Source organism: Phaseolus vulgaris, chromosome 1 (assembly GCF_051622355.1).
Source record: "Phaseolus vulgaris cultivar YP4 chromosome 1, ASM5162235v1, whole genome shotgun sequence".
In the NCBI taxonomy this organism is placed as follows: Eukaryota; Viridiplantae; Streptophyta; class Magnoliopsida; order Fabales; family Fabaceae; genus Phaseolus; species Phaseolus vulgaris.
In genome coordinates, this window is record NC_143498.1 from 27376492 (window position 1) to 27448580 (window position 72089).

At 43.8% G+C, this 72089-nt stretch overlaps 1 protein-coding gene across 1 annotated transcript; it reads right to left on the reverse strand.

Annotated features, from left to right (window-relative positions):
• Window positions 1-14241: 14241 nt before the first annotated feature.
• Window positions 14242-59715, reverse strand: LOC137813946 (putative 2-isopropylmalate synthase). Its single transcript, XM_068616441.2, has 12 exons — window positions 59163-59715; window positions 47931-48144; window positions 47769-47849; window positions 16625-16717; window positions 16444-16530; window positions 16192-16292; window positions 15959-15992; window positions 15808-15882; window positions 15493-15576; window positions 15257-15391; window positions 14717-14856; window positions 14242-14623 (listed from the first exon to the last, which is right to left on the reverse strand). The coding sequence occupies exons 1-12, from the start codon at window positions 59675-59677 to the stop codon at window positions 14536-14538; spliced, it is 1647 nt and encodes a 548-aa protein (XP_068472542.2). The 5' UTR covers window positions 59678-59715; the 3' UTR covers window positions 14242-14535.
• Between the last annotated feature and the right edge of the window lie 12374 nt (window positions 59716-72089).

Consider the following 72089-nt stretch of genomic DNA (forward strand, 5'->3'; position numbering starts at 1 on the left):
AGAGAAACAGTCGCTTTGCATGGACTGAGGAATGCGAAGCGGCTTTCATTAAGCTGAAGGAGTATCTGGCGACGCCACCGGTCCTCTGCAAACCAATAGCGGGCGTGCCCCTCCGGTTATATTTTACTGTAACGGAGCGGGCCATCAGTTTCGTGTTGGTCCAAGAGCAGGACCAGAGTCAGAAGCCCATCTATTTCGTAAGCAAGGCCTTACAGGGGGCTGAGACGAGGTACCAAGCGCTAGAGAAGGCAGCGCTGGCGGTAGTGTTTTCTGCTAGGAGGCTCCGTCATTACTTCCACAGCTTTACGGTGGTGGTGATGACCAACCTCCCTATACAGAAAGTGCTGCAGAAGCCGGATGTGGCGGGAAGAATGGTGCGCTGGGCAGTAGAACTGTCAGAATTCGACATCCAATATGAGCCTAGAGGATCCATCAAAGGGCAGGTGTACGCAGATTTTATAGCGGAACTTTCGCCCGGAGGTGAGCAAGAGGTGGAAGTGGGTTCGCAGTGGCTGCTCTCGGTTAATGGTTCTTCCAACCAACAAGGGAGCGGTGCGGGAATAGTCTTGGAGGGACCCGACGACATACTGATCGAGCAGGCCCTGCGCTTCGCCTTCAAGGCAAGTAACAATCAGGCAGAATATGAAGCCCTGATAGCAGGAATGCTCCTGGCCAAGGAGATGGGCGCACAGAACCTCCTGGTGAAGAGCGACTCTCAGCTGATTACGGGGTAGGTGTCGGGTGAGTTCCAGGCGAAAGACCCACAGATGGCGGCGTATCTGAAATACGTCCAGTTGTTGAAGGGAGCATTCAACGCTCTTGAGCTGATACATGTCTCGAGGGAGCAGAATGCCAGAGCTGACCTGCTTGCAAAGCTAGCCAGCTCAGGCAAGGGGGGTAGACAGAGGACAGTGATCCAGGAGACTCTCAAAGCTCCGCGTAGATTCGTGGAAGACAATAGGGTGGATGTCCTCCAGATTTATACATCAAGGGGAAGGCCGAGGAGTCATTCCTCTTTGACCCAAGATACGCAGAGGGCGCCCCGCATCAGCATGTACGCGGGTGTGTCTGAGGAAGAGCAGATGCAGGTATGCGTTCTGGCCAGGGGAGACACCTGGATGACGCCCTACAAGCGATACCTGGCGGATGGGGCTCTCCCAGTGGAGCCTGAAGAAGGTAAAAAAGTCAAAAGAAATGCCGCAAGATATACTTTGGTGGATGGGGTGCTGTTCAGGCACGGTTTCACTCACCCTATCCTAACATGCGTCAGTGGTGATGAGTGCACCAGGATAATGGCGGAACTACACGAAGGCATCTACGGGAGCCACGTAGGGGGAAGATCCTTAGCCTCCAAGGTAATACGCGCAGGTTTCTTCTGGCCAACAGTGAAAGAGGACTGCGCACGGCACACCCAGCGGTGTAGGCAATGCCAAAAGCACGCCGACTGGCACAAGGCGCCGCCAGAAGAGTTGCGATCCATATACAGTCCGTGGCCTTTCCATACATGGGGAATCGACATCCTGGGCCCCTTCCCACTGGCGATCAGGCAGATGAAGTATTTGATCGTTGCCATCGAATACTTCACCAAATGGATAGAGGCAGAGCCCGTGGCACAAATCACAGCGCATAAAGTACAACATTTTGTGTGGAAGAACATTGTGTGCCGTTTTGGCGTACCTAGGCGGCTGATATCCGACAACGGAACCCAGTTCGCCAGTCAACAGTTGAGAAACCTATGCGCTGAGGTAGGCATTAAACAGGTGTTTGCATCAGTTGAGCAGCCCCAGACTAATGGGCAGGTAGAATCGGCAAAGGGGCGTGGGCGGAAGAGGTACCAAGGATCGTATGGGCATATCACACCACGCCCCAATCCTCTACTATGGAGACGCCTTTCAGTTTGGTTTACGGGTCGGACGCGATGATCCCGGTAGAAATACATGAGAGCTCGCCACGTTTTCAAAACTTTGTGGCGGAGGAATCCAATGAAGAGAGGCGGGTAAACCTGGATCTGCTAGACGAGGCCAGGGAAGAAGCTAGAATAAAAGCTAAAGCGATGAAGAGAAGAGTAGAGCGGCAATATAGCTCTAAAGTAAAGCCGCGACAGTTTCGGGTCGGCGACCTAGTGATGAGGAAAGCTCACCCGTACGAGTTGGAGAATAAGTTGTCTTCCAAGTGGACCGGACCCTTCAGAGTTACTGAGGCTAAGGGCAACGGTTCGTACAACCTGGAGACTTTAGATGGAGGTCCTATCCCGCGCAGTTGGAATGCAGCCAACTTAAAATTTTATTTCAGTTGACTTATGTAAGCAGTATGTAACAGTTTAGTTGAAGGGGACGCTCTTTTTCCCTCTCGGGGGTTTTTTAATGAGGTCACCCTAATAAAAGGAAAAACCAGTTTGAGAAAAAGAAGTGCCTTGGTTTTCAGCCTTTATCTTCCTCCGTTTGAAGTAAGGTAAGGCGTCGCCAAGAGAAGGCGTCGCCAAGAAAGAAGGCGTCGCCAAGAAAGAAGGCGTCGCCAAGAAAGAAGGCATCGCCAAGAAAGAAAGCGTCACCTGGATGGAGGCAGCCGCCGTTGATGAACAGGGCGTAGGAAAGCGCACAATATGCGAAATATATGCAGAGTAAAGTGACGTTACAAAAATCAATTGATATAGAAAAAGTTGGTGTTACAAGCAATGCTCAATACAATTGAAGTAGCCCAAATGGGGCGAATATTACAACTCATGCAAGTCACAAAAGAGCCACTTTTCAGTGGTCATCAGAATCAGCACTAGAGGAAGGCGAAGCCCCTTTCCCAGCCCGCAGAGCTCGAGTAAGTCGTGTCCTCCTTTCTTGGTTTATTTTCGAACCTGCACCAAGGGAAATAAATGTGTCAGAGATACCATGAGGCAAGACATGCACGTACAGAAAACAACAAAGGCCGGAGTTTCTAGGGCAGCGACTTTTACCTATGTACTTTTCGAGAGTCCCAGCGTTGAACTCCAGGCTGATCACAGTGGCAGAGTGAAAACCTCCCGCCTCAGCAAGAATCCGGCAAGCTATTTGATCACTTGGAGCCAGCTTCTTGAGGGGTTTGGTTTTGAGAGCCCTCTCCTCTCTCACCCAGTACAGTGGAAACCCATCCAGAGCGTCGGGAACAAGGTCAGTACAGCGGATCTTGAAGAACCGGCCTTTCCACCCGGTGAATGAGTTTTGGAAGGGTGTGAAGAGAGCTCTCCCGGGTACGTTACTGAGAGTTACCCAGAGGTTGTGTCTCTGCCTCTTCACCTCAAAGAAGTGAAGAAAGAGGTCAACCGAGGGTGCACAACCCAGAAACCCGAAGAGAATGTCGAAGGCTTTGACGAAGGCCCAGCTATTGGGGTATAACTGGGCCGGAGCAATGTTGATCTCCGTCAGCAGTTCCTTCTCGAACCAGGAGAAGGGTAGGCGCACTCCGATGGTCTTGAACACCACCTGGTAAAAGTAAAAGAAAGGGACCCCTTCGTTGGCCCGTTCATCTCCACATACTGGCTCCCCTAGAGTGCAAGGGAGCACAGCGATGTCGTCGTCATGCCTCCTCGCGAAGGCCCGGTGGTCATAGGAACACGAATCCCCTTTGTGCTCCCTTATGGCCCTAGTAGAGAGTAAGCACGAACACTCGTCAAGAAGTTCACTCGAAGCCCAAGGGTACAATTCCTTGGGAGTGACCCTTGAGGAAGCAGCGTGAGAAGACATTCTTTAACAAGATCAGGGATTGTCAAGAGTGTAGGGACTGCCAGAAATGCAAGAGTTGAGCGAGGGAAGCGAATGCTGGAACAACCCTTCGTGAGAGAAGGAAGGGTGCAAGAAGGAAAGGTGCAAGAAGAAAGAACGTAAGTGGGTTATGGAGAGTGAGAAAATGATGAGGATAGTTTCAGAGTTTGAAGAGTTAAATAAAGCGGTTAGAGCGCCAAACGACGCGAATGGATGCACCGCACGATTGGTCCACGTGGCAGAAGATGGAAGGATGACCCTGGCACCACTGGTTAAAATCAGAGAACGTCGTATCAACAGAATATCCAGTGGTACGATGCGCCGTCGAAAGTGAATCAGGGGCACAGCAGGAGTCAGAACTTGATGGAATGACTGAATGTCCCATCAACCATACAAGCAGCGCCACGTGGATCAAGTCGAATGACGGAACATCCCATCAGCCATACAAGAAGTGCCACGCGGAGGGCACGGACAAAACCTTGAGCTCTTCGCTGTCATCAAGCGTCGATCAAGGCAAGGAATTAAGCTGGAAGCTGAAGGCGGCGGGTGAGAGACAGCGGTTCAGTCATCCAAGTCCATGGGCACGACCTTCCCGTCAACGACATGGTGTGTGGGGTCGCAGTTCGAAATATTGATGCCCGTGTTCTCGCAGGACGCCTGGGTCAAAGCCTCTTGGAAGCCCTCCTCAAACGCCCCCGTCATCTCCCCAGTCAGTTCTTGGACCTCCCCCTCCAGTTCGGTAATCCTGGAATCCTTGGATGTCAATTGCTTCTCCAGGAATTCCTTCTCCACCCGGAGCTTGTTAGCCTCGGCTTGAAGAAGGCTCAAAGCTTCAACCTTCGCAGTCAAGGCGTCCTCTCTCTCACCTAGCTTCTGCCTCCAAGCAGCATCCAACTCATCAAGTTTTCTCCGCAGCACCTCGGATGTAAGAGCCGCCTCCTGGAGGCCAATGTTTTGGATTTGATAGGAGGTGAGCTGGGCTAGTTGAGCGGCATGCGCCTGTTCCAGTTCTCGCGCGTACGCCTCAGCTCCCTCCCTGCCCTCATGGGCCAGTTTTAGCAGAGATTGGGAAGCTTCCTCCTTGAGTCCCCAGTTTTGCTTCTCCTCCTTCAACGCCACCACCTCTTGTCTCAGCTTGCGGAGAACCTCCCTCCCTTTGATAGCATTTCGAGCCTGAGTGCGCCACTTGATTGCCACCGCCAGGAAGGCCCCCATATAGTAAGGCATGCCTCCCCTTTTTTGAGAATCAGTCGGCGTCATTCCTTCGGTGAAGCCCTGCGTCAACTCCCCATATAGTAAGGCAGTACCCGAGTCTTCACTGTCAGAATATACTATCAACACCCTTTTCCCTTTGTTAGGGCGCGCTGAGGCAGGGGTTGACGCCATGGCTAATGGAACCGCAGCAATGGGAGGAGGAGAAGCAGATGGTGGAGGAATCGGCAGGGAAGCGACGGTGGGCACGTCGGAGGCGATGACGTCCCCACCTTCTTTGGTAGATTTTGCCTTCTTCAAAAATTTGGCAAGAGCCAGCCACCTCGAGGAAGTCATCACTGAACCTGCAACAGCGAAAAATAGTAGAGTAAAGGTTGGTTCAGATGAAGCAGAAGGGAAATTCTATGGCCAAACACACGCAGATAACCACAACAACTAATGTATCATAAACAATCAAGGGCAGATACCAAAGTAGGTAGAAAGCCCATGGGCGTTGAATTCGTTCGCGATGAGTTTGGCGGTATCGAAGACTACCCCCAGTCCCGCCAAGGCTTTGCACACATCCCGGTCGGAGGGGGTAAGCTCATCCAAAGCCAGGGCCTTCATGGTTATGGGCTTATCCGTCCAGTATAGGGGAAAGCCCTCTAGGATGGTAGGATCGCGCTTGGTCGCACGTACCTTGAAGAATTTCCTCTTCCATCCTTTGAACGAATTTTGGAAGAGCGTAAGAATGATGCGCCCGGCGATGCCAGAAAAGCTCATCCATAGGCTCTTCCCCTGTTTCTTTACCTCGAAAAAGTGAAGAAAAACGTCTACAGAAGAGGGAACACCTAGATAGCCGCAGAGAATTTGGAACCCCCTCACGAAAGCCCAACTGTTGGGGTGGAGCTGGGCGGGAGCAGTGTTTATCTCTGTAAGCAGCTCTTTTTCGAAAGAAGTAAGGGGCAGACGCAGGCCCACCCTCTTGAGCACCATTTGATAGAGAAAGAAGAAGGGGCTTCCCCCAGTATCCCGTGAGTCCGCACAAACAGGCATCCCAGGCCGCACCCAGCATACCAGGACTTGGGAGTCGTGATTTTTGTGAAAGGCGTTGAAGTTATAAAGCGCAGGGTCCCCCCTGTGAGCCTCCACGTCCTCAACAGAGTTTAGGAGGGAGCATTCGTCCAGAAGTTCGTCGCCCTTATAATAAGACTTAGGGAGCGGGGGAGGCGCAGAGGTCTTAGTTTTCGCCATCAATGCCAAAGCTGAAGATCAAAAGAAAAAGAAAGGGTTCAGAGAAAAGGGGTTGGGAGAAGGAAAGGGGAAAAAATGGAAGAATCCTAGGAGCGCCCTACCCACACGAGAGCGAAGGGGAACGAGAGGAACAAAGAAGCATACAAAAACGATATCCAAAGAAATGCGGTAATATGGACAGTCCCAGGCAGTTCATACAGTGAAGAGAATCATCAAGGAGGGAAAAAACCGTACCTTTGGGGGCTGAAGGGCGTGGAGAGCGGAAGCACGAATGAACAGGGGTCGCGAGAGAAGGGATTCAGAGAAGATGAACAGTGAGAAAGGGCAGAGAAAGTGGATGTAACAGTAGTGGCAAGCGCGGGGTTTGGGTAACTTAAACGTTACGAGAAGCGCGAGGGACAACAAATGATAACCGTGTGATGATGCCACGTGTTGCAAGATTAAGCGCTCAAGGGGAGCGCAAGAGGTTCTTAAAGATGACCGCACGATGAGCCACGTGGCACGCGATTAAGCGCAGCCTCAAAGGACATTATTTTTCCCATTTCAGGGGATGTCCAATCAGCCATTAAGAATACCCCTGTGGTTCAGAAAGTGTCACGTCAGTAATTCGAAGAATTGTTGAGTCAGCAGAGAATGACACGTCATCATGAGGGCACGTGGACGGTGTGGGCGAGGCTTTAGTCTTTGCGCTGAAGACAAGTCTCCGGCTTAAGACTGGGGGGCTTGTGTACCGTCCCGTATCCGGGCGTTGACTAAGTCAAGGTCAAAGTCAACGGCTGGAGAGTCAAAGTCAACGCAAGGCGTCGCCTAGGTGGAGAGACGCCAAGAGGAAGCGTCGCCAAGGCAAGGCGTCGCCTAGGTGAAGGCGTCGCCCAACCAGGGCGTCGCCAGATCAAACAGTGCTGAAACAAGGCAATCACAATGTGGTTCCCTGATACCCATGGGTAGGAAAGACCATGGAGGGAGCGACGCCGTGGGAAGGCCTCAGGTCCCGATAGCACGGGGCAGCGATAAAGAGAAGGAAAAGGTGGCTTCAAGGCCATAGTGAAAGCATCAGTGTAGGGCAGCCTGACTCGTGAGGTACCCCTGCCGCCCCAGAGACGCCTTCGGGACAGATACGACCCAAGAGGAAGGTCACGCCCAGGGTAACCGGGTGCAGGGTACGAGAGAAAGGCAAATACGCTCTCAAAGTAAGTGACTAGATAATTGGGGGCATGAGTTGGCACCCAAAAAGTCACCCCTAGCGCAGTAGCACTCCCAAGCAGGAGGACTCACACGTAGAAACGTCCCCAGGTGGGCAGAAACGCCCCCAGATGGGGTCATGGCGTCGTGAGGCCCTCCACGTGTACGACAGCCATGTCAGAATAGAAACACCCTCTAGTCAGGTGCCAGGTAATTAAAGTCATTCAATACAGTTTCCGTTTCGAGCGTTCAGGTACTATGATGGCTCCCAAGCGTTTCAACGTCTTAAATGCGCTACGTTTTCTAATTAAACGCTTTAATGAGTGCGTTACATTTGTGATTAAAAGCGCTTTAAGGCGCTTTAAATGCTTGGGAGGTTTAAATAGCGCGGGGAATGTTGGAAACGGGGTCGGAACTTTTGGCAAATTTACGAGAACTCTCTGGTTGCTTGCTCGTGCTTCAAGGTTACGTACAAGTGACTGGGGAATATTTTTACCTGAAGGAGACAATACACAGTTATTTTTTACCACCTTCAGAGTGCCATACGCGGTGCTCAGAGACGTAGGTGAACAGTTTTGGTGTTTCTTGCTGGCTGACTTGAGCGTCGGAGTGCAAACGGCCGCTAGGGCGCCTCTTTGTCCTCTTTTTTGCAGGAAAACACAGAGAACCAGTGGGAAGGAGTCCCTAGCTGACGGTTGAGGTCGTGCACGAAGACGTCCCGGTCAACCGGACGGAACATCTTCTATATGTAACTGCAAGCAGAACATATATAATGTTTGTTGTCTGCCTTTGTGCGAGATTTCAATCTTGTCCTAAGGAATCACATCTCAAAGCTGCGAAGAGGATCCTGAAGTATCTGAAAGGCACAATATCCATGGGTTTATGGTATCCCTCACATTCTCCTATTCATTTGGTAAGTGATCCGATCGGTCATCGGTGGTCGATGACGTCAGCAACAGAGAACCACGTGGACCACTCGAAGGGTGACACGTGGACCAGGTGGCAGAAAGGTCAGGGGGACGATCGCCAAGAGCGGTGATCGGTGGTCAGTAACCAAGTTACCACCGACAGATCAGGCGGCAGAGAGGTCAGGGGACAGATCACCCAGAATGGTGATCGGTGGTCAGTAGCCAAGTGGCCACCAGCAGACCAGTTCCCAGACTCGCGCCTGGAGGCAGAGCGCGAGAAGCGAATAAACACTGATCAGTCATCGGGTGTATTGTCATCGGGGTCTCGTGTTACACGCAGTTAAACTGGGACTGAGGTTCCCAGCGAGAGCGTTACGCATGGATCTCGCATGAGCACACCTCAGGGAATCATGCACGAGAGTGGCCTGAGGGAACTAGTAAACCAGCCAGTGATTGGTGATTCCCTCAACCCATTACGTGCGTGACATCGTGAAGGGTAAGCTGTATACGCAGAGAGCAACGTCTGGTGAGTGTGCCTAGACCAGCCTCACCCGATGTTCTCTTAAGAGTATGCGACTTACCCAGATGAGAGAAATATCCTGAGTTACTCCGCAAGGGCGTAACTTAGGCACACAAAGAGAAGCGCTAGAGCCCTTCCAGTAAGTGACACGTGTGTGGTTAGATGTGAGTTGCAGGCCTCCACGTGTCACCATCTGAGAGGGGTGCGGTCCAGACAAAAGTGCACTCCGTACCATTAAGGGTACAGACAGGCGCAGCCCAGCGCAGAGACGCGCGGACACGCACAGACACCCACTCTCTCTGATTCTGCAGGTACACTGTCTCTGAAAAGCGTAACAGGTTTCTGACACATGCCAGAAAAGCATAACAGAATTCTGTTATGCCCAGAAGCAGAGACAGAGAGATACAAGGAGGAATCAGGGAGAGAAGTGGGGGGAGGAGACGAAAAACAGAGAGCAAGAGTTTCTCACACACATTACTAGTTTTCTAGTCTTTGGTGGTTCTGTGGACTAACTTGATCGTCGGAGTGCAAACGGCCGCTAGAGGCGCCGTCTGTGTGTTTTGCAGGTCACGTTCGGAGAAGCAAGAGTAGGTTCTGAGGGTGATTTTGCAGAAGACGCAGTCGCGTAGACAGGGCAGAGAGTGCTACGAAGCGATTCCTCCACGTTCGAGTTGCTGGCAGGATCAGTAAGATATTTTGACTCTGATTTTGCAGGTTGCAAATTAGACAGGAAAAGTACGAGTGGAACATGTCATCTACTTAGATCTAGCTTCATCTCATGGCACAGTAAAAAGCAAGCATGTGTAGCTTTATCAACAACTGAAGCTGAATATATTGCTGCCGGAAGCTGTTGTGCACAAATCTTATGGATCAAGCAACAACTTGAAGACTTTGGATTAAAGATTAACAAAGTTCCTATACTATGCGACAACACAAGTGCCATCAACATGACAAAGAATCAAGTTCAACACTCAAGGACAAAGCATATTAAAATAAGGCATCACTTCATCCGTGATCATATCAACAATGGAAATTATGAAATCAAGTTTGTTTCAATAGAAAGTCAGCTTGCTGACATCTTCACCAAACCTTTATCAAAGGACAGGTTCTACTCTCTAAAAAATGAATTGGGAATAATTGATATGCATGTCTTATCTTAAATTTTTTTTCATCCTACAAAGTGTCTATTTGATGAGACAAATAGGGGGAGAAGTTTGGTTTGTAATATTTTATAATGTTTTTGCACTCTTTTCTGATTTGAACATTGCGATATAAACTGTTTTAAATAGTTTATATTTAATTTTTGTTAAAATTGTTTTAAAAAATTTTAACCGGTTATTCTTGTGAAATAACTGATTGTTTATCTGTTTTTACACCTTGTATGATTGTTGGTTTCTCATCTGATTTTGGCTAATGTTCCTTCTGGAAATCACCTAGTGAGAACTGTTGTATGGTGTTTATCTGTTTTGGATTAGATTACCCTGTGCTTGTTCAATGAATGCAGGATTCCACAAATTCTAAACAAAGAACATTCCTAAAAGCATCCCAAGGATTTGTCTCCATCAAATAGGGGGAGATTATTGAAGATGGGAGCTTTGATGTATCAAATCCACATGAAGTCTGAAGTTGTGCTGCTTTCTAGGTTTGGGTTTAGATTAGGGCATTTAGAATCTTTGTAACTGTTTTTTGAATCACTTGTAAAACTGTTTGGCTCATTGAACCGATTAAATCGTGGTTTCAACTAGTTAAATGTGTGTTTTCATAACAGTATTTTCAAAACCTGTTTTAACTGATTTAGTGATTCAAAATTGCCTACAACAGTAGCTTTTCAAAGGCTATAAATATAGCTTAGTTTTCGAATCAAAACAATGAGAAATACAACGAGTATTGATTCAGATTTGAGAAAGAGATTTGGTTTTGAAAGTGTTTTTCAAAAAGAACAAGATTGCTTTTAAGCTTTGTTGTGGTGACTAGTGCTGATCATAGGATCTCTGGTTCTGTAAATCCATGTATTTTCTATCATGTTTAGTATCTTGTAATTGTACATGTTTTACATACTATTTGAGTTTGAAATCTTATAAAGACAGGGTGATGTGATTCCACTAGCACAATTAGAATGATTCTTGACATTCTTAGGAATCATCTTGAGTTGGTTATGAGATAGGCACTTTATCATAGAATTGGATCAAGGTTCTATGAACAAGAACTCACCAAAACTAGTGCCAAAACACAAACTCATATGGAAGTTCCAATTATTGTCAAATTGAACCGATTAAAATGAGAGGAAAAGTAAATGAACCGATTGAAACTCTAAAGAAAGCAATTGAACCGAACAAAACATGAAAAAGAGCTACTGAACTGAATTAAAACAGTAAGAAATTGAAAAGAACCGAACAAAAGTGCAAGAAAAGGAAGATGAACCGAATAAAAGAAACTACACTTGTTTTAGAGTTCATATGGACATGGAAATGGAAGAACTAAATGGAGAAGAGAGGAAACTTATGTGGATGAAGAACTTGATTGATGAACACGCCACTTGAAGTGTGATTGCTCCAAGATAAGTTTGAATTGCCGCCACTTGAGGGAACCAAGGCTCTCAAGATGAGACTAGGAAGAGGAGAAATCAAATCTCACTCACTCAATCACCAAATTGGGAGAGTTTCTTTACTACAAATTCCAAATCTCCATTGTGAATGACCTAAGCCCTCCTTTTATAGGAGCAAGGATTGGTCATGAAGCTTACAACATAAGCTAACCAAAAGACTCTTCATATGCTACTTACTAATAGCGCCTAAATGAAGCATGAAGAGTACTCTTCTAGAAAATTCTAAACTAATGCCTAAAGATGCTTTTACAAAAGAGGTATCTAAGGTTTCCCTCTAAGCACCTTTCCTAAAAACTATGTATTTAAACATTCTATATTATTTACAAATTTATAAAAGAAACTATAAAGAGAGATATTTAAATGAAGCCTATTCTTGAAAACTTGTAGACTTCTTTGGCTTTAGGCTTGATCCTCTCTTTATTTTATGTCTTCTTTTAATTTTGAAAAGACTAGAAGGAAGAAGTTCAAATGTGTAGGTGAATGACATCTCCTTTCACTAATAAAAGCCTCCTTTATTTGATTCTCATCACAGGGGGTGTTTTGTCTTGAGTTGTTGTGTCTGCAAAGGGGGTGAGTAGGCTTTGTGGGATTCAAATTCACCTCTTTGTGGTGTGTACTTGTAATCTGTGATTGATTGCTAGTGGAACTCAGTGGTTTGATTGAGAACTGGATGTAGCTCAAGGGTTGAGTGAACCAGTATAATCTCTGTGTGTAAATCTCTCTTTCCCTCAAACTCTCTAACTGTTTGATATTTCGCTACTATAAACAACCTATTAAATTGTGTCTTTAACCGGTTGAAATTATGATAACTTTTTGTTGGATTGTTTGATTGCCTTCCTTAAGTGCTTATTTGAGTTGTTTGTTAAGGATTCATTCTGAAGCAAGTATTTGCGAAAATCTTTGATAAAACAATTCACCCCCCCCCCCCCTCTCTTGTTTAAGCCATCAATTCTTACATGATATATTCAGGTAAATTGGCACACATGACACATGTATATGTATGAAGAGGACTACCTCTATATACTAAATTATCCAAAGTAGGTACTTTGTTTTTAAACAGTCCCCAAGAAAAGAATAAAGCCCAGGGTAATTCTTTAATCTTCCATAAAGTTGTGTAAATCTCTACATCTTCCCTCACCGGTTGTTTTCCATCGTTGCATATGCTTATTTAAGTGTATATATGCCTTTGTTATATCCAATCCACTTCCATTTTTCCTTTTTATGATTGTATTTTGATATCTTCAATCTTGTGTATGATTTCATCCACTAAAGTCTCCTCCCCTGCAGACCATTGCCTTCTCCATTTAAAATTCTAAGCTTATTGATCAACATTCCAATCTATTCTTGATACGACCCAAGTCCACAAGAAGATGACCAAGGATGCCAACTATGAAGGGTCATCTCAACAATCAAGGGAATACCTCATCAGTAGGAGGAATGGACAAGGGCCAGAGCACCTCAAGTTCTTCTGCTAGTCTTCTTAAATGAGTAGGAGATGTTGTAAATAAGTTGGGCTCAATTGTAGGGATCCAAATAGTATAGTAAGCATAGAATAGGTTTAAATAGCATAATTAGGAGGTGAAGACATAAGAATGGGCCCATAAGAAGTACATTAGGGTAGAAAGGAAACCTAGTTTCTAGAATGTGTGTGATGGTGCGGTTTTGACCAAAGTCAAGACCTAAAACCGTACCACATTTGCTTTTGCCCTTATATCCTTTAAGCTTTCTCTCCAAGGCTCCTAAATCTATAAATAGGGAGGCCTACCTCATGTATTGATATGTTGAATGAAAAGTAAAGTTATTATACACAAATTGTGTTAGAATTGTGAGTGAGTGAATCTCCCCCTAAATTGATCTTATCTTGTGAGTGTTGTGAGCTCTCAAGTGGTGGCATCTACACTTATCTTGGATTAAATTCACCATCCAAGTGGTGTGCTACATTCACAATTCCATGTCTCCTAAATTTCTTTTCACTCATCTTTTTCCATTTCTTTACCATTCTTATTTTCAATTCCAAAATATGTCTTGTTCTTGTTTTTGCTCATTTTAATTCATTTTGGTCCATGTATTGCTCACCTTGTGTTTGTTAAAATTCCGCACCTATTTTTGGCATTCATCTTCACCATTAATTGTGTTTTTCCTTTGGCCTTATGGAAATGAACTTTCACATCTACTTAACACTTGTTAAGTTAATGTCCAGTGGGAATTTTCCTTAGTTTTTTCACCTATAATTGTCCTAAAATCTAAATCTAAGTAAAGTGTCACCAAACAAATGAACAATCCTAAAATCAACTCACATCATGTGTGAACAAAATCATTATCCATGTTTATATAATTAGTTTGCAATATAAAATTTTAATTGAAATTGTTCCATGTGGGTTCAACACCCATACTTCAAATCATTATACTTTAGTTGACTGAGTACACTTGTCAAGAGAAATCAACAACAATGTCGTGATCTGTGTTTTGGGAGACAAATTATTTGTATTTGGGATCAATTTGTATCTTAGAAGTATAGGGTCTTTTGATTTGGCTAGACCTATAATCCTTTTAGTGTCTGTATATTTTACGAGTTTTGCTTAAGTTATCTTAAATCTGTATAAGGGTTAACACCAAAAGTGCTCATATATATTATATTTATTCTACTAATCAAAATAAATAAATCTTAACATATAAATCTTAAATAAATCTTAACATAGAGAAGAAGGATTTTCTGGTTGAAATCATCCTAAAATAAAATTTAAAAGATCTATTTGTGTTTTAGGATATAAGAGCCTTAAACCAAATATAATGCATAAATTGAAAATTAAAAAAAAATACAAGGGATTGATTTTCACCACAACTAGGAAATTACACTTAAAAAAATTGGATTAAATCAATGGTTTTACATTTAACCCAATAGAAAGTTGCCTTAAAAAATATTTTAAAAAAAGTAATTAACATTTGTAATTCAAATATTTCAAAGAGACACTTACTTAGTCTGGTTTTGGCATACTTATCCCTTAATATGGAGACTCAACAAACTACATTATGGAATACTCTATTCCATTTTAAACTAAACTAAGAAATTACAAATAGCTAATTGAATTTTTGACATGAAGTCTGAACTTCTACATTCATATGCTAGAATACTAACAGATACAATCATTCCTTGAAATCAAGCATTTTGTTTAGTGCAGTAAGATAAGCCTCTACACTGGAAACAACAACATCTACTCCTTTTCCAATCCCACTATAAAAAGAAAATTTTTGAAATATTAGATGTGCATGTGGGGAGTTAGCAAGAAAATGATATACTAAACAATCAAATTTTGATTAACAATACCTAAATGTGGGATAAACAATGTTTCCAGTAGAAGTACATGAGTGTGCATTCTCTTTACGAATTACAACATGTATAGTTGCAATTGCATCAGTGCCTCCTGTGATTGTATTTAGTGAGTACTCGTGTACTTTCACAGCTTCCTGCATTAAATATTAAATATTCTAAAGATTCCATAGAAATATATTTACTGATAAAAAAAACTTAATTAGAATATCAATATTCATGTGATTGCAAGAAATGTTCTTTTTATATATAAAAACAAATCTTTGCATAACTTGGTTAGATACTTCAAAAAAAATGAAATTAAAAACATTGACCTTCCAAGAACTTCCATGTAGGATGATATAAACATAATTCACACTATTTTTTACATAACTTTCTAGCCTATATAATCTTTTGGAAAAGAGAAAGTTCATAAAAATATTTGATTGCATACCAATAGATTTCAAAGTAGAAAACAATAAATGCTTATATGTAGTAAGAGACTTAATAAAAAGGAAAATAAAAAGAAAAGGTTGGAACTTGTTAAAGTCGATATACCTTGACAATGAGATCGACAGCCTTGAAAGTTGATTCCACTGGTCCTTTTCCAACGGAACAAGCAACGTGTGTGGTACCGTCAATTCTAACAAGTTCAATAGTTGTTGATGAAAAATTCATAGTTCCACAAGTCACCTACGTTGATGATAGATATTCATTATTTTTTCTTCTTTTTCTGTTTTGTATTATTGTATCAAACATGTATATAGTTTAAAATTAATCTCATTCCAATTTACCTCCAACCCACCAAGCTTCCAAATAGGTTCTACATCACAAACTTTATCTGATACCAATGCTTTAAGGTCAACATCAGTAACTCTCTAAGAAAATAAATATATTTGAGTCACACATTAGTTCAAGATGATCTGGCTTCTTAAGAAAAAAAAATAGAGTAAATATAATTAATATTGACCAAATTAATTATTTGATATAATATTATTAACTATATATTATATTCAGAAATGATAAAGAAAAAAGAAAAGTAAATTATTAACCCTTTTTTTCTCAGCCATTCAGAAATGATAAAGAAAAAAGAAAAGTAAACTATTAACCTTTTTTTTCTCAGCCATTGCTTTGAAGTTTTGAAATACACTCTCAACTTCATCCTTCTTGAGTTCATAACCAAGCTGAAAAGGAAGAAAAAGGTCATGAAAGAGAAAAATGGTCCTTTTCCCTTTGAGTATAGAACAAATAGTTGCATACCTCTTTAAGTCGTTTTTTCAAAGCTTGGCGTCCACTAATGTGGAAGTGTAAACGAAGGAAAAAAAGAAGTTATAATTTGATTATATGAAATTTAAGATAAAAGTTAATTGATCAATTATTACTAAACTACAAATAAAAATAATAAACCATAAAAACTGATACCGCATTGAAACAAGAGTTTTATAGACAAAAGGTCAGAAAATGGGATAAAAGAGTGTGAGAAAATGGCATACCTTAGCTTCCCTAGTACCATAGTAGCTTCATTGGACCTTTCATAACCAATATCTTCAGGAGAAAGTATTTCATACGTGCCTCTATGCTTTAACAATCCATCCTACAAACGAGAAATCAAAATAGAGAAAAACAACAACAATACAATAGAAAAAAAAGTTTAAGAGTAATCAAATGTATGTTTTAAGGTAATAACAAATAGAATAGGCATTAACAAAATCAAACGCAGCAGGGTGGCATTTAAGTCCACTAACCTGATGAATGCCACTTTCATGGAGAAATGCATTATGACCTACAATAGCTTTGTGTGGCTGTAAATGCTTACCAGAGCACTCTTCAACCTGTTGAAAAATATTTATAAATTTTGAACTTAACAAAGGTATCTTAAAGGAGGAAAATATTCCAAAAATGAATGAATAATGTAATAATATAAACCATCTTGCTGGTCTTCAGGATGTGCTTTGTATTAATTCCAGTGTATAAGCCACCTAAAACATGATCTCCCCTGCATCTTAGGGCCATCACAACCTTTAATAAAATTAAATAAAATTAGTTAAAGTATATTAAAAAGATTAAGTTAAGTTACTGAGATCATTTACCAATAATAATAAAAAGACTACAAGAGTAAATAATTCTAAATGTGAAGGAACTAGTACGTCTATCTATATGCATAAACAAAATCATATATTTTTTTATATTTCTAAGGAGATATGTTAAATAATAAAAGGGATAAAAGTAACACATAAATGTCTTAATGATTTTAAATTATGCAATAAAGTATAATGACATGTAAATTATCCCTATTTCAATAGTATAAAATGTTTATTAGAATGCATTGAGGGACTAAAAAAAAAGTAAAGGTTAACATGTTACATTTTGCGAATGACACAATTTTTTTCTGCAAGGATAATACCCACAATGTGATGGTCATAAAATCTATGCTATGCTACTTTGAGTTGGCTTCAGTACTAAAATTCAATTTTTCAAAAAGCCGATTGGGAGGGGTGGACATACGGCAACCCCAATTGCGAATGTACGCTTCTATCCTTAATTGTGAGGTTATGAAGGTTCCTTTCACATACCTGGGTATGGAGGTGGAAGGTAACCACCGAAGAACTAATTTCTGGGACAAAGTAATTGAAAAGATAAGGAAAAAATTGGACATGTGGAAAGGGAAATTTCTATCAATGGCGGGGAGAATATGTATGCTCAAATCGGTTTTGTCGTCAATACCCCTGTTTTATATGTCGTTCTATAAGATACCAAAGTCAGTGGTAGATACAATTAAGAAGATCCTGAGAAAGTTTTTATGGGGCTGGGGGAAGGAAGGTAAGAATATAGCATGGGTGGCATGGGAAAAGGTGTGTGAATCTAGAGATGCGGGTGGACTAGGTATTAAAGATATAAGGACATTTAATGAGGCATTATTGGGGAAATGGATTTGGCGAATGCAGTCAAAGGAGGGAGGTTTGTGGAGGAAGTGATGGATTCAAAATATGGTGGATGGAGAAAACTAAGAAGAGCAGTCAGCAGATATAAAGAGTCAAATTGGTGGAAAGATTTAAAGAAAGTGTGGTTGTCGGAAAAATAGGGGAATTGCTTCGAAAAGACGAAATTTCATGGAAGTTGGGGGATGGCAAAGATATAAGGTTTTGGGAAGACAAGTGGTTAGACAATGAGGTCTTAAGAGTAAAATTTTCGAGGCTATTTTCCATTGCCAATGAAAAATCTGGTAGTCTTTCACAAGTAGGTTTTTAGAATAGACACATGGTGTTGGAAAGTGGCATGGAGACGTAATCTTTTCGAGTGGGAAATCGGTGAGAAAAACCAACTCACATCGTTGTTAGATAACAAAACCTTATTAAAAGGGTCCAGGGATCAATAGATATGCAAGGCGGCAAAAAAATTATCTTATACGGTTAACTCAGCTTATAATTGTCTAAGCACAAGGGATGAAGGAGCCAATAGTACATTGTATGAGGCTCTTTGGAGCATCAAGGTGTTACCTTCAGCATTAACTACTTCCTGGAGAGTTTTGGATGACAAGCTTCCGACGCATGCTAATTTGGAGAGAAGAGGGTTAATCCTGGAAAGCAATAGGTGTGCTATGTGTGGGGAAGATGAGGAAAGTGGAAGTCATGTATTCTTCGAATGTAGAGTAGCCTGAAGAGTATGGTGCCTTTGTAATGAATGGGTGGGGGAACCAACAGTGGTCTATAGGGAAGGCAAATCCCATTTCCTACAGTTTAATTTGAACTAGGCTACACAAGAGATAAACAGATCTTGGAGGTGTGTTTGGATTGTAGTGGTCGGAGAAATTTGGAAACAAATAAATCAAGTCACTTTTAAGGAAGGTCGAGCAGATAACTCTGAAATCTTCACTTTGGCTCAACTAAAGGCGTGGACGTGCCTTACCAGCAAAGAGAATCTAGCTGAATTTACGTACGCCCAAAGGTGCATAAATCCTACGGAATGTCTGAAATCTATCCGGAAGAGAAGATGAAGAAGGAGAGGTTTGTTTTAATAGGAGGAAGTCTCGTAACTTACAATTGTAAACTATTTTTAATTTTGTTTTCGTGATGTTTCTGAGATTAGTGCTACTAATGCTCTTAAAGAGCTAGTTGTTAGTTGTTTGTAGGTCCAACTAAAGTCACGACAAAGGTGATTCAAAGCTTGGTTATGGTTGAAAGATATGATGAATGTTTTTCATGTTGGGTTCCCTAATTGGATTCTTTATCACGTTATATGTTTGAAATTAAAAGGGTAGTATTAGGGTGGGGTTAGGTGCTGGATGGGATCCTTTGTTTTTTCACTATCTTCATATGTATTTGGATTACCTGTTTTGTGCATTAGCTATTGGTTAGAATTGTATATCTATGTCTATTGGTTGGAAAGGTCTTATGGTAGGGATGCAGGGACAATGATTCTCTTAGTGGTGGAGTCATATATATGTTACAAGAAGGGGACTAAGGAAGGGACAAGGAAGATGATGGTGTAGAAGCGATTTATTAAGCAGAAAAAGGTTCTGGGTTAATTTTTGCAGCAACAAGTAGGACAGAGGTTTGTTGAGGGGTCTGCTAGGCAAAAATCTGACCTGTAAGCCCATGTCCAAATGTTGTCAATACTGGTCAATGTTATGCAGTTTTTGTAGATGCACGTTTTGTGTGGTTGGTAGACCAGCTCTTGGCGCTTAAAAGATGAGGATGTGCGGAGATTTTTGTAGCTACTGGAAGTAGACTGGCAGCAGAGGTCATGCCTCACTTTGGCAATAAAATGTAGTACACACGGTAGTAGGTTTGGAATTGCTACAATGGGAAGGGAGCAAACTACATATCAAGTTTTTAGATTGTTAATTCCAATAGCTAGATAGCCATCAAGTTTTTGGTTTACTGGTTTTTGCAAAACCAGTTCTGTTTGGATAGGGCTGTATAAATAGTTTAAGATTCTTGTTGAGTTAAGTGGTGTGTCACTTAATCTTGCTTTTCTTTGTTGATTGCTTAAACTAGGAGTAACTTATGTATAAGGGTTGGGACACCCCTAAAATGTTCCATTTTATTCTATTAATTCATTGCTCATAAAACAAAATCTCATTCGAAGTATCCAATAGTAGATTTGTTATTGAAGTAGTTGTTCAATTGTAAAAGTGAGTAAAATATTTTTGAATCACTATTAATAGGTATAAATAATTTTGATTACGGATTCTAATGGCTATTTTGCTCTCTCTTTTTCTTCTATATTAGACGATAAAAATGATCTCATATAATATTTTAGATTTTCAGTTGTAACTACCTTATCAGTTGTAAATGTTTTATATCAGTTATAACTGCTATCAGTTGTATCTGCTCTATCAGTATCAGTTATTTTTATTTTTATTTTTATCTTTATATTTTTATGTGTTATATTAATATAACACTCAATAATGTAAGTGTGTAACAATTCTTGATTAATAAAATATATCATCTTTTCCTCCATTTTCTCTTCTTTCTCTATAAGAGATATAAAAAAAACTAATATGGTATCAGAGCTTTTAGGAGCTCTGGGCCATCTCTTTTGTTTCTCTATCTTGCTCATTACTTTTTCATTAGGAGAAGCCAAACCCTAGATCACCTTACTAATCCCTCCAATCTAAACTATCTCAGCATCAATGAAAATCTGACCATGGTCCTCGTTCGTTCCCTGTTACCCAAGAACAATTATCATGACAATGATACAGACAATGTGTTGGTGAATATTGTGGTTGATCCACGAATCAATGGAAGATATGGTAGAGGCAAAGGTCGCAATTTTAATGGACGAGGCGAAAGGGGAAATAATTCCCTTTTTTGTACATATTGTGGAAGAAATAATCATACAATGGATACATGCTATTGATCCTGCCTGTTGACCAAAACGTTGGAACTTGCCTCGTCAAACTTGGATCGACGTGTGCACCGCTTCACCCTCCGTCCTTCGTCGCGATCCACCTCAAGAACCTGCAAAAGAACAGAGCGGCGCCGCTGCGGCCGATCGCACTCCAACGCCCAAGTCAGTGACTGAACCACCAAATACTTCAAGAGTAACACTCAAGAACTCTCAAGGAACCGTGAACCAGTTCTCTCTCACAGTATGCTCAAGAACTCGCAAGCATAAAGAAGACAATCTGAACGTGCGTACCTCAGAAGTTCGTTGGGAAACCCTTATATACCTGGTCACTTTCTCTCTCCTGGCAGTTACACATCTGGACACGTGGCTCGCATCCAGTCGTACACGTGCCATCATCTGGAGCCTCCTTGACTTGGGCGCTGCTTCTGACTCTCCTTTGGCTAAGTTACTTATGCATGATACTGCTCAGTGCATAGCTAACTTGGAGCGCGATCTCTACTGGAATTGGCGAGCTAGGGTGCCTTCGTACACCTTCCCTGTGGTCTCGCCGGCCGCCTTCATAATCTGCACCACCTTCATCTTCGGCGATGTGCTTGCTCCGGCGATCTCTAATCACTTAGTCGCCTGAGTTTACACCTGGCGACTTCATCTTTAACCCGGTGACCGCCGGTTCTGGTATACTGGAGATCGGAGCACGCCAACTTAATAACTGGCGATTTCACGAGCCCCCCGACTTCCTTCCCTTCTGCCAACCTGGCATCTCGTCAACACGCCTATACTGTAGCTTGACGCCACGTCATCACTTCCGACTACCAGGGCGGTACACAAGCCCCCCAGTCTTAAGCGAAGACTTGTCCAGCGAAAAGACTAAAGTAGTCACGTCAATACCGGTCTACGTGGCACTGGCGCAGAATTCCAAGCGGTTGTACTTTCTGCTTCTCTGACGCTCCACCAAACACTCCTCCCATCGTTCGACACGTGGCTTCATCAACGGTTACCTTCAGTTAACGTTTGCGCTTCCCAAACCCATTTCGAAAAACCCTTAAACTCATTTCGCTTCACTGTTTCATCACTTTCTTCGTATTCTCAGACGCTCCAACTCTCTTCTGCAAAAGCTCTCAACGTTCTTCAACCTCCTGAATCACCAACATCCTTCATTACTCTTCCGATCATAAAAAGGTACTTCCTTTCCTTCTTCTGCTGGTTTTTCCTGCATTTTAACCGATTCGCATCATCCTTTAACTGTCTGGTGCATACGTTGTGGGTTGTTTTTTCTATTTCTCCTTCTTCGTAACTTAGGGCTTCGTCTTCATTACAACGAACCTTCGTTCGTTCGTTTTCTCACCCTTCGTTCATGATCGAGTCAGCCTCTGCGAGTCCTGATCACCTTTTCTTTTCTTCTTCCTTTGCAGCTTCCGCAATGACTCGCTCAAAGATCACCCCAAATCCTCCTCCTTCGTCAGGAAACCCCTCATCACAAGCACACAACCCACCGCGAGCACGTGGTGCTTCTTCTTCTCAGGCTGAGAGGCCTGCACCCTCCCGCCCCAACTTGGCTCAGGCCACTCCACCCGTCGCCGGAGGAGCCTCCGTGCCTTCTCCAGATTTCAAAAAACTATACCCATGGGCCACCTCGACCTTGCTGGAGGAAACCTCCTCAGTAAACTCTGCTGGGGCGGTTCTTCGACTGACGAAAGGGGATGAGCCTCACCAATCGTTTCACAAGGAGCATTACGACAGAATGACGGTGCTACCTTGCCCCCCCGACCTGCCCGTGTGCGCCGACGACAAGGGGAACAACGACGGGTTGTTCTGCTTCGTCTACACCACCCTGTTCAAGAAGGTGAAACTTAGGTTTCCCTTCACTCGCTTTGAAAGGGAGCTTCTCACCGAGCTCGACATCGCCGCCGCCCAGCTCCATCCCAACAGCTGGGCGTTCGTACGGGCTTTCCAAATAATGTGCGACCACTTGGGGCTGCCAGCGTCAGTGGACGTTTTCCTATTTCTTTTTGAAGCCAAGCACCGAGGAGATCGCATGTGGGTAAGCTTGAACGGGATTGTTGGGAGGTCGATCCTCTCTATCTTCCAGCAATCCTACAAAGACTGGAAGGGCAAGTTTGTCCAGGTGCGCCCCAATGACAAGGACGCTTCTCTGCTCGACGGTTTCCCCTTGTATTGGGTAAACAAGGGGAACAAAGAGTCCAAAACCAGCTTCAGGAGGCCAAGAAGTCCTGATAGCATGAGCGCTTTGGACAAAGACCTCTGCTTCTTCTGGAAGAGTGTGGCAGATGCCAACATTACCATCCTCACCACCACACTCATCTGCTTCGAGTTCTTCGAAGATCAACTTGAAATTCACATAGGTTAGAACTCACCTCAACGTCTAAGTCTTCATTTTAACATTACCTCTGTTAACTGTTTCTGGGCGTCTTGTGCGTTGTGCGCAAGACTTTGGTTTTATTTTCTGCACCATTTATCTGCTTCGCTTCATACTGCCTTATGCATCTACTTTTTCTTTCTGAGCTAACCCATGCATTTTTGCTTTATGCAGATCGTATGTTGGGCCAGGGCAAGCTCGCTGAACTGAGGGCGCTCGCCCGATCCCACGGGTTGGCATCGGGTTCCCAAACCGTGCCAAACTCTGTGGTGGAGATCGTCGCCGCTCAGGGCAGATCGCCACCCAAAGGCCCAACTTCCTCTGAGGCCCAACCCGCCAACCAACGCACAAAGCTTATCCTCAGGAAACCAAAGAGGAAAGCCCCCCAAGTAGTCCACGAGGAGGAAGAAGAAGACGACGAGGCGACTGAGGATGGCCTCGTCACGAAGAGGAAGAGGGTGGCACCTTCTTCACCATCTGCTCCACCCCCTCTTCCAACATCAACACCACCATCTACACCTGCCCCGCCTCCAACATTGCCTCCTCCACCAGCTCCCGCCTCGCCAGTCCAAGTGATCCCTTTGGCATCTGCGCCTCCTGTGGTTGAGGCCGCCGAGCCTAACTTCATGGAGGACCCCCCGAGCGCCTCCACGCCTTATGTATCAGCTGGAGGGGGTCCTCCTTCAAATGCCTCAACCGCAAACGTTGCACCAATCGGGGATGAGGGTGCCCACAACTCTCCATTATATCTAAAGCTGTGGAGAGCTCCACCAGGAAGCTCCAGGATGACCTCTTCACACTCCAAACCGAGAACAACTCCATAAGGATTGAGGCGGAGAGGTTATCTTGCAATCTGACACTCGCCGAGATCGAGCACTCCCGAGTAGAAGATGCAATGAGCACCGAGCTCCGGGTGGCGCGCAAGGAAGCCACCGATCTACGCCATAAGGTGCAGCTTTTGGCTCAAGAGAAGATTGAGCTAGAGAGCAAGCTGGTGCCTTATCGCGTCAAAGTGGCTGACCTGGAGGCCTTGATTAAAACTGACGCCGCCAAGGTGAAGAAACTCGAAGAAAGGTCAGCCGATCGGGAGGTCTTCCTGGGAAAGGTGGAGAAGGAGAGGGACGACACCATGGCTAAGCTTGCCGAAGCCAACGAAGAAAAAGGGAAGATCGCCGCTGAACTGGGCCTGGTGCAGGCAGAATCCAAGAAGGTTGCTGAAGACCTTCTTCAAGCTCAGGAAACCATCGAAGAACTCAAGAAGCAAGCTGAAGAGCTGGAGCAGCAGAACGAGGGGCTGAAGAAACAGATTGAAGAACTTAAGAAACAGATCGAAGAACTTAATCTGAGTTCTACCCAGATTCTTGCTGCTGGATTCGAGGCTGCCCGGGAACAGTTCGCCTGCTTGTTCCCCGATCTAGATCTCAGCATGGTGTCCCTCAACAACGAGGTGGTGGATGGGAAGGTTGTTCCCGCTGAAGACTGATTGATTCCCCCCCATCCACTACCTTTATGCTTTCTCCTTTCATATGATTGTAATGAACTTTTTCTTTTTCTGTACATGTACCTTGAATCTGATACTTACTTAACGATAAACTCCTTGTATTTCTTCTTATAACTTCTTTGGCTGCCTTAACTTTCCTTGCACAATTTGCTTCAAGAAATTAACTTAACGATTTCGTAAGCGCGATCATATACTTAACTGCTTCGAACCACTTTGATTTCGAATAACAATCACTCTAACAACTTGTAATCTCAAGGCAATGAACCTTAGCGTAAAATCACTCTTCAAACAACGAACTTTAACTCAACTAATGGCTTAAGACACCGCTAACCCGACCTGCTTCATGAAAACGGGTCTTTAACTTTCTTGCCACTGTTTGAACTTTTCCTGGTCGCCAAAGACTCTTGGCGATATCAGCTTCTTTCTGGCTTCATACCTTGGCCATTATTCCTTTATCCGGGGGTAGAGGCGCCTTTCGGATCCTTCTCTACCTCCTCGAGCTTCAGAACAAGAGACCGGGTGGCTAGGCGCTCTCTTCGAACCTACCTTAGCCACCCTCCAAACTTCTTCCACCCTTTACACCATACCTGAGCTCGTTCGAGACGAGAAGGATTTTATCTTCCCTGAACTCGCTCATAGGCGAGAAGGTCTTTTAACTCGCCTGAACTCGCTCATAGGCGAGAAGGTCTTTTAACTCGCCTGAACTCGCTCATAGGCGAGAAGGTCTTTAAATCGTGCCTCTACATTGCCCCAGGGGTTACATCTCCTCCCCCCCAGAAACACTGAGGACTTTTGCTGGTGCCTCTACATTGCCCTAGGGGTTACATCTTCTCGCCCCCATAAGCACTGACGACTTTTTACTGGTGCCTCTACATTGCCCCAGGGGTTACATCTTCTCGCCCCCAGAAACACTGAGGACTTTTCACTCTTCCTCGCCTGCACTCGCTCGACGGCGAGGAGGTCTTTATCTCGCCTCAAAACGCGCGGGGGCGTTGAGGTCTTTTAACTGGTGCCTCCGATCGCCGAAAGACGATGAGGACTTTAACTTTAACTGGTGCCTCCGATCGCCGAAAGACGATGAGGACTTAGAAACTTTTTAGAAAGCATGCAACATATCTTTAACTCGCCATAAATCACATATAATTGACAAGGTCTTTCTTCAAAACTCTCGGAAAACAACAAGCATGCAATCTAAAACAACTTAAACTTCGAAAACTCCTCTTTATTGGGTGGCCTCGTTAAAAACCCTTCTTAGGGAAAAAAGAGTGCCCCCTTCAAACTGTTTTAACAGAGACATTGTAATATCACTTCGTGTTTGTCTTTACTTACAAAGTTCTTAACTGTAATATAACTTGAGGTGCGTGGCGTTCCAAGTGCGAGGAATCGCCCCTCCTTCCAATGTCTCTAAGCGGTAGGCGCCGTTCCCGAGCGCCTCGGTTATTTTGAACGGTCCCGTCCACTTAAGCGACAGCTTATTCTCCATCTCATACTGGTGGGCTTTCCTCATCACCAGATCGTCCTCTCTGAACTGTCTCGGCATCACCTTCGAGTTATATCTTCGTTCAATCTTTCTCTTCACCGCCTCAGCTTTTAATCTCGCCTCTTCCCTGACCTCATCCAGTAGATCCAGGTTCAACCTTCTCTCCTCATTCGAGTGTTCCTCTACGAAGTTCTGGAATCTCGGCGAGCTCTCCTGGATCTCCACTGGAATCATTGCGTCACACCCATAGACCAAGCTGAACGGGGTCTCATGGGTTCCTGACTGCTCGGTGGTGTGGTACGCCCAGACTATACGGGGTACCTCCTCAGCCCAGCTTCCTTTGGCTTTCTCTAACCTTCTCTTCAAGCCTCTTAGCAACACCCGATTAGCTGACTCTACTTGGCCATTTGTCTGAGGGTGCTCGACGGATGCAAACACTTGCTGAATTCCCACCCCTTCGCACAGCTTCTTCAACAGGTGGCTAGCAAACTGAGTCCCATTGTCCGACACCAGGCACTTGGGCACACCAAACCGGCACACAATGTTCTTCCACACGAAACCTTCGATCTTGTGCGCAGTGATCTGGGCCACTGGTTCTGCTTCGATCCACTTGGTGAAATACTCAATCGCCACCACCAAGTACTTCATCTGCCTGATCGCCAGCGGGAATGGTCCCAGGATGTCGATTCCCCAAGTATGAAACGGCCAAGGGCTGTAAATCGACTTCAACTCCTCGGGAGGCGCTTTGTGCCAATCGGGTGCTGTTGGCATTGCTTGCAACACTGTGCATACCTCTTGCAATCTTCTCTTATCGTTGGCCAGTAGTAACCTGCACGGAGAGTCCTTGCGGCCAGAGCTCGACCCCCGACGTGGCTTCCGCATATCCCTTCATGGAGCTCTGCCATAATCCTCGTGCATTTCTCGCCATGCACACATTCCAGGAGTGGGTGAGTGAACCCAAACCTGTACAACTCGCCATCAATCATTGTATACCTGCTAGAATTTTTCTTTATCTTCCTAGCCTCCGTCGGATCTAGCGGGAGAAGGCCATCTGCCAGGCACCGCTTGTACTGTGTTATCCAGGTGTCTGGCTCATGGGTAGCGCAGACCTGCGTCATGTTCACCTTCTCTCCTCGACATGCTCTAATTCTCGGCGATCTCAATGTTTCTTGCGTCAAAGACCTGTGACTTCTTGCCGTTTTTTCCGTCGACCTGCTTATCTGAAGAACCAGGTGATCTGCTACAAATGCTCTCGGCGTCTTCAGAGTTTCTTGAATCACCGTCCTCTGCCTACCCCCCTTGCCTGAACTGGCGAGCTTAGCAAGCAAGTCAGCTCGGGCATTCTGCTCTCTGGGCACATGCACCACTTCAAAAGAGGCAAAGGAACTCTTCAATTCCTGCACATACTCCAGGTAAGCCGCCATTTGTGGATCTTTAGCCTGGAACTCGCCTGTTACTTGCCCCGTGACTAGCAGCGAGTCACTCTTAGCCATCAGCACCCTGGCTCCCATCTCTTTGGCCAGCAAAATTCCGGCGATCAGCGCCTCATACTTTGCTTGATTGTTGCTGGCCTTGAAGGCAAACCTCAAAGATTGTTCGATCAGCACGCCGTTGGGCCCCTCCAAGATGACTCCAGCACCGCTACCCTGTTGGTTCGACGATCCATCCACCGAGAGCACCCAACGGAAATCGTCCCCTTCAACTCGTGTTGCCTCAGATGAGAGCTCGACCACGAAATCTGCGAAGATTTACCCCTTAATCTTCAAAACCTTCTGGATGGGCAAGTCGGTCATCACCAGTATCGTGAAGCTATGGAAATAGTGGCGTAACCTCCTCGCCGAAAATACCACAGCCAGCGCAGCCTTCTCCAGGGCCTGATATCTCGTTTTGGGGCCCTGCAGCACCTTACTAACAAAATAAATAGGCTTCTGGGCCTGATCTTGGTCCTGGGCGAGCACCGCACTCACCGCCTTCTCAGTTACAGCAAAATACAACCTGAGAGGGGTTCCCATCAGCGGTTTGCACAAAACCGGCGGGCTCGCCAGATACTCCTTGAGCTTGACGAAGGCTTCCTCACACTTCTTCGTCCAGGCAAACTTATTATTGCGCCTTAAACACTGGAAATAGGGATGGCCCTTCTCTCCGCTAGCGAACACGAAGCGAGACAGGGCGGCCATCCGACCTATTAGTTGTTGTACTTCCTTCACAGTGGCCGGGCTTCTCATTGCCAAGATGGCGGCACACTTATCCGGGTTGGCCTCTATTCCTCTCTCAGTTAAGAGGAATCCCAGGAATTTTCCAGCCTCCACGCCAAAGATGCACTTCTCTGGATTCAGCTTCAACTTGAACTTGGCGATCGTCGTGAACAATTCCTCCAAGTCTGCAACGTGCTTGCTATTTTCTGGCGAGGTCACGACCATGTCATCGACGTACGCTTGCACATTCCTCCCCAGCATTGGTGCAAGTACTCGATCCATCAACCTCTGGTACGTGGGCCCCGCATTCTTCAGCCCAAACGGCATCACCTTGTAGCAGTAGCACGATCTCTCGGTCATGAAGGCAGTCTTCTCTTCATCCATGGGATGCATCTTGATCTGGTTATACCCCGAGAAGGCATCCAGGAAGCTCAACAACTTACACCCTGCAGCACTATCCACCAGGGCGTCTATGCTCGGTAAAGGATATGAATCCTTTGGGCAGGCCTTGTTTAGATCAGTGAAATCGACGCACATGCGCCATTTCCCATTACTCTTCTTCACCAGCACGACATTTGCCAGCCATTCAGGGTACTGGACTTCCCTGATGTGGCCTGCAGCGAGGAGTTTCTGTGTTTCGTCCCTAATCGCCCGCCTCCTCTCCTCGTTGAACTTTCTTCTCCTTTGTCGCACTGGTCTCACCAAGTTGTCCATCGCCAGATGATGGCACAAGAAGTCGGGATCGATCCCGGGCATGTCCGAAGCGGACCATGCAAACGCATCCAGATGCCGTTCTATCACCTTGGCGATCTGGTCCTGGAGCTCAACCTCCAGGGATCTTCCCAGCTTGAAGATCTTTCCCCCGATCTCTCTCTCGAGCCACTGCTCGACGGGTTTTGGCCTAGTCTCTCTCGCGATCACCGCCCTGGCGATTCCCAGCTCTCTCGCTTCCTCAGGGCGATTCCTCGCCTCTTCTTCCTCCAGACCAGCGTTCCCCTCCCCCAGCTCAGCATCCACCATCTCCACGTCTCTTCCGGCGATCTCTTCTATTACCGTCGATCTGGGCTTCACACCCGGAGGCGGGGTGGTCGTCACGTAACTCACCGATCTCTTGTTTTTCAGGCTATTCTCATAGCACTTCTTTGCTTCTTTCTGATCGGATTTGATGGTGATCACCACCCCCTCCATAGACGGCAACTTCACCTTCATGTGCCGAGTCGACGGTATAGCGCCTATTCTGTTGAGCGTGGGCCTTCCCAACAGAATGTTGTATGCTGAAGGAGCGTTCACGACAAGGTATTTGATTTTCTCTGTTCTCGAACCTGCCTCATCTGTAAACGTAGTCCTCAACTCTATGTACCCCCTGACCTCCACCTGGTCGCCAGCGAAACCATACAAACACCCTCCATAGGGCCTCAGCTGGTCAGGGGGTAGCTCCAACTGCGTGAAAGTCGGCCAGAACATCACGTCTGCCGAGCTTCCTTGGTCCACCAGAACCCTGTGGACCTTTCTTCCTGCTGTGATCAACGAGATTACTATGGGGTCGTTGTCATGAGGCACAACATCCCGAAGATCTTGCTTGGTGAACGTAATGTCCACATCCGGCGAGTGGTCTTCAAACATATCCACTGTCATCACAGACCTCGCGTACCTCTTTCTCTGTGATGCGGTGCATCCACCACCCGAGAAACCCCCTGCAATGGTATGGATTTCCCCGTGCGTAGGCATCTCGTGCTGCTGAGCCTCTCCACCTGCTGGTTGGGAGCTCGACGCGCCCCCCGTCCTTCTATCCAGCAAGTAGTCATTTAGGAACCCGCTCTTAACCAGATCGTCGAGCTGGTATCCTAAAGCCAAGCACGAATCCACGGTATGGCCAAAGCCCTGGTGAAACTCACACCAGGCGTCTGGCTTTGGTCCCAGCACCTTGTCGCCTACCTTCTCGGGCACTTTCAACCTAGCTAATATGTTGGGAATGGCGATCAGGTCCGCCAATCCCATGACAAACTTGTGCTTAGGCGGGCGATTGTACTCCCGGCGTGCTGGTTGCGGGCGACCTTGGCCCCTGCCCTTGTTTTTCCTTGGATCATAAGGATGGCGAGTCCTCTGATCCCTCCTGGCCGCCGCTGTCTCCAGAACCCTCTGTGGCTGGATCCTAGTCTGGGCGCGCGGCCTAGCGGGAGCCACGCTTCCTCTCTTCTCGGCGACTTCACTCTCGTCGGCGATGTGGGCCACCGCAAGTCGCCTAACCTCAGCAAACGTGGCGGGGTGAGCCCTGATCAATGCCTCGCAGAATGGTCCCGGCAGCACACCCTTCTTAAATGCGTAGACCAGCATTTCCTCATCTTTGGCCGGCGATCTGACCATCTGCGCTCCAAAACGATTCAAGTAGTCCCTGAGGGACTCTCCCTGATATTGCCTTATATCAAACAAATCGTAAGACACCCTGGGCGGTGCCTTATTCACGATGTACTGCTCAACGAAAATCTTCGAGAACTGTTGGAAGTTGGTTATGTGACCTGTAGGCAGGCTCACAAACCATTCCAGCGCCGTTCCCTGGAGTGTGCTCACGAACATCTTGCAGTACACGGCGTCTGATCCTCCTGACAGCATCATCTACGAATGGAACATGGTGAGATGAGCCTCAGGATCCTCCACGCCGGTAAAAACAGCCTTAACAGGTACCACACTCGCAGGAATAGGCGTGTCAGTAATCGCCTGAGCGAAGGGCATGGGAAAAACACGAGGCGGCGTTGACGGCGCGACCTCTTCAGCAATAGGACGCCTTTGCTGCTCCTGAAGAGCTTGACGCAGCTCTTTAGTCACTTTACTAAGCTCATCATTGCTGGCCCGAGAGGCGACCAGGTCCTCATGCATTCTCGCCTGTTCTATGCGCGAGGCTTCCACAGTTGCCTGCAACGAACGCATAATCTCCACCATCTGCGCCATCGTCATGGCGCCGGCGCCTTCAGCAGCAACAGGCGCAACTGGACTTGAACGGTTGCTTCTCATTTTTCTCATGAAAACTCAGCAAATCACAGAGAGTAATGAACAACACTTCCTTCAGCGACGATTGATTCAGCGATCAATCGGTCAGAACTTCGCGAACCTCCGCAAGAAAACTCAAGAACACAGCGAACCTCCACGGAAACCTGCAACTCCACCAGAAACCAACGCTTCTTCCACGAGAGACCAAACAAACCGAAGAACTCAGACCTTCACCGAACAAATTTCGCGCAAGGAGCAGAAAACTTCACCTCACCGAACAAAAATCCAAACGAACGGTGGAAAACGCGAAATCACCGAACAAATCTCAAACGAACAGCGAACAATGGTTGCACCAGCACACAACCACGTAGAAAACTACAAAACCTCCAAGAACTCACGCTGTGGATGGGAACAGGTTTTACACAACCCCACGGTGGGCGCCTGATGATCCTGCCTGTTGACCAAAACGTTGGAACTTGCCTCGTCAAACTTGGATCGACATGTGCACCGCTTCACCCTCCGTCCTTCGTCGCGATCCACCTCAAGAACCTGCAAAAGAACAGAGCGGCGCCGCTGCGGCCGATCGCACTCCAACGCCCAAGTCAGTGACTGAACCACCAAATACTTCAAGAGTAACACTCAAGAACTCTCAAGGAACCGTGAACCAGTTCTCTCTCACAGTATGCTCAAGAACTCGCAAGCGTAAAGAAGACAATCTGAACGTGCGTACCTCAGAAGTTCGTTGGGAAACCCTTATATACCTGGTCATTTTCTCTCTCCTGGCAGTTACACATCTGGACACGTGGCTCGCATCCAGTCGTACACGTGCCATCATCTGGAGCCTCCTTGACTTGGGCGCTGCTTCTGACTCTCCTTTGGCTAAGTTACTTATGCATGATACTGCTCAGTGCATAGCTAACTTGGAGCGCGACCTCTACTGGAATTGGCGAGCTAGGGTGCCTTCGTACACCTTCCCTGTGGTCTCGCCGGCCACCTTCATAATCTACACCACCTTCATCTTCGGCGATGTGCTTGCTCCGGCGATCTCTAATCACTTAGTCGCCTGAGTTTACACCTGGCGACTTCATCTTTAACCCGGTGACCGCCGGTTCTGGTATACTGGAGATCGGAGCACGCCAACTTAATAACTGGCGATTTCACGAGCCCCCCGACTTCCTTCCCTTCTGCCAACCTGGCATCTCGTCAACACGCCTATACTGTAGCTTGATGCCACGTCATCACTTCCGACTACCAGGGCGGTACAGTTATCATAAGCATGGTTTCCCACCAAGTTACAAATTCAAGTAAAGAGCAACAAAATTTGCTCATATGGCTGCATCCGTTAATGCTTAAAAAGATATTACTCCTTTCGAGGCTAATGTCCCCAATTCTAACATTCAGATTTCTCAAGAACAGTACAACAGTTTAATGGCTTTGATCCAACAATCATCTTGTCAAACTCCTGCTTTGAATCATATCAGTACGTCCCGAGTCAATTCAGCCAAATCAAGTAAGTTTTATAGTCACTAGTATTAGACACAGGGGCTACAAATCATATATGCTACGATAAGAATATTTTCTTGTCCTTTCATAATATTTCACCTGTCCTGGTCTCTTTACCTAACGGAAGTCAATTAAGTGTTAATTAGTCTGGTACAGTTCAAATATTTCCCTTACTCACTTTGACTGGTGTTTTATATGTACCTTCATTTCATGTCAATTTAATTTTTGTTTCTAAATTAACCACAAATCACAATTGTTTAACCATTTTTCAACCTTCTATTTCTTTCATTATTCAAACTCTACCATGGAGAATGATTGGTATAGCTGAGAGATCACACAACTTTTATCAATTGAGGACCTCTAGTATCCATCAGGTGTCACAAACAAAATTTGTGACGAGTAGACTTGACAATGAGAGTTCGTGTCTTCCAAATAAGACACCTAACATCAATAAATCTTGTGTAGATATTGATAATGCTAAACTTTGGCATTTTCGAATGGGACATTTGTCTTATGATAGGTTGAAAATTTTGTCTTCATATTACTCAAATATTTGCATAGGTTTTGTTCATCCTTGTGATACATGTCATTTTGCTAAATAAAAACGACTACCTCTTCCTTCTAGTTCTACTAAATCAACTCAATTTTTTTATTGTAAAATGGCCAAGCTTGATTGTACTGCTCAAAACATAATAGCTTTTGCACTAGATACTAATGAGTTTTTCAGGGTATCAAAATGCAAAACTGCTAAAGAGATGTGGGACACACTCAAGGCTGCTCATGGAAACAAGAAATCTAATGATTTTAATTCCAAAAACTATACTTGTTTTGGTTGTGGTGAGCAAGGTCACATAAAGGCAGATTGCCCAAACAAAAGCAAGGAGAAAAAGCCTAGCTACAAGGAAAAGAAGAGCAAGACAAAGAGAGCCTACATAGCTTGGGATGAGAATGAGGTATCATCATCAAGCTCTTCATCAAGTGAAGATGAGAAAGCAAACATTTGTTTGATTGCTGAAGATGATGATGAATCTTGCAGCTCAAGTGAGGTAAGTTCTTGTGCTTCTTTAAATGAACAGAATTCTAGTGAATTGCTTGCAGCTTTTCAAGAAACTCACGATGAAGCTAATCGATTGGTGCTTTCAAACAACCGATTGAAAGAACTTAACAGCTGGCTAGAAAAGAGAGTGAAATCACTTGAAGATGAGATTGAAAAATCTAAAAATGATTTCAAAAATCTGGAAACACATTTCAAAAATTCTTCTTGCAACTGTGACACTTTCATTTGCGAAAATTGTGAAAACCTTGAGAAGAAAGTGCATTATCTTGTTGATACTGTGGACAAACTTTCAAAAGGGAAATCTAACTTTGAGAATGTCTTGGCATCTCAAAGTTGTGTTTTTGGAAAGGCTGGTTTAGGCTTTAATCCACAAAACAAACAAGATAAGTTTTCAAAAAAAAATTTAAGAAAGCCAGTAGAACAACCGATTGTTAAGTCGAAACATTCGGTTGTTACATGCTTTTATTGCATGAAAAAGGGCCATTCGGTTAGATTCTGCAAAATAAGAAAGGTTTCTGTTCTTAGGGGATTCATGAAATGGATTCCCAAAGGATGTGAGGTTCCAAATGAGAAAAAGAAATCAATTGGACCCACATTTGCGAAGGGGCCAAATCTTGTTGCTTGAACTCATGCTTGTGCAGGAATTCTAAAGAAGTGTCAAGGACTGAGTCATCTGATCAAGTTCTTGGAAGAAAAAGACCAACATTGAAGCTGAATCAATGTTCTGCATCTGTCCAAAGGCCCTCAACAGTTAAAAGAGGCTTCTTGATCACAAAGCACATGACTCATTGAAAGAACTACATAAAGGATAAAACCTTCCTTATCTCTGTTCTTAATTCTTGTTTTTAATTTCTTTTTCATGATTAAATATCTTCTTTAAAATGTTTAATTTCATCTGCTTTGAACTCTTTCTGCTCATAATTAAAAATTCAAAATCAGTTTTAATTGCTGCAGAAAAACAACTGATTGTTTCCTCAAAACAACCAATTGTTTTGAGTCTGACAGCATTGTGAAGAAATCAATTTAATTTCCTTTTGAATTTCTATCCATTGCAGATCAAATTAAAGAAACAATCCTTGGTCATTGAACCTGTGTTGAAAGCTGATCACACTCAGAAGGAAGTTACAACAGTCATAAAGGAATATATTCCACAATCTTGAAAATTTAAGAGCTTTTATGACTAGTCAAAGATCACATGTGAAGACCATGTGACTTTTTGCTTTTTCTGACGTTTTCAGTGCAGGGCATGGTCAAGTCTTCTCTCTCTGAAAATCTGGTACCCACTCATGTCATTGAATGCTTTTTTATTCTATTATTGCTATAAAATATGTTGCAGCTGATCTCTTCCACAAGATCAACCAATTGCAACATCTCTTGCAATTCTTGGGTGAGCTTCTCTCTGTTTCTTCTCTGCCAACATGGACTCAACTAATCCCATCTCAAGAAGAGTCAAATCCAGAGCAGTAAGGTCTGGGGGAAGGCTGGAAGGATGGTTTTCTGGTGATAATGATCTTATTGAGAGATATAGGTCTGAGACTAGCAACAAAGTGATAAACAACCCCAAGGTTGTTTACTTTGATTGGCTGAAAAGCCAAAAGCTGGACAATGTCAGAAGGCTCCTCAAAGATCAATCCCTCAGAAAGTTCTTGGAGATGAAGGGCAATATCTACCCAAATTTGATAAGAGCTTTCTACACAAATCTCAAGTTTGAAGGAAACAACTTTGTTTCTCATGTAAAAGGTGTAGATATGGAGATCACACATGATGTATGGAATGCAGTAGCTGGTCTTAAGCACTCTGGCCTCAGAATCAACAAGGGGAACCTTGGAGTAGTGGAGGATTTCAACAAAGTCCAATACTACAAGAGCTGCTTGAAGAACCAAAATGCTCAAGTTAGGACTTGTTCGGTTGGTGGCTTAAGGCTTGATGAAAGGTTGCTAGCCCTCACTTGGATTCTAACTCCAAGGGGGAGAAATCATTCAGTTCTTACATAGGAGGACCTGGTGTACATCTTCTGCATTATGAAGAAGATCAGAATAAATTGGATACACATCATCAAAGAGCACATGCAAAAGGCAATGAGGTTAAGTGACTATCATTATCCATATGCTGTTTTGATTTCTAAATTTCTACTCTATTTTGAAGTGAACCTAGAGGATGAAACATCTGAGTTGGTCAAGTCAACTCAAGAGTTGAACAATGGATCTCTCAGTAAAATGGGATTCACCAAAGTAGGTGGCAAATGGATTAGAAAAGATGGTGACCTTAGAGCCTCATCATGTGTTGTTGCTGATCATGAAGAAGATGAACATGCTGCAGATATGGATTTTCAACATGAAGATCAACCTGAAGCACATCAAGATGCTGGACCTAGTGTTGGTGCTGGAAATCAGGAAGAAAGAATGCAAACCATGTCTTCTTTTGAGAGATTCATGGTTAATAGGCTTGATAGCTTTGCGGAGAATCAAAGGAATCTCCATGATCTATGTGTCAGCAATTTCCAGAGGATTGATAACAAGTTTGACAGCATGGATGCATGATTCATGACCTTAGATGAACAGATTGAGGCAATACAAAACCAGATCTTTGATCTTCAATATGCTGATGATGATGAATGAAGAGGAAAAACAACCGGTTGATGTATCGAAACAACCGATTGTTTTTGGTGGTTGTATCAGTTTTTCTATTTTCTGCTTTTGCTGTTTTAAATCTAATCTATTAAGAACAATTATCTTTTTCATCTCTTCTTTTTGTCTATTTGTGAAGACAAATAGGGGAAGATTTATGTTGTGTTTGGTTTCAGTTTTTATTTTCTGCAAAACAGTTTGTATGAGTGAAACGTCATAGGTTTTTGCTCCTATATTTGGTTGTTGTTTGCTCTGATATTATGCTCTGAAATTCTGTATTTGTTTTTGCGCTAACCAAATATCAGAAGTTCTATGCTTTGCTTAAAACTGTGTTTTGCAGGAACTGCTTCAGATTCAATCAAGTATAACACAAGCGTCAGGGATTTGTCTTCATCAAATAAGGGGAGATTGTTGAACCAAGTCGTGTTCAAGCTTTGAAGAATCCAAACCCTTTGAAGGATTATGAAGGCTAGCTGTGCTTGCTGTTGCTGAGTTATCCTTTAGATAGGATCTGGGGTAGATTTGATATGTAATCCACTCTTGATTGAATCCAAAGCATAGGCACTCTCAATCCTTTTAAAAGAAAAGTGTTTTCCAAGCTAAGTGAAAAACAACTTGTTGTTTTGTCGAAACAACCTATTGGTTTATACTTAGGTGTTTTTAGAAAAGGTTGAAAACTGTTTTTATTGTTGACTTGCTGCCAAAACCAAAACAACCGATTGATTCATGGAAACAACCGATTGTTTGTTTTGGTACCATAACAGAAAACTGTTTTGTGCTTTGACTGAGCATTAAATGTTTTTCCAACTGTTTACGCTCTAGTTTTTAATGCTTTGACCAATCTTTAAATGCAATTAATAGTTTGTTAAGATTTGATAACAAACAACAACTTTGTTTTACAAATAGAAAAACAGATTTGGGTTTTTTAGAACTTACAGATTTTGAAAGAGTTGAGATTGCTTAGAGATTGAGTTTGATCAAAGTGTGTGAGATAGGATTTTCTCTTGTATTGATTTCAGATTTCATTCTGTAACAAGTGTAATCCTTGTATCTGTTGAAAGAAACCTTGTGTGTTTGCTGAGAAGTGTTGTGTGTTCTTGAGGGGATCAAGATTAACATTCTTAGTGTTGGTGTGTTGACCAAGAGAAGTCTGTGTCTTGAGGGGATTAATGTCACTACTTTGGTTGTGGTGTAAGTGATCTAGGTTTGATTTCTTAGTGGAATTCCTCAGTGGTTTCTGACAAGACTGGATGTAGCTCTGGGTTTAGAGTGAACCAGTATAAACATCTGTGTGCATTCTCTCTATCCTTAATCTCTTTAAATTCAGTTTTAATATTTGCAAACTGGTATAAACAACCGATTGTTTCTGTGTAACAACCGATTGTTTTTCTAGTGCTGTTGTTTTTTGCTTTGTGTTTTGGCAAACTAAATTTCTTATCATTTGTTTCTCAAAGTAATTTCATTCTTGGATTAAAAGTTTGCGAAAACCCTCTTTAAACAATTGACCCCCCTCTAGTTTAAAGACATCCATTCTAACAGTATTGTTCCTTCAGTTTCTGAAACTATATTACCATCCAGTCTTCCTGCTACTGATTCTTCTACACATTTAATTGATATTGATGTCTTGCAACACCGACGTTCTGATCCACAACCTTCATCAGTTCGAGTTTCTACTCGTCTCAAACAACCTCCTGGATACTTGAAGGACTGTCACACTACTTGCTTCTCTTCAAAAGATGTTACCAATCATTCTTCAGGTACTAAATATTTCTAATCAAAAGTATCTCTCTTATCATAATTGTTCTCTTACATATTCTTCTTTTTGTCATAATATTTCTTCTATCCAAGAACCTAAATCATTTAAAGAGGCGATACAACATGATTGTTGGAAAGAAGTTATCACTAGTACAAAAACGTACATTAACGACACCATACAAAAACGGTTTAAAAATAACCATCGTTATAAAATACACGATGGCAATTTTGTAATTAAGAGGCACTTATAACGACGGTCTCTAAAGAACCATCTTTATAACTCATTCAGAGGCACTTATAACGACGGTTCCCTCACGAACATTTGTTATGTGTACTGCTTTAAAGCTCCCACACGCCCAGTTCCTCTCATTTTCACTTTGCACGTTTTAGGGTTTTTGCTCTTCTTTCTCTTTGCACAGCCACTTCTCCTTCTTCAATATCCATTGTCGCTCTTTCTCCTTCTTCACTATCCATTGTCGCTCCTTCTCCCACTTCACCTTCTCTCCATGTCCCACTTCACCTCTGCACCACGCCACAAGTCCCGTTTCACCTTCGCAACCCCGAGGTTGCCACTGCCAGTGCCCACGCGCCCCCTCTTCTATCCCTACTCCCGCACCACCTGCAACACCCGCCACATGCTAGATCCAGCTAGAGGTTTTCATTGTTAGGGTTAGTTTTCATCACTTTTTTACCTAATGTGCATGATTATTGATTCTTGTTTTGGGTTGATGGTACTTTCCATTTAGCAAGGTTGGGCCTTGGCTTTAGTGATAAAAAAACACAGTGAAGATGGTTGTGAATGGATGAACACAACGTTGGGATGTAAGAATATTTTGATTTGACTTGGGTGCACCTGTAACTCCATCATAGAAGGTTAGTATTTTAAATTTTTTAATTAATTTTATAATAAATATTTGCACGTATGAGTTTAGGGTTTAGTAGTTTAGGGTTTGTGTTAGAACTTAATTTAGTGGATATTTGATGGAGGAGTCCTGACATTGAAGAGAAAAGTGATAGATTTGGAGTTGACAAAAAATTAGCATGAAAAAACTTCAAATGGCCATAACCAAAAAGTTGTCTGAAACGAGGTAATGAAGGTCATAGCCAATTTGCCGAGGGGGATTGGCCGCACAAAAATTCCAAAAATCCATCATTTACTGTCATTTTCTTATTTTTTTAGTAGGTATTTTTTAGATATTTTGATGTTTTAGTTCTCATACTTACACTTACCAGAAAATTCTGAAATTTTTCATAATGTTTTCTAGTATAAATTAGAGATTTATCAAACCATTATAATTACATTCATATACATTATTCACAAATATGTTATATGTGTGTTCTAACATGAAATCTTATTATTTCAGTGTTTATTCTATATATAACATGTTGAGTGCGGGGAGAAGTGCAAGTGCAAATGGAAAGAAACTCACTTGGATGCACCTTAAGGTAACCATATATAACACTTTACAATTACATAAACCTTTTTCATATAGTTATAAAACCTTTTGTACACTTTCATATTTAAATTATGATACTACGTGGTGATATTACATGCATTATTGATCTAGGAATTTGATATGATGATAGAAGAGGCCCAAGCACAAGCCCACATGCAAGCCCACCAAAGGGTAAATTTGGTTGGCAATAATCTTCAGGAAATTCAGCATGTTAAAACTTATCTTCATAACTCCTTTAGTATCAAAGACCTTGGTATTCTTCGTTATTTCTTAGGATTTGAGATAAGTCATTCACCTTCTGGTATTGTTCTCAATCAACAGAAATATTGTTTAGATCTTCTTTCTGATAATGGTTTATTGGCTTGCAAACCCGCCTTTTCTCCCATGGAACCATTTTGTCCTCTCTCTGAAAGTGAAGGTTCATTACTTTTGAATCCAAGTGAATATAGAAGATTGATTGGGCATTTGTTATACCTTACTCACACTAGGCCTGGTATTAGTTTTGCGGTTCATAACTCAGTCAGTTGACTCCAAATCCACGAGAACCTGATATGATAGTAACTCTTCGTGTATTACGCTATTTGAAAGGATGTCCTGGTATTGGTCTATTATTTTCCAGTAATAATCAAATTGTTATCAAAGCTTTTTCTGATTCAGATTGGGGAACTTGCATTGATTCTAGGAGGTCTATCAATGGTTAAATTAATGTGATTTACAAATGCGGCTGTGTGCATAGCCGCATTTGTAAATCAAGCGCTTTGATTTACAAATGCGGCTGCTTTGATTTACAAAAAATGCGGTGGCATTTTTTAAATTAATTTGATTTAAAAATGCAGTTGTGTGTATAGCCGCATTTGTAAATCAAAGCGTTTGATTTACATATGCGGTTTTTACGTTTAGCCGCATTTGTAAATGCTTTTTACCCTAATTTTTTTACGCGCGTCACCACTTTCGTAGTTTCTTTCTGTTTTTGCCTTTCGTTTGCGATGTTCATCCTTTTTGTTTGCTCTTGTTTGCGCTGTTCATCTCTTTCGTAGTCTTCATTATAAGTTTGTAAGTTTTTTATTCGCTTTCTTCCTTTCAATCTTCACAATGTTAGTTTTTTAATGGCTTTCGTTTCCTTGCATTGTTGGTCGAAGGTACGTACTGTTACATTGGCTCTCCGTCGCTGCTCCACCACTGCTTCTGCTGCCGCCGTTGTTGCTCTTTCTCCCCTACCACTCTTCACCACCAACTTTGGTTCACGCATAAGGTTGGTGTATGCTGTTTTAAATTTTTTAATTTTTTTTTTGCATTTTTTTGATTTTTTTTATGTATTATAATTTGTATATTTTAAATTTTATATTATTTAGTATTTATTATATTTTGAATTTGTATGTTTTTTATGTATTATAATTTGTATTTTTCAAAAATTATATTATTTAGTATTAGTACTTATTATATTTTGAATTTGTTCTTTTTTATGTATTATGTAATTTATATTATTTAGTAGTTAGTTGTTACTTTATATGTTATATTTGGCAATAATACGTTCTGGTATTGAGTCCGAGGGTGTTCGACGTAACGCGACTAATAGTGGTCATGATGGAGCAAAGATCAGGTGTCCATGCGTTAATTGTTTGAATGGAAGGATACTGGATGTTAATATAATGAGGGAGCACCTGCTATGTGATGGGTTTCTTCGATCTTAAACAACTTGGACATGGCATGGTGAATTATTAAATTTACCACGTGTTTCCGTAACTGAAGAATACGTGGGGTCCACCATGGATGAAGTAGTACACGATGATGTAGATGATGATCGATTGGAAGACATGATTTGTGATGTAGGAGCTGAGCCTTTTGCAAAAGCGCATGGATATGGAAGTATGTCAAGCAATGCAGAGACTCCATTGTATCCTGGATCAACTAACTTCACACGGTTGTCGGCGGTGTTAAGATTGATGAATTTGAAGGCAATAAATGGATGGACTGATAAAAGCTTCACGGAATTGCTTCAGTTGTTGAAGGATATGCTTCTAGAGGGAAATACTCTACCTAATCGTAATTATGAGGCCAAAAAGATTCTTTGTCCAATGGGTATGGAGTATAAAAAGATACATGCATGTCCTAATGATTGTATATTATATTGGAAAGATTTTAAATTGTTGAAAAGTTGTCCGAGGTGCACGTTATAAGTTGAAACAAAAATATGATGATACTATTGAAGATATGGAAAAGCATGGACCCCCAATGAAGGTTATGTGGTATCTTCCCATCATTCCAAAGATGAAGCGTTTGTTTGCAAACCCAAACGATGCTAAGAATCTTAGATGGCATGTAGATGAGAGGAAATGTGATGGCATGTATCGAAATCCAGTTGATTCTATTCAGTGGAGGAAATTTGATGATGAGTTTCTAGAGTTTAGTAAAGAATCAAAAAATATCCGACTTGGTTTAACTACAGACGGAATGAATTCGTTTGGTAATGAGTACAAATCACAGTTCATGGCCTGTTTCACTAGTTATTTACAACTTACCTCCTGGATTGTGCATGAAGAGAAAATACATGATGTTGTCTATGATGATATCTGGTCAGAAACAACCAGGGAATGATATTGATGTATATCTAATTCCTCTAATTGAAGATTTGAAGTTAATGTGGGACCAGGGTGTTGAAGTATTTGACGGATTTGCTAATGAAATTTTCAAGCTTCATGCCATGTTATTGTGCACCATCAATGACTTTCCAAGATATGGTAACTTATTAGGTTATAGTGTTAAGGGTCATAAAGCATGTCCAATATGCGAAGAAGACACTGTTTCTCAACAATTGAAACATGGAAGGAAAACAGTATATCTTTGGCATCGAAGATTTCTTAGAAGTCATCATCCTTACCGGAGGTTGAAAAAAGCCTTTAATGGACACCAAGAGGCTAGTGGTTCACCAACTCCATTAATCGATGTTGAGGTTTACGAAAAGGTAAATAACATAGACCACACCTTCGGTAAGTAAAAAAAAAGTCATTTGTGACAAACATTTGGAAGAAGAAATCAATCTTCTTTTATCTTCTGTACTGGTCGAGGTTGGAAGTCGAACATTGTATAGATGTAATGCATGTTGGGAAGAATGTGTATGATAGCTTAATTGGTACACTTCTTAACATTAACGGGAAGACGAAGGATCGTCTAAATGCTCGTTTAGATTTGATTGAGATGAACATACGCGGCAAGTTGGCACCCATAGAAATGGGTAAGCGTACATATTTGCCCCCAACCTGTTACACAATGTCAAAAGATGAAAAGATTAGTTTTTGTCAATGTCTAAAAGATGATGTTACACAGTGCCACAAGGACATTCCTCAAATGTGAAGAGCCTAGTGTCAATGCAAGATTTGAAGTTAATTGGGTTGAAGTCTCATGATTGCCACACCTTGATGCAACAGTTGTTGCCGATAGTTATCCGTGGGATCTTACCAAAAAATGTTAGACATACCATAACCCGTTTGTGCTCATTCTTCTCTTCCATCTATTGTAAACTCATTGATTCATAAAAACTAGATGAACTTCAAAATGAAATTGTTATTATCTTGTGTGAATTGGAGATGTTTTTTCCTCCATCTTTTTTTGACATCATGGTTCATCTAGTGGTGCATCTGGTAAGAGAGGTTAGATTGTGTGGACTAGTGTACTTAAGATGGATGTATCCTATTGAGCAGTATATGAAAATTTTGAAAGGTTATGTGAAAAATCATTATCGTACAGAGGCTTCAATGATTGAAAGATACATAGCTGAAGAAAGTATTGAATTTTGTTCAGAGTACATGACAAAAGCAAATCCAATAGGTCTTCCAGCTAATTCATGGCACCACAGGCGTTCTACAAGTAAATGTTTACGTGGTGTGAATATAGTAAGCAAATCTCGATCAGAAGTCTTGCAAGCACATTTGTATGAATAACACAGATGAAGTTATACCTTACATAGAAGCTCATAAAGCCACTGTGAAGGCAAATAACCCAAGACAAGCAGAGAAATGGGTCTTGATGGAACATAATAGAAATTCCATGTCTTGGTTTAAAGACGAGGTGTTCAAGGATTCAACGGCATCAGAGACCTTGACCTGGTTGGCTGCTGGATAGAAGTTTGATGTCATCTCATGTACAGCGTACAAAGTGAATAATTGTATATTTTACACGAAGTCCATGGATGAAAAGAGTACAGTTCAAAATTCTGGTGTTACTCTTGAAGCCGAGTCAATGCAGTTTTCGACTTCGAAAGATACAAATCCAGTACTTGGATCAATGGCATACTATGGGTTTATAGAAGAGATATGGGAGGTTGACTATACTAAGTTTTTCGTTCCAGTTTTCAAGTGTAAATGGGTTGACAATAAAAGTGGGGTTAAAATTGATGAATCAAGATTCACACTAGTGGACTTTCGAAAGATAAGGTATCGAGATGAGCCCTTTATAATGGTTCAACAAGCATCTTAAGTTTTCTACTTGAAAGATCCTACGTCAGAACATTGGTATGTCGTTTTACACAAGAAAAAACAAGGGGAGGCCATAGATGATATTGAAAATGGTAACCCCCGTTCATTCACACCAATGATAATTAATAAAGATGACGATGTACTTGATGATGTACATGCAACCCATAAAGACCACAGTGAAGGAATTTACATATGAACATTCAACCCACATGCAACCCATAAATAAGCATTTAGAATTTTATGTATTATTTTTATATGATTTTAATTCGATGCAGATTAACTAATGTTTGTTACCTAATTTTTTTAACAGAGACATGGATGACGATCAGACCCCACTCAGACCTCGATCTGGAAGAGGTAGCAGAGGACCTACTAGATTGAAGCATCTCGCATTGAGACGTGCTGCTGGTGAGAAGACACGTGTTGACATTGACGTCAACACTGGAGTGGCTTTTGGTCCTAAAGCAGATGAGTTTATGAGCTATCTTGGAGTTGTTTCTCGTGAGAGGCTCTCCATTTTGATTAATTCATGGGATGAGGTGTCAGAGGTCGACCGGAACATGATCTGGGAGGATGTTCTGGTAAGCTTTACATTTTGATATAATGCTTTTTAATATTCATTGATTAATTTTAATTTGGTGATGTTATTTTCTAGGCAAACTTTGAAATTCCTGATGTGGAACCGCTTCGATCAAAGATTATATCCAATATCGGACTTAAATTTCGTACCTTTAAGTCAAGACTGACTTCGAGATACGTTTTTAGCGACCTTAAAGACGAAAATCCATGTTTAAAGTACAAACATATTGATGAAGAGACATGGCGTCTTTTTAAAGAAATTCGTCAAAATGAGGCTTAGATGGTAAGTGAAGTAACTTAACTTTTTTTATTTATATAACATTAATAAGTTTATCTTATTTACTTCACTTTGTTTATTTCAATTATGATAGGATTGTCGGAAGAAAGCTCAAGAGATAGCTTTGAAGAATGTTACCCCGCACGTAATGTCTCGTTCGGGGTATCGAAAACTTGAGCAAGCACTGATGGTGGAAAATGAGCAATCTAAACAGGGGACATCGTCTGAGAATGTGGAAACATGGGCCACTTCTCCTCCATCACCACCTTTTCGCCATGTAAAATGGAAGAGGGCCCGAATTAAAAAGTCGGGTGCACCAAGTTCTGAGTAATCCGAGGTTATCATTGAAAAAATTGTAAGCTATTTTTATTATTTTAATTTATTTTAAAGCATTAATTATATTAAAAAATGATATGATTTTTGTCTCTTGTAGGATTCCTTGGAATCCGACGGTAAATTTGTTGCTGAAGTTCGTCACGATATCCTGGTTGAAGCAATTGGACGACCTGAGCACTGTGGTCGTGTTCATGCAGCTGGACAAGGGGTTGGAATTAAACTATATTTTGGAGTTTCAGAATGACAGTCATCCTCCTCCTCCAAAGAGGGCGAAACTCATATGAAGACTAAGATACGTGAAGAATTAATGGAGGAGATGAGAAAGGAGACTGATTTGATGCGATTAGAGATGAGAAAGGAGAATGATTGAATATGACAAGAGTTTCTATCGCAACAACTTTGTGCTAAGCCGATTCAACCCCTTGTTAGTCCCACTCCCAAGAGCACAAAGGGGAGTTGTGCGGCTCCTACAACATCAGGGGATGATATCATTGGGCAGATGAGGGAATGCGAGCTACTGGTAGCGGACGACAAACTTCCTCGGGTGGTGGCCCTTGGAAAAGTCTATGAAGAGGCCACCACCTTACATAACGTTCCTCTCTCCCCTGATGTGGCGAAGGTAACAGTTGAAAAAGTACGAGTACCTGATGCTCGTGTTCCACTACCTTCAGATGAGGTAACCACTGTGGCCGATGCATTTCAGACATTCGTTGCCTGGCCCAGAGACCTCATTCGATTTATGCCCCAACCTCATGTAATAATTTCATTTCATTATATTAATTTTTATTTATATTTATATATTACATATAATTTAATACAAATTTTCTTTATCTTGTAGAAACCTTTTCAGAAACCAAGTCTGGAGAAGAAGCGTGAGGTTCCAGTTGATGATCCTATAGCTTCCTTAGGTCTCATTGCTAGTCAGATTGGTAATGAACCTTTTGCACTTTTGTGGGATGATACATTTTTGCAAATAAACACTGAACTGCCACTGATGATGTACGACACAGATTTATTAGAATTTGTATCTGGGAATCAGGAGCTCAATATAAATATAATTCAATTTTTTATGATGTAAGTATCTTTACCTATTATTCAATTTACTTTATGTTAAATTATTATTGATTATGCGTTAACTAATAACTTGTAGGTTTTTGCATGGAGTTTGTCTCACTGAGGGGAAGGAAAATGTGTATGGATTCTTAGATCCTGCATATAATAATCCCGTTGGACCAAGGTCATATGAGACTCAAGCATACATCACTAACACCTTGGAAAAAGAGGGAAAACAAATTTATTTATGCCCTTATATTAATGAGTGAGTTTAATTATATGTCATCAATTATTACTATTTCATGTTTTAAATATTTACTAACTCTTTTCATGGATGATATAGACATCATTGGCAGTTACTTGTCTTATCAATGGTTCATAAGACTGTTGTGTCGTTCTGTTCCCTACACAAGAAGATACCCACAAAATTTAAGGATATCATTGATACGTAAGTACACTATAAACTTAACTTTGTATGTTACTAATTAACCATCTACTAACGAGGTTTTTTGTATTAACCAGTTCATGGCGTGGATATAACATCCTAAAAGGTCGATCCAGTTCAAATAATTTGAACTGGATAAGAATAAAGGTTTGTAATTTTTTTCTTTCTCTTATCATTGTTTATCAATATACTAACTTTTACTTTTTATTGAATTATAGTGTAATAAACAACCAGAAAGCTATGAGTGTGGCTATTACATTATGCAATGGATGATTACCATTATAAGAATAGGTGTTAAAACTGGTTGGAAAGAGGTAACATGATATGTTAAATCATTTTTATGATTCTTGAACATATATGTATCTAAAAACTAATTTATGTCAACTATATTTTGCAATGCAGTTATTCATGGAAGAAATACCAATGAATTCGGAAGTCATGTCATATGTGAGACATTCTTGGTCCACATATTTCATAAATTTTTATAACTCTACGATAGATGATCAATAGTGTAGGTTTTATATGTAATTTGATTACTTGTTTGTAATGTACATTTTGATTCTCTGAATTTATCTCTATATTTATGTATTTGTCTGGCTGGGTACATTTTGATCAATATGCAGGTTAATTTATATGGTTTAGGGACAAAACAGATTGCACTAAAAAAAACATTATTTACAAGTGCGGTTATTTACCAAAGCCGCATTTGTAAATCACAATTACGAATGCGACTATGGTAATAACTGCATTTGTAAACCCTAAACCCTCACCCCTCATTCAGAAGAATATACAAATGCGGCTATTTGAAATAACCGCACTTATAAATAGTATTTACAAATGCGGCTATATAGCCGCATTTAGCCGCATTTGTAAATGTAAAATAACTGCACTTAAATAGCATTTCTGCGCCGTCAGTGTAACACTCAATAATGTAAGTGTGTAACAATTTTTAAGTGTCTAACAACTTAATAAATCATTTTTTTTCCTTTTCTCTTCTTTCTCTATATGACATATACAAAACTAATATTCAATGAAGGTATAATTTAATCTCCAAATGCTTTATAATTGGTGAAATAAGATGTATTAAGTTGTCTAAAATATAGATGAATGATACTAACCTCTTCTAATGCAGCATTACCAGCCCTTTCACCAATGCCATTAATTGTTACTTCTAGTTGCCTTGCCCCAGCACGTGCAGCCTGAAAGTATTTAAAACTGAGTAAAATTGATTATGACGTGTGTTAATGATTACATTAATTGAGTGGTAGGTATATAAAGACCTCTATTGTGTTTGCAGTAGCATGTCCAAGATCATTATGACAGTGAACAGCAATAATAGCCTTTTCAATTCCAGGAGTATTGGCTTTTATATCAGCAATCAGTTTTCCAAACTCGAATGGCATTGTTATGCCCACAGTGTCTCCTATGCCCAAAGTTGTTGCCCCAGCTTCGATAACATCTCCAAAAAATTGATAAAGGAACTCTCTATCTGATCTGCTCCAACAGAAGTAGTTGTCAAAAGCGGTTATTTTGCAGAAAGTTAATTGAGTGTGAAAATATTTGTTTTTCTATAATTGGATGGTGCAACAATGCCAATACAAAATCGACTACTAGTGTAAATAGAAAAACATACTTTTCATATGTAGATCCAATATCAACACACATCTATCTTCCTACAAGGACCACCACTCGCCCCTAAGCTCTATGCTGAAAGTGGTTTAACAATCTTTGCATTGCAATTGGGAGCAAAGAACAAGCCCATGTATGGTGCAGGAAGAAGCATGTAATATATGCTAGATTCTGGAACAAGATTGCCTGTAGTAATACATGTAATCTTACAACTAGATTGAGAATTTTATTCGCAAAACACAAGATTGAAGGCGTGTGCAACTTTGATCGAAAAAGAAATAAAATGGAACTACGTTCTTTTTCTCACATTTTCCGGAGCATGGCAAAAGTGACATGTAGAGAATCTTTCAAAGGTGGGGTAAGACTAAACAAGTGGAATCAGAGATTCGGGTTCGTGAAATGTGATTGAATTAGAGAGGAAGTTAGCCAACATATGGATCGGGGACACTAAACTATATGTTAATCAACCAAGGTACCGTGGATGTGAAGATGAACATCGAAAACATAGTGGGAGAAAAAAAAGGTGGGAGAAGGGGATGCAACAGGTCATCGGGATATAAGAGTAAGCAGGAATGAATGGACGAGTCCTCACGAGCCAAAGATGGTGTGGAAGAAGTGAGTTCAGGGTCATCCGGCTGCACAGGTGTTGAAGACGAATACCTCGTTGGAAAATAAGTCTCATAGCAATGATACAGGGGAGTTTAACGTAAAAGAGGAATGTTTAGAGTAGGCGAGATTGATGATAAGGTTAGTTGCTCAAGAAGCAAGCCTAAAGAAAACAATGAAATATCAATGGGAATTATTTCCAAGTCTCCATCGAGGAAGAAATTATGTCAACGAAGTTGTCATGGTGTAAACGTCATATTAGACTATCAAATGGGTGCATTATTGAATCGTCTAACTAGGGAAGCAATTGAGGGTAACTCATTCCAGAAGGGAAACTAAAATAATGAATCAAATCAAAGAAATGGAGGACAGGGACAGAAAAGCATATGAAAGTAGGGTGCAAAGGTCTTTTATATGGTAATAAATAAATATCTTATGCTTAAACATTAAGAGGTTGGGGTGAGACATAATTGGGTTATTGGAGGGAAATTATTAGGAAGGAAGACATATGTATGGTGTGTGTACCGACCAGGTCATCGGGTGTGATGACGTGTCTTGCACGTGCCTAGGTGGGAAGTGCTCAGTGGAACACGTAGGCAAGAAAAGATTGATGGTTCAGAGGTGAGCGTGGTCGCCGATTCATGGAACTGGCGTTCTGCGATGAACATGGCCGGTTGTCGTCGGGTTGGCTTGTCATCGACGTATTTGGCGACTGGCGATCATGTAGCTTGACATCGCCGCAGGAAGCACGTTGCCAGGTCTCCCGACAAGCTCAGATTGAAGCTGATGAAGGCCCAGAGGTGTAAGTTCAAGTGTACAACTCCAGTGAGGCGATTCTTGCGCCAGCATGGGGCGTGAAGGGTGTTTGGGTTGAGGGGACAGCTCTCCTATCAAGGACGGGATTCCCATAGTGGACATTCGTTGATGGCAAGGTTTCCTCAGCCAGAACATGCATGGCGCAGCGGTAAGGAGGGTGCCATTAGAGACAAGCGATATCACAGAGATGGTGCACTTTGCTGCACTTGATACTCGCCTTGTCGGGTGGTGCTCTAGAGCATGTCGCGTGTTAGTTTACTTCTTGAGTTGAGGACTTAGCCGCGTGACTGGTTACTACGCAGAAGTGATGTTCAAGTTGCCCCAGCCCAGATGATGACACGTGTAGGGTTTGATGCTCTCAGTTACTCCGACCCAGGTGATGACACGTGTAGGGCTGGGAGAAATAAAGAAGCGACGCTCGAGTTATCCTAGCTCAGATGATGACACGTGTAGGGCTGGGTGCTACCTGCCATCCCAGCCCAGATGGCGACACGTGCAGGGCTGGATGCGAGCCACGCGTCCAAAAGCATAACGGCTTGGAGAGAGAAAAAACCTAGCTATAAAGGTAACCTTAACAGAATTTGCTGAGGTACGTTTTTTCATTACGGCTCATTCTGCTCGGGTTGTGTGCTTTCAGTACGGTCCTACAGATATATTTTCTCTCAGTTTTTGGGTGTTCTTGTCATTGACTTGAGCGTCGGAACGCCACCGGCCGCAGAGCCGCCACTGTGTGTTTTTCAGGTTCTCAGATAGGCTATCTGTGGTGTGGACTTGGAGGGCACGTGGTGTCAAGCTGGTGAGGAAGACCGTGACGAGGCAACGCTCTTGCGCTAAGTCAACCGGCAGGATCATCTGGCGCCCACCGTGGGGCCGTATAAAAGGTGATTCCCAACCATAGTTCGTGTTTGTGGTGTTTTTGGTGTTTTCTGTTCGACTGCTCGCTGTCGCAGTCGATTCCTGGAGTTTTCACCGTTTGTTTGGAGTTCTTTGAGTTGCTGAGTTTGCTGAGGAAAGATGAGGACAACACGCTCCAGTTCAGTCGCGCCATCAACAGACGAAGATGCTATGTCCATGACACAAGTGATGGACATGATGAGGACGCTGCAGGAGAACGTGGCTGCATTGCGTTCTGAACAGGAAAGGATGCATGAGGCGTTGGTAGCCTCGCAAGCAAGGAATGAAGAGCTCAACAGGATCAACGAAGTGCTGCGCAAAGCCCTTCAGGAGCGGGAGGAGCGTGCGACTGGGGACAGATCTGCACCCCCATCCCCACCGCGCAGCTTTCCTATGCCATTTTCCCAAGAGATCATGGACTCGGTGGTCCCGGCTAACACTGTGGCGGTGAAAGCGTTTTTCACTGGGGTGGAGGACCCTGAAGCCCATCTCACGGCGTTTCATACTCAAATGATGCTCTCGGGGGCTCAGACGCGGTGTACTTTAAGGTGTTCATGAGCACTTTGAGCAGAACAGCGTTGGACTGGTTCGTTAGTATACCTACTGGCCACATTACCACGTTTCAACAGTTTTCCAAGATGTTCGTTGAGCAGTATATAGTGAACAAGGCGCCACCTTTGGTGTCTTACGACCTGTTTGATATAAGGCAGTACCAAGGGGAGTCCCTGAAGGATTTCCTGAACAGATTCGGAGCTCAGATAGTCCGTTTGCTAGGAAAAGACGAAGAGATGTTCGTGCTCGCCTTCAAAAAGGGTGTGTTACCTGGGCCTTTTAGTGAGTCGCTCATCAGGAGCCACCCCGCCACGTTTGCTGAAATCCGGCGACGTGTTGTGGCTCACATCGCCGCCGAGAGCGAGGTAACCGAGAAGAGGGGAAACGTGGCCCCAGCTAAACCGCGCGCCCAAGCAAGGGTCCAGCCGCAGAGGGTAATGGATGCGGCGGCGGGAAAGAGGGATCAAAGGATGCGCCACCCTTACGGCCCTAAGAAAAATAAGAACAAGGGGCCAGGGCGGCCCAGGGAGACTAATCGCCCCCCAAGGTATGAGTTTGTAATGGGTTTGGCCGATTTGATCGCCATCCCAAACATTGCCGCCAGGCTCAAAGTGCCTGAGAAAACGACGAAGAAGGTTTTGGGGCCAAAGCTAGACGCATGGTGCGAGTACCACAAGAGTTTTGGCCACTCTATCAACTCGTGTTTGGCTCTGGGACACCAGCTCGCCGAGCTGGTCAAATGTGGTTTCCTGAAGGATTACTTGCTAGAGAAGCAAGCGGACCAAGCGTCAGGATCTCAATCGGCGGGTAGCAGCACGAGGTGCCCATTCACGGTGAGATCCACACCATAGCTGGCGGATTCTCCGGCGGAGGGTGCACTGCGTCGCAACGCAAGAGGTACGCGAGGTCAGTAATGTCAGTGGAAATCTTTGAGGATCACTCGCCCGACGTGGACATCACGTTCACCAAGGGGGACCTTAGGGACGTGGTGCCTCACGACAACGACCCTATTGTGATCTCGCTTGTCACGGCGGAAAGGACTTCCACCGGGTGCTGGTCGACCAAGGAAGTTCAGCAGATGTGATGTTTTGGCCGACTTTCGAGAAGTTACAACTGTCCCCCGATCAACTGAGACCATATGGGGGCTGCTTGTACGATTTTGCCGGATACCAAGTGGAGGTGAGGGGGTATATCAAGTTGAGGACGACCTTCACTAGCAGTTTGGCCTCACGAATGGAGAAGATCAGGTATCTTGTTGTAAACGCCCCGTCAGCGTACAACATACTGTTGGGAAGGCCAACGCTCAACAGAACAGGAGCTGTGCCTTCGACAAGGCACATGAAGGTCAAACTGCCGTCTATGGAGGGCCTGATCATCACTATTTGCTCTGACCAGAAGGAGGCGAAGAAGTGTTACGAAAACAGCCTTAAGAATAAGAGGTCTGTGTGCCACGTAACCACAACGCCTCCCCATGGCGTGGAGCCGGAGCAGGAATCCTGGCGAGTTTCGGATACGGTGTTAGAGGTGGTCGCCGAGGGCGATGGGCCGATGGGGAATGAAGAGGCGAGGTCCGAGAGCTTGGAGGGAGAAAGAAACTGCTCGGAGACCACCAGAGAAACCAGTATCGCGAGGGCGCTGATCGCCAACGAAAGGAAACCTCAGCCAGTAGAGGAATGGCTTGAGTAGGAGATCAGCGGTAAGGTGTTTAAGTTGGGAAAAACCCTGGATAGCGAGACGCAAGACCAAATCGCCAAGGTGATAAGTAGACACTTGGATGTGTTTGCGTGGGCTGCTTCAGATATGCCAGGAATCGACCCCGATTTCTTGTGCCATCGCTTAGCAATGGACCCCCAAGGCAGGCCCATCCGCCAAAGAAGAAGAAAGTTCAATGAGGAGAAGAGACAGGCGATCAAGGAAGAGACACAGAAACTCCTTGCAGCGGGCCACATCAGGGAGATCCAATATCCAGAATGGCTCGCTAATGTTGTTCTGGTCAAGAAGAGCAGCGGAAAATGGCGAATGTGTGTTGACTTTACAGACCTGAACAAGGCCTGCCCAAAGGATTCTTATCCTTTGCCAAGCATAGACGCCCTGGTGGACAGTGCATCGGGGTGCAAGCTGCTCAGTTTTCTGGATGCCTTCTCGAGGTACAACCAAATTAAAATGCACCCCATGGACGAAGAGAAGACCGCCTTCATGACGGAAAGGTCATGCTATTGCTACAGGGTAATGCCCTTCGGGTTGAAGAATGCAGGGGCCACATACCAAAGGCTGATGGACAAGGTGCTCGCACCCATGCTCGGAAGGAATGTGCAGGCATACGTCGACGACATGGTCGTGACGTCCCTGGAGAAAGACAAGCACGTCGCCGACTTGGAAGAGTTGTTCATCACGATAGCTAGGTACAAGCTGAAGCTAAATCCTGAAAAGTGTGTTTTTGGTGTAGAAGCAGGGAAACTTCTGGGGTTTCTCCTGTCGGAGAGGGGAATCGAGGCTAACCCCGAGAAGTGCGCCGCCATTTTGGCAATGAGGAGCCCCGCCAATGTGAAGGAAGTGCAGCAACTCACGGGGCGGATGGTCGCCCTGTCCCGATTCGTATCGGCAAGCGGAGAGAAGGGCCACCCATACTTCCAATGTTTGAAAAGGAACAACAGGTTTGTCTGGACGAAGGAGTGTGAGGAGGCCTTCGTAAAGCTCAAGGAATATTTGGCGAGCCCTCCAGTTCTGTGCAAGCCCCAAGCCGTAACACCGCTCAGGCTGTACTTTGCCATAACTGAGAGTGCAATCAGCACAGTGCTCGTGCAGGATCAGGATCGGATCCAAAAGCCCATATATTTCGTTAGCAAGGTGTTGCAAGGCCCAGAGGTGAGGTACCAGGCCCTAGAAAAGGCAGCATTAGCGGTTGTATTCTCGGCGAGGAGATTGCGCCATTACTTCCAGAGCTTTACGGTATTGGTGATGACTGATCTGCCAATCCAGAAGGTTCTGAAGAAACCCGATGTGGCCGGAAGGATGGTGAAGTGGGCGGTCGAGCTGTCGGAGTTTGACATCAAATATGAACCCCGGGGATCGATCAATGGGCAAGTCTTCGCCGATTTTGTGGTCGAGTTGTCCTCCGAAGTAGCGCAGAACGCCAAGGATGACTTTCGCTGGGTACTCTCAGTCGATGGGTCGTCCAACCAGCTGGGCAGCGGGGCTGGGGTCATTTTGGAAGGACCCAACGGAGTGTTGATAGAGCAATCATTGAGGTTTGCTTTCAAAGCAAGAAACAATCAAGCAGAGTACGAGGCTTTGATCGCCGGAATCCTGTTGGCGAAGGAAATGGGGGCGAAAGTGCTGACGGCCAAGAGAGATTCGTTGTTGGTCACTAGACAAGTGACTGGCGAGTTCCAAGCCAAGGACCCGCAGATGGCAGCCTACTTGGAGTACGTGCAAGAGTTAAGGAGATCTTTCGCTTCATTTGAAGTGGTGCACGTGCCGAGAGAACAGAATGCCCGAGCTGACTTGCTAGCCAAGCTCGCCAGTTCGGGCAAGGGGGGCAGGCAGAGGACTGTCATTCAAGAAACCTTGAAGGCGCCTCGAGCATTCGTGGCAGACCACAAGGTTCTTCATGTTTGCAGATCAATGGACAGAACGGCGAGAAGTCATAGATCCCTAAAGCAGGAAACTCTGAGGACGCCGAGGGTCAGAGCGCGCCCAGCGGAAGAGGTAAGATCGATGCAAGTTTGCGCTGTCCACGAACCAGACACGTGGATAACGCCATACCAACGCTATTTAGCGGATGGTGTGCTTCCAGTTGGCTCAACCGAGGCCAGAAAGATAAAGAAGAGCTCCAGCAAGTTTACCCTTATTGACGGCGAGCTGTATAGGTTTGGATTTACACACCCTCTTCTTGTGTGTGTACACAGAGAGAAGTGCACGAGGATTATGACTGAGCTCCATGAGGGGATTTGTGGGAGCCACATTAGAGGTCGATCGCTGGCAACAAGGACTATCCGTGCAGGCTATTACTGGCCCACGATGAGGGAAGATTGCAAGAGATACGCCCAGCGTTGCAAGCAATGCCAGCAGCACGCCGACTGGCATAAGGCGCCCCCAGAAGAGTTAAAGTCAATCTACAGTCCTTGGTCGTTCCATACGTGGGGAATCGACATCCTGGGACCCTTCCCATTGGCAATCAGACAAATGAAGTATTTGGTTGTGGCGATCGAATACTTCACGAAATGGATTGAAGCAGAACCAGTGGCCCAGATCACCGCACACAAAATCCAGAGTTTCGTATGGAAGAATATTGTGTGTCGTTTTGGCGTGCCCAAGCGTCTAGTTTCAGACAATGGGACCCAGTTCGCAAGCCACCTGTTGAAGAAACTTTGCGAGGACATCGGGACACAACAAGTGTTTGCATCTGTGGAACACCCGCAAACGAATGGGCAAGTGGAGTCCGCTAATCGGGTTCTGCTCAGAGGATTGAAGAGGAGGTTGGAAAAGGCCAAGGGGTCTTGGGCTGAAGAGGTTCCCCGCATAGTGTGAGCATACCATACTACTGAGCAATCGGGAACCCACGAAACCCCGTTTAGCTTGGTGTACGGGTGCGACGCGATGATCCCAGTTGAAATCCAAGAGAGCTCGCCGAGGTTTCTGAACTTCGTGTCAGAAGACTCGAACGAAGAGAGGAGGATGAACTTGGATTTGCTGGATGAGGTCAGGGAGGAAGCGCGGGTGAAGGCCGAAGCAGTAAAGAGAAGGGTCGAGCGCAAGTACAACTCCAAGATAAAGTCGAGGCAGTTCAGAGATGGCGATCTGGTGATGAGGAAGGCCCATCAATACGAGATGGAAAACAAATTGTCGCCCAAGTGGACAGGTCCATTCAGAATAACCGAAGCACTCGGGAATGGCGCCTACCGCTTGGAGACGCTGGAGGGAGGGGCGATCCCCCGCACGTGGAACGCCACCCACCTCAAGTTTTATTACAACTAAAATTGCACATAAAATATACGTACATCAAAAGCTAAAACAAAATAAGTCAAGTTTTTTGAAGTATGAGCTCGTAACAAAAAAAAATAGGAATTATAAAACCAACTACCATCAGTCATAAGAAATATTCAAGATTAGTTGTTGAAATACTTATTATCCAAAATTAGTTGTTGAAATACTTATTATCCAAGATTAGTTGTTGAAAAACTTATTATTAAAGATTAGTTGTTGAAATACTTATTATTCAAGGTTATTTTGCTAAGTTTTTAATTTTTTGAAATTTTAGAAAACTTATTTGTAGTGTAAAGTTACACTTTCCAAATTTTAGAAAATTTAGTTATAAAATAAATTAAAACTATATAGTTTTTAATTATTTATTTATAAATAGATTTAATTATATTTATTTATTGAAGTTTGAAAAATCTAGAGTGTTTTATTGAGGTTCTACAGTAGATCTTTGGAATAAGATTGAAAAAACCTCCATTATTTTGTTGAGATTTTATAATAAATCTTTGAAACTTAACAAAGGTTAAAAGACTTTCGTTCATTTGTTGAGGTTATAAAATAAACCTTTGGAACTTAACGAAGTTTAAAAAAAACTTTTGTTATTTTGCTGAGGTTTTAGAATAAACCTTTGGAATTTAACGAATGTTAAAAAAAGTCTCCATTATTTTGCTGAGGTTTTAGAATAAACCTTTGGAACTTAACGAAGGTTAAAAAACCTCTATTATTTTGCTGATGTTTTAGAATAAACCTTTCGAACTTAACAAAGGTTAAAAAACCTCCATTATTTTGCTGAAGTTTTAAAATAAACATTTGGAATTTAAGGAAGGTTAAAACAACATCTGTTATTTTGCTGAGTTTTTAAAATAAACATTTTGAAATTTAATGAAGATTATAAAACCTCCATTATTTTGCTGAAATTTTAAAATAACCTTTAGAACTTAAAAAATGTTAAAAATTCACCGTTAGTTAAATCAATTAATAAGATTATATTAACATCCACTAAATAACTTCCCTTTTTTAATATACATCATATACCAGTTTCATAAAAAAAATCATATACATCATATACCAGTTTAGTGTAAACAGAAAAAAAAATGGTATAAAAAAATGGTATGCGTAAAATGCGAATTTAATTAAAAAAATTAAAAATTTCAAATACAATTTTATAAAAATAAACTTATATAGAAATCGTATATTAAATTTAAGATTTTAATTCGTATATGCATTGTATGTACTTTAGAAATTAATTTCTTATATTTAATTTTTTTTATAATATAATTAAAGAATGCAGAGAATTATATATATATATATTTTAAATATAAGTTTCTTTTAATATATTTAAATTATTTTAAATTCTTAATAAAATTCATTATATAATACTTTTATAATATAAATAATATAATTAAACTATTTAAAAAAAATGACCAAACTAAATTTGACAAAACTCTAAATTTAAGACGATAAAAATAAATGGAAAACTTTAATCAAAAGGTTAAAGCTCATAATGTTAACTGATATTTTCAGTAACTTTTGGAAACTTTAACTCGAAATTTTAACCGAAAATCTTAGCTGAAAATCTTAAACTAAAAATTACATATCGATCCAAAATGATGAACAGATAAATCTTAAAACCATAATACTTAAAGCTAAAACCTATAATTATTTAACTAAGGAAGGAAAGTAATACTCCAGAGTTTAAAAAATGTTATGAAAAATGGTTTAATATTTAGAAATTTCTTATTTGTATTTATTTTGAGTAATTAGTTATAATTATATGCGTATAAATTACTAAACTTAGTTTCAATTAACATATTAAAAAAATTGTGAATTAAATTCAAGAAATTGTCTTATAGAAAGTAGAAAAATAGTACAAGTATATACCTTCTACTATTATCGATATTGTGACTTTCATTCCTATCGTAAGAGCATTTGTTTGACTTATTTAGAAGTTGTTCATCCATTTTATTAGAAGTATATTAATGTCAGACACATTAGGGAGTCGGCTTCATCTGATGTATTTATTGTTATTAGGTGACTTGAATAATATGTCAAACTTTAGTTGGGAGTAAACTCTGTTGGCATGTTTGTATCATGCATTGGGATACAATAGTCCACCTCTATCGAGATGTCTATTGAAGACAACAAAGAAGATCTCATATAAGACAAGATCATAGATAATTCACTCGTCTTTAGGTTAAAATAATTACGTAAATTGTTTAAACTAATAGGTTATCATGATGTTTGTGTGTATTAATATCAGACTTTATTTTTTTAATATAACTTTTTTTAAACATTTAATTATTAGTTTTCGGTTAACATTCTTAGTTTTTCAGTTAAAATTTTTGGTTTACTTCTAGTATCTTGGATTTAGGATTTTACTAATTTAATTTGTTATCCTATCTTGATTTAGTTTGATATATTTTTTAAATAGTTTATTTAGTTTGTTTTATATTATGAAAGTATTATATAATTAATTGTTATTAAGAATTTAAAATAATTTAAATATATTAAACTAAAGTTATATTTAAAGTATTTTTATAATTAATATATATATATATACAAAATTTCCTTTTTTTTAAATATATTATAAAAAGATTTTAATTATAGGAAATTAATTTTTAAAAAACCTACATGTACGAATGTGAATTTAAAATGGTGACTTTAACATACGATTTCTATATAAATTTATTTTTATATCAATATTTTCTAACTAATTTTTTTTTCTCAGCAATTCTAACTAAATTTGTATTTACTTATATGATTTTTTCATATAACATTTTTTCGTTTCAATTTGCTCTAAACTATTATGTGATGTATGAGTTATGAGAAATTTAGGAAATTCGTGTATGACATCGAGGATTTATGTGAAATTAAATCATATTGAGTGTATACTATTTATCCAATTTTAGAATTAAAAAAATCTGTCAATTTCCAGAAATTCAAAGTGAAATTGTACCATATTGAAGAAGCTTGGGTTGTGTTATAGAAAGAAGTTTGATGATAAATGCATGTAAGAGGAAAGAGAAGAGAGGAACCTGGCTGCATCCTCAGCACCGAATTGGATGTCAGGACAACCCAAACTGCGAGCGAAAGCGACCATGGTGCGAGCTATTTGAAGAACCTCTTCTTTGGTCTTTCGAAGCTTGTACTCCATGTGAATGGGGCTGGTGGCGATGAAGGGCAAAAGCCTCGGCCTCTTCGCCTCCTTCACAGCCTCCCATGCAGTCCTAATGTCCTTCTCATTGCACCTGCACATCGCAACAATCACCGGAACGTACCCATCATCCTCGCACTTCCTCCCAACTTCCTGCGCTATCATCTTCACGCCATTGAAGTCCTCCTGTGATGCACAAGGGAACCCTGCCTCGATCACGTCCACCCCCAGCTTCGCCAGCTGCCGCGCTATCCGCAGCTTCTGCTCGGCCGTCATGGCGGCGCCGGGGGCCTGCTCGCCGTCGCGGAGGGTGGTGTCCAAAATGCGGACGTAGGAAGGGTCCGGAATGTGGCCCGGGATATACTCGGGGCGGGAACGAGAGCGAGAGCCGTTCATGGATGCAATTTGATTCAGAGGAAAGGAACTTTGGAGTGAGGAAGAAGATGTTCGTCTTCTCATTTATAGAAAGTACATTTTTATTTTTTAATAATATTGGTTAAGTAGAAGGAAAAGGATAAAAAAGGGATGACGTGATAAAATTGAAGTTGCTTATTTTGTTACTGTTGTATAATTTCATCCTTTAAGATGTTTAAATTCATTCTAATTAAGAAAAAGGAAAGGCGTGATAAAATTGAGCTTGCCTATTTTGTTACTGTTCTATAACTATCATAATCATACGAAATACTTAAGAATGAGGGAAAAGAAAAAGGGAAGACGTGATAAAATTAATGTTGAGTATTTTGTTACTCTTTTATAATTTCTTCCTTTAAGATAGTTATAATACCTTCTACTTTAACCAAATTTTTAGGTATTTGCCTTGATCACTATTCATTTTTTTAGTGTCTAACTGAATCTATTACAAATGAATATTAAATTTTTTTATCTCTTTTTCATTTTTTTATTTATTTATAGGCCTAGGTTTATGAGACGGTTTTTATACTACGCAAACTAACTTCTCACTCTTCCATCAATTTCCCAATTCTTAATTTAAAAAGAAAAAAAAAATACTCTCACGTTCACTCAGCTCCCACACCAAATCTCACGTATTAAATAAAATAACTTTCATTTTCAATGACTCTCTCCACTCCATTCAAACAACATTATTCTTTGGTAAAATCGTCATTGTTTTTATCTACCATCAAGTGAATCCTAACCTTAACGTGAATATCATCGCACTCTCCAATCCTAATACCAGCAATGGAAGAAAAGAAAAAACTTGAAGAAGAAGAGAAACTCAAACCATAGGAAAAAAAAGGTTGATTAATCAATTCATCGTATTTCTTTTACATGTTATTTTTTGTTTTTCAATTTTTACTTATCCAAAATTATTTTTGTATATATATTATATTTCTATCATTATTAAAATTGACTAGAAGAGGAAAATGTGGATACACATGTGTTTCCGCTATTCAGTATTCGAAGTATTAAGAAAAGATAGAAAAAAAGGTTACCAAAGAAGCTTTAACCACTACACTAAACCAATTCTTTTGTCATATTATGATTTTTATTATACTTATTATTATTATTATTATTAATATCATTTATATTATTAAATTATTAATATTAATATTAATAAAAATATTAATATTATCACTAATATCAATATAGTTATTACTAGCGAAAACACAGGTGCTAAAGCGCTTGTGCATCTGCATTTTTTTATTATTACTATATGTACCGCCCAGGTAGTCGGAAGTGATGACGTAGCAGAAAGCGATAATATAGGCGTGTTGAACGGAACACCTGGCTGACAGAAGGGAAGGAAGTCGGGGAGCTCGCGTAGTCGCCAATCGTTAAGTTGGCGTGCTCCGATCTCTAGCATATCTAAACCGGCGGTCACCAGGTTTGTGTCGTAGTCGCCGGATGCAAACCCAGGCGACCAAGTGATCAGAGATCGCTGAGAGGAGGACATCGCCGAAAGATCAGGAAAGCTTGTTCAAGGCTTTCAAAGGGCACGAGTGCGAAGGATGAAGTTATCAGATGATCATTCCCTAGCTAGCCAGAGGTTGAGGCCAGGGAACAGCTTACCAGGACATGCACGGTGAAGCAAGTGAAGCAGATCATGATGGCGGCCGGCGAGACCACAGAGAAGGTGTGCATGGTGACACCCCGTACTCGCCACACAGAAGAGATCGCGCTCCAAGCTATACACCGAGTTACTCCTTGCATGGGTAACTTAGTCGAACAGCCTGAAGAGTAAGAAGTGACGCTCAAGCAGAGGACGCTCCAGATGGTGACACGTGTACAGATGGATGCGAGCCACGTGTTCAGATGTGTAACCGTCAGGAGAGAGAAAGTGCACAGGTATATAAGAGATTCTAACGAACTTCTGAGGGACGCGCGTTTAGAACACTTCTTTACGCTTGGAGAATACTTGAGTGACTGAGAGAGTTTTTGCACGGTTCCTTGAGTTCTTAGTTTTCTCTCTTAGAGTTTTGGTGGTTCAGTCACTGACTTGAGCGTCGGAGCGCGATCGGCCGCAGCGACGCCACTCTGTCTTTTCCAGGTTCTTGAGGTGAATTGAGGTGTGAAGGACAGAAGCTAGCGTGGTGCAAAGCCGATCCAGAGGAAGAATACCTTTGACGGGGCGAGGCTCTTGCGTTCTGGTCAACCGGCAGGATCATCAAGCGCCCACCGTGGGGCCGTGTAAAACCTCTCCCCATCCACAGCGTGAGTTCTTGAAGTTTCTGTAGCTTCTGTGTGGTTGTGTCCTGGTGCAACCATTTTTCACCGTTCGTTCGAGCTTTTGTTCGGTGATTTCGAGTTTTCTGCCGTTCGTTCGAGTTTTTCTTCGGTGAATTCGAGTTTTCTGCCGTTCGTTTGGGTTTTAATCGGGAGTTTGAAGTTTCCACCGTTTGTTCGAGCTTTCGATCGTTTCTCTTGAAGTTTCTTGCTGTTTGCGCGGTTTCCAATCGGTTGGTTCGAAGTTTTACCGTTCGTTCGCGTTCCTGGTTGGTGAATCGGGAGTTTTGTTGGAGGAGCGGTAGTTCTGTGGTGAAGTTGCAAGTTTCTGTGAAGGTTCCGACGTCCGAATCTATCGGCGTGCTGTTGTGGTTGTGTTTTTGGAAGTTCTTGGGAGTTTGGGAGTTTCTGACCGACTGATTGCTGGATCGATCGTTTACTGGAGAAGGTTTCGTTCGTTGAAGTTTGGTCTGCTGAGTTTTCATGAGAAAGATGAGAAGCAACCGTTCAAGTCCCGTTGTGCCAGTTGCTACAAAAGGCGATCATGGCGCAGATGATGGAGATCATGCGTGCACTGCAGGCGAATGTGGAGGCCTCGCGCATAGAGCAAGCGAAGATGCATGAAGACCTGGTCGCCTCTCAGGCCAGGAATGAAGAGCTCAGCAAAGTGACTGAGGAGTTGCGTCAAGCTCTTCAGGAGCAGAGAGGACGCCCAGTTGCTGAAGAGGTCGCGCTGTCGTCGCCACCTCGCATTTTCCCTATGCCGTTTGCTCAGGCGATCACAGACACGCCTATCCCTGCGAGCGTGGTCCCTGTGAAGGCTTCTTTCACTGGCGTGGAGGACCCTGAGGCACATCTCACCACGTTCCACACGCAGATGATGCTGTCAGGGGGCTCGGATGCTGTATATTGCAAGATGTTTGTGAGCACGATCCAGGGAACAGCGCTGGAATGGTTCGTGAGCTTGCCTACAGGTCACATAACCAATTTCCAGCAGTTTTCGAAGCTTTTCGTCGAGCAGTACATTGTGAACAAGGCGCCGCCTAGGGTGTCTTATGACCTGTTCGACATAAGGCAGTACCAGGGAGAGTCCCTCAGGGACTACTTGAATCGCTTTGGAGCACAGATGGTCCGCTCGCCTGCCAAAGACGAGGAGATGCTGGTTTACGCCTTCAAAAAGGGCGTGCTGCCGGGACCTTTCTGTGAGGCGCTGATTAGGGCTCACCCCGCCACGTTTGCTGAAGTTAGGCGACTTGCGGTGGCCCACATCGCCGACGAGAGTGAGGTCGCCGAGAAGAGAGGAAGCGTGGCCCCTACTAGGCCGCGTGCCCAGACTAGAATCCAGCCGCAGAGGGTGCTGGAGACGATGGCGGCCAAGAAGGATCAAAGGACTCGCCATCCTTATGATCCGAGGAAGAACAAGGGAAGGGGCCCAGGACGCCCCGGGGAGTACAATCGCCCACCAAAGCACAAGTTTGTCATGGGGTTGGCGGATCTGATCGCCATTCCCAACATAGCAGCCAGGCTTAAGGCGCCTGAGAAAGTGGGCGACAAGGTGTTAGGACCAAAACCAGACGCCTGGTGTGAGTTCCACTAGAGTTTTGGTCACACCGTTGATTAGTGTTTCGCCCTGGGATACCAGTTCGACGACCTGGTCAAGAGCGGTTTCTTGAATGATTACCTGCTGGACAGGAGGACGGGGGGCGCGTCGAGCTCCCAGCCAGCGAGTGGTGAGGGTCAGCAGCATGAGATGCCAACTCATGGCGAGATCCACACCATCGCTGGAGGTTTCTCGGGTGGCGGATGCACTGCATCATAGAGGAAGAAATACGCAAGGTCTGTGATGACGGTAGACATGTTCGAGGACCACTCGCCAGATGTGGACATCACGTTCACAAAAGAAGATCTCAGGGACGTTGTGCCTCACGACAACGATCCCATAGTAATCTCGCTCGTCACAGCGGGAAGGAAAGTCCACCGGGTGCTAGTGGACCAAGGAAGCTCGACATATGTAATGTTCTGGCCGACTTTCACACAGTTGCAACTACCCGTTGACCAGCTAAGGCCCTATGGAGGGTGTTTGTATGGTTTCGCTGGTGATCAGGTGGAGGTCAGGGGGTACATCGAGCTAAGAACAACGTTCACGAATGAGGTGGCCTCGAGGACGGAGAAAATCAAGTACCTCGTCGTGAATGCCCCCTCAGCCTATAACATTCTGTTGGGGAGACCAACCCTCAACAGAATAGGAGTTGTGCCCTCAACTAGGCACATGAAGGTTAAGTTACCGTCAATGGAGGGGGTGGTGATCACCATCAGATCTGACCAGAAGGAGGCGAAGAAATGCTATGAGAATAGCCTCAAGAATAGGAGGTCAGTAAGTTACATCACCACGACGCTGCCTCCTGGTGTGAAGCCCAAACCAACAGAATGGCGAGTTGTTGATGCGGCGATGGAGGTAGCCGCCGGAGGCGATGTCACCATGCTGGATGCTGAGGTTGAGGGAGAGAGCGGGGGACGGGAGGAAGAGGCGAGGAACCGCCCAGAGGAAGCGAGGGAATTGGGAATCGCCAGGGCGGTGATCGCCAGGGAAGCCAGACCCAAACCCGTCGAGGAGTGGCTCGAAAGGGAGATCGGGGGAAAGGTCTTCAAGCTGGGAAGATCTTTGGAGGCTGAGCTCCAAGACCAGATCGCCAAGGTGATAGAACGGCATCTGGATGCTTTTGCATGGTCTGCTTCAGACATGCCGGGAATTGACCCCGATTTCTTGTGTCACCATTTGGCAATGGACACACAAGTTAGACCAGTGCGGCAGAGAAGAAGTAAATTCAACGAGGAGAGGAGGCAGACGATCAGGGATGAAACACAGAAGCTCCTCGCCGCAGGCCATATCAGGGAAGTCCAGTACCCTGAGTGGTTGGCTAATGTCGTGCTGGTGAAGAAAAGCAATGGGAAGTGGCGCATGTGTGTCGACTTCACTGACCTGAACAAGGCTTGCCCAAAGGATTCGTACCCTTTGCCAAGCATAAATGCCCTGGTCGACAGTGCAGCAGGGTGCAAGTTGCTGAGCTTTCTGGACGCCTTCTCAGGGTATAATTAGATAAAGATGCATCCTATGGATGAAGAGAAAACTGCCTTCATGACTGAAAGGTCGTGCTACTGTTACAAGGTGATGCCCTTTGGGCTGAAGAATGCGGGGGCCACGTACCAAAGGCTGATGGATAAGGTACTTGCACCGATGTTGGGAAGGAATGTGCAAGCGTACGTAGATGATATGGTCGTGACCTCGTTAGAGAAGAGCAAGCACCTCTCGGATCTGGAGGAGTTGTTCACCACGATCGCCAAGTTCAGGTTAAAGTTAAACCCCGAGAAGTGCATTTTTGGCGTGGAGGCAGGGAAGTTCTTGGGATTCCTCTTAACTGAAAGAGGAATAGAGGCAAATCCTGATAAGTGTGCTGCCATTTTGGCGATGAGGAGCTTGGCTACCGTGAAGGAGGTGCAGCAACTTACAGGTCGGATGGCCGCCCTGTCTCGTTTCGTATCAGCTAGCGGAGAGAAAGGCCATCCGTACTTCCAATGTTTAAGGCAGAACAACAAGTTTGTCTGGTCGAAGGAGTGTGAAGAAGCCTTCGTGAAGCTTAAAGAGTACTTGGCGAGCCCGCCGGTTTTGTGCAAACCCTTAGTAGGAACCTGATCCGGTTGGTCATCGGTAGTCGATGACGTCAGCAGCATATAACCACGTGGACCACTCGTAGGGTGACACGTGGATTAGGTGGCAGAGAAATCAGAGAGGAGATCACCCAGAACGGTGATCGGTGGGTAGTAACCGAGTGGCCACCGACAGATCAGTTCCAAGATAAACACCTGGGGGAGAACGCGAGAAGCAATAGAGCACCGATCAGTCATCGGGTGCATGGTCATCGGGGTTTCGTGTTACACGCAGTTAAACTGGGACTGAGATTCCCAGCGAGAGCGTTACGCATGGACCTCGCATGATCATATCTCAGAGAAAGAGGAGCTGGTCGCCGGTAGAATCGTGCACGAGAGTGGCCTGAGGGAGTTAGTAAACCGGTCAGTGATTGGTTACTCTCTTATGCATTAGAAACCTGAGGGAGTTAGAAATCGTTTATGCAGAGAGCAATGCTTGGTGAGTGTGCCTAGTCCAGCCACACCTGGCGTTCTCCTGGGAGTGTGCGATTCACCTAGATGGAAGAAACGCGCTAAGTTACTCCGCAAGGGAATAACTTAGGCGCACAAAGAGATGCCCTACAGCCCTTCAGGTAGTGGCACGTGTACGGTTAGATGTGAGTTGCATGCCTCCACGTGTCACCATCTGAGAGAGGCGCGACCAAGATAAAAGTGCACTCCGCGTCGTGAAAGGTACACACCCACGTTTTTACTCATTTTGGTACTGTACCGCCCTGGTAGTCGGAAGTGATGACGTGGCGTCGAGCTATTATATAGGCGTGTTAAACGGGACACCTGGCTGGCAGAAGGGAAGGAAGTCGGGAGGCTCGCGTAGTCGCCAGTTGTTAAGTTGGCGTGCTCCGATCTCTAGCATGCCTAAACCGGCGGTCACCGGGTTTGAGATGAAGTCGCCGGATGTGAACCCAGGCGACCAAGTGATTAGAGATCGCCGAAACAAGGACATCGCCGAAGATGAAGTCAGATAGTCATTTCCCAGCTGGCCAGAGGATGAGCTCGGGAGACAGCTTACTTGAACATACACGGTGAGGCAAGTAAAGTAGATCATGAAGGCGGCCGGCAAGACCACAGGGAAGGTGTGTACGAAGGCACCCGAACTCGCCACCCAGAAGAGATCACGCTCCAAGGCAACTATGCACTGAGTTGTGTCATGCATAAGTAACTTAGCCAAAAACCTGAAGAGTAAGAAGTGGCGCCCAAGTCAAGGATGCTCCAGATGGTGACACGTGTACAGCTGGATGCAAGCCACGTGTCCAGATGTGTAACTGTCTGGAGAGAGAAAATGCACAGGTATATAAGAGATTCTAACGAACTTCTGAGGTACGCACGTTTAGATTACTTCTTTACGCTTGCGAGTTTTGAGTACGCTGAGAGAGAATTTTGCACGGTTCCTTAGAGTTCTTGAGTTTTCTCTTAGTAATTGGTGGTTTAGTCGCTGACTTGGGCGTCGGAGCGTGATCGGCCGCAGCGACGTCGTTCTGTCTTTTGCAGGTTCTTGAGGTGGATCACGGCGAAGGACGGAGGCTAACACGGCGCAGAAGTCGATCCAGCTTTGACGAGGCAAGGTTCTTGCGTCCCGGTCAACAGGCAGGATCATCAGGCGCCCACCGTGGGGCCGTGTAAAACCTGTTTCCCATCCACAGCGTGAGTTCTTGGAAGTTTCTGCAGTTTCTGTGTGGTTGTGTGCTGGTGCAACCATTTTTCGCCGTTCATCTAAGCTTTGTTAGGTAGTTTCGTGTTTTCCACCGTTCGTTTAAGTTCTTGTTCGGTGAGGTGAGGTTTTTCGCTGCTTACGCAAGTTTTAATCGGTGAGATCTAAGTTTCGCCACTCGTTTGGATTTTCGTGGAAGAAGCAGTGGCTTGTGGTGGAGTCGTGAGTTTCTGCGAAGGTTTGCTGTTGAGGTTGTGTTCTTGAAGTTCTTCAGAGTTTTGCGAAGCTCTAACCGATTGATCGCTGAATCGATCGTCGCTGAAGAAGGTGTTGTTCATCGCTCTTTGTGATCTGTCAAGTTTTCATGAGAAAGATGAGAAGCAACCGTTCCAGTCCAGTTGCGCCCGTTGCTGCTGAAGGCGCCATGACTATGGCGCAAATGGTGGAAATCATGCGTTCACTGCAGGCGAATGTGGAAGCCTCGCGCATAGAGCAGGCAAAAATGCACGAGGACCTGGTCGCCTCTCAGGCCAGGAATGAAGAACTTAGCAGAGTTACTGAGGAATTGCGCCAAGCTCTCCAGGAGCAGCGGGGGCGCCCAGTCACTGAAGAGGTCGCGCCGTCAACGCCGCCTCGCATTTTCCCCATGCCTTTCGCTCAGGCGATTACGGACACGCCTATCCCTGCGAGTGTAGTACCCGTGAAAGCTGTTTTTACCGGCGTGGAGGATCCTGAGGCACATCTCACCACGTTTCACACGCAGATGATGCTGTCAAGAGGATCGGATGCTGTGTATTGCAAGATGTTTGTGAGCACACTCCAGGGGACGGCGCTGGAGTGGTTTGTGAGCTTGCCTACAGGTCACATAACCAATTTCAAACAGTTTTCGAAGATCTTCGTCGAGCAGTACATAGAGAACAAGGCGCCGCCTAGGGTGTCTTATGATCTGTTCGACATAAGACAATACCAAGGGGAGTCCCTCAGGGACTACTTGAATCGTTTTGGGGCGCAGATGGTCCGCTCGCCGCCCAAGGACGAAGAGATGTTGGTCTACGCATTCAAGAAGGGCGTGCTGCCGGGACCCTTCTGAGAGGTGTTGATTATGGCTCACCCCGCCACATTTGCTGAGGTTAGGCGACTTGCGGTGGCCCACATCGCCGATGAAAGTGAGGTCGCCGAGAAGAGAGGAAGCGTGGCCCCCGTTAGGCCACGTGCCCAGACCAGGATCCAGCCACAGAGGGTGCTGGAGACAGCGGCGGCCAAGAGGGATCAGAGGGCTCGCCATCCTTATGATCCAAGGAAGAACAAGGGCAGGGGCCCAGGGCGCCCTCAACTAGCACGTCGGGAGTACAATCGCCCACCAAAGCATAAGTTTGTGATGGGATTGGCGGACCTGATCGCCATTCCCAATATAGCAGCCAGGCTGAAGGCGCCCGAGAAGGTGGGTGACAAGGTGTTGGGACCAAAGCCAGACGCCTGGTGCAAATTCCACTAGGGCTTTGGCCACACCGTGGACTCATGTTTGGCTTTAGGATACCAGCTCGACGACCTGGTCAAGAGCGGGTTCCTAAACGATTACTTGCTGGATAGAAGGACGGGGGGTGCGTCGAGCTCCCAGCCAGCAGGTGGTGAGGCTCAGCAGCACGAGATGCCTACCCACGGGGAAATCCACACCATTGCAGGAGGTTTCTCGGGTCGGGGATGCACCGCGTCACAGAGGAAGAAGTATGCGAGGTCTGTGATGACGGTGGACATGTTCGAGGACCACTCACCAGACGTGGACATCACGTTCACAAGGGAAGATCTCAGCGACGTTGTGCCTCATGACAACGATCCAATAGTCATCTCGCTTGTTACGGCGGGAAGGAAGGTCCACAGAGTATTGGTGGACCAAGGAAGCTCGGCAGATGTGATGTTCTGGCCGACTTTCACACAGTTGTAGTTGCCCCTTGACCAGCTGAGGCCCTATGGAGGGTGTTTGTATGGTTTTGCTGGCGATCAGGTGGAGGTCAGGGGGTATATAGAGTTGAGAACTACCTTCACGGATGAGGCGGACTCAAGAACGGAGAAAATCAAGTACCTCGTCGTGAACGCTCCCTCAGCATATAACATTCTGTTGGGAAGACCAACACTCAACAAAATAGGAGTTGTGCCTTCGACCAGGCACATGAAGGTGAAGTTGCCATCGATGGAAGGGGTGGTGATCACCATCAAATCTGACCAGAAAGAAGCGAAGAAGTGCTACGAGAATAGCCTGAAGAACAAGAGGTCAGTGAGTTACATCACAACGGCGCCGCCTCCCGGCGTGAAGCCCAAGCCAACAGAGTGGCGGGTTGGTGGTGCAGCGATGGAGGTGGCCGCCGGTGGAGACGTCGCCATGATGGATGCTGCGGCTGAGGGAGAGAACGCCGAGCGGGAAGAAGAGGCGAGGAATCGCCCTGAGGAAGCGAGGGAGCAGGGAATCGCCAGGGCGGTGATGGCCAGGGAAGCTAGACCAAAACCCGTCGAGGAATGGCTCGAAAGGGAGATCGGGGGAAAGGTCTTCAAGTTGGAAAGATCCTTGGAGGCTGAGCTCCAAGACCAGATTGTCAAGGTGATAGAGCGGCATCTGGATGCTTTCGCATGGTCTGCTTCAGACATGCTGGGAATTGACCCCGACTTCTTGTGCCATCATCTAGCAATGGACAACCAGGTCAGACCAGTGCGACAGAGAAGAAGGAAATTCAACGAGGAGAGGAGGCAGGCGATCAGGGATGAAACCCAGAAGCTCCTCACTGCAGGCCATATCAGGGAGGTCCAGTACCCTGAGTGGCTAGCCAATGTCGTGCTGGTGAAGAAGAGCAATGGCAAGTGGCGCATGTGCGTTGATTTCACTGATCTGAACAAGGCTTGCCGAAAAGATTCGTATCCTTTGCCAAGCATAGACGCCCTGGTTGACAGTGCTGCAGGGTGTAAGTTGTTGAGTTTTCTGGATGCCTTCTCGGGGTACAACCAGATAAAGATGCATCCCATGGATGAAGAGAAGACCGCCTTCATGACCGAGAGATCGTGCTACTGCTACAAGGTGATGCCTTTTGGGCTGAAGAACGCAGGGGCCACGTACCAGAGGTTGATGGATCGGGTATTTGCACCAATGCTGGGAAGAAATGTGCAAGCATACGTGGATGACATGGTCGTGACCTCGCCGGAGAAGAGCAAGCATGTTGCAGACTTGGAAGAGTTGTTCACTACGATCGCCAAGTTCAGGTTAAAGCTGAATCCCGAGAAGTGCATCTTTGGCGTGGAGGCGGGAAAGTTCTTGGGATCTCTCTTGACTGAAAGAGGAATAGAAGCCAATCCTGATAAGTGTGCTGCCATCTTGGTGATGAGGAGCTCGGCTACCGTGAAGGAAGTGCAGCAACTTACAGGTCGGATGGCCGCCCTGTCTCGTTTCGTGTCAGCCAGCGGGGAGAAGGGCCATCCATATTTTCAGTGTTTAAGGCGAAACAACAAGTTCGCCTGGACGAAGGAGTGTGAAGAGGCCTTCGTCAAGCTTAAAGAGTATTTGGCGAGCCCACCGGTTTTGTGCAAACCGCTGGTGGGGACCCCTCTCAGGTTGTATTTTGCTGTGACTGAGAGGGCGGTGAGTGCGGTGCTCGCCCAAGACCAAGATCAGGCCCAAAAGCTTATTTATTTTGTCAGTAAGGTGCTGCAGGGCCCCGAAGTGAGATATCAGGCCTTGGAGAAAGCTGCGCTGGCAGTGGTTTTTTCGGCGAGAAGGTTACGCCACTATTTCCACAGCTTCACAATACTGGTGATGACCGACTTGCCCATCCAGAAGGTTCTGAAGAAGCCCGATGTAGCTGGGAGGATGGTGAAGTGGGCGGTGGAGCTGTCGGAGTTCGATATCAAGTATGAGCCCCGAGGTCCGATCAAGGGGCAGATTTTTGCAGATTTTCACATATTTCGTGGTCGAACTCTCGTCGGAAGCGACACGAGTTGAGGGGGATGATTTTCGTTGGGTGTTTTCGGTGGATGGATCGTCGAACCAGCAGGGCAGCGGTGCTGGAGTCATCTTGGAAGGGCCCAACGGCGTGCTAATTGAACAGTCCCTGAGGTTTGCCTTCAAAGCCAGCAACAACCAAGCAGAGTATGAAGCACTGATCGCCGGAATCTTGCTGGCCAAGGAAATGGGAGCTAGGGTGCTAATGGCTAAGAGTGACTCGCTGTTAGTCACGGGGCAAGTAACCGGTGAGTTCCAGGCCAAGGATCCACAAATGGCGGCTTACCTGGAGTATGTACAGGAGTTGAAGAGTTCCTTTGTCTCCTTTGAAGTGGTGCATGTGCCCAGAGAGCAGAATGCCCGAGCTGACTTGCTAGCCAAGCTCGCCAGTTCAGGCAAGGGGGGTAGGCAGAGGACGGTGATCCAAGAAACTCTGAAGACACCCAGAGCATTTGTGGCAGATCACCTGGTTCTTCAGATAAGCAAATCGACGGAGAAAGCGGCGAGGAGTCACAGGTCTTTGGCTCAGGAGACCTTGAGATCGCCGAAGAATAAGAACATGTCGGGGAGAGAAGGTGAACATGACGCAGGTCTGTACTATCCATGAGCCAGACACCTGGGTAACACAGTACAAGCGATGCCTGGCGGACGGCCTTCTCCCGCTGGATCCGACGGAGGCCAGGAAGATAAAGAAGAACTCCAGCAAGTTCACGATGATTGATGGCGAGTTGTATAGGTTTGGGTTCACACACCCACTCCTGGAATGTGTGCACGGAGAGAAATGTACAAGA

Bases quoted from the DNA above. Each gene is read 5' to 3' on its own strand.
- LOC137813946 (XM_068616441.2), bottom strand. From the start codon at position 59,677: ATGAACGGCTCTCGCTCTCGTTCCCGCCCCGAGTATATCCCGGGCCAC. The intron at 15,392-15,492 runs GTAAATTGGAAT...TCATCAACGTAG, and splicing joins GGAAGCTTGGTGGGTTGGAG to GTGACTTGTGGAACTATGAA. The intron at 14,857-15,256 runs GTATATCGACTT...TATTTAATGCAG, and splicing joins CTGTCGATCTCATTGTCAAG to GAAGCTGTGAAAGTACACGA.